We start from the raw sequence: 72,089 nt of genomic DNA, 5'->3' as shown, positions 1-72,089 counted from the left end.
AAAGCAATAAAAGCACCTGCTCCCCGGCCGCATTTACACTGCAGCTCTTGATGCCCAAATCCAATTAGTTGACTATATCAGATTTTTTTTGATGACCAGCTTACATCATCTTTTAACAGTGACCCATATCTGCATTTACACCATGTCTAACTTGGGTTGTTTTGCCAAGTGTATACTGACCCGGAATGGCTTAGGCTGGAAGTAAAACGGCGCGATTTACAACAGGCACAGTTGAAATGATAATACAAGCATTTGCTTTCCGGATCATCTTTAAAGGTCAGCAAAACATTGGTCTCTTAAGGCAGAAAAAAAAAAGAAAAAAAGAGGAGAGCCCTTGTTGCAGCAACGATCGCTACTGGTTGCTGTCCATCTGAGATGATGTCAGGTGTCCTCCGTCGCTTTTTCAATGATGTACGACTAGCAATGACGGGAATATCTGATCTGTCCGCTTACATGGCGGAGTCAAATGCACGTGTCCGATTCATATTTATTTCCACATATGAATGAGGCCTAAAACCGATAATAGGGATGGCGAAAACTAAAAAAATTCTTGACCGACCACAGAGCCTCATTAGCCGGTTGAAATCGGTTAACCGATTAGTTTAAAATATGCTACGCTATTTGAAATAACAGCCATTTCGAGCCGCGTCTGCAATTTCGCAACTCTGCCGCATCTCTCTGCCGTTCTGCCTCCCGCTCTCACACACACACACACACACACACACTGCCCCAGCGCCACCCTTCCACTCACGTCACTTTTTTAAAATCCCCTACATGAGACATGAGTCCCGCAAACGTGGCGCTGAGGAGCTTGTATGTAATCGGAGGAGAAATGGCTCCTTAGTTTCGAAATGGTTTGGGTACATGGTGATAGCATTGAAAATAAAGGCGTTTGTCTAGCGTTAGCAGCTCATTTGAAACATTGCCGCGGCTCATTTAAGAAAATGACAGCTCCAAAGAGGCTTGCGGTTGTCGCGTTTTCAGGTGATGCATCATGATGTGCTACTACTGTATTTAAGCGCTGTATCACACAAGTTGCAACTTACATCTGTGTCATTCTTGTTGGTGAAATGGTCCCACACACTACTTTTCTTTGCACGCTTCATCCTGTCCTCTCACCTCGGCTCTAACCTCGAGTGTGTTAGCCTGTAGCCTTTACTTTTCGCAAACCTTGTGAGCGCGCAAACCCAAACGCTGTGACCTCGCGCCGAATGTTTTTATTGGTTTATTAAGTACAAACAAGCGAGTTATGAAAAATTGAGTGAGGGATTTGTTCACTTCACACAAAAAGATCTTGGAATGAGACGGCTAACTGTAGTAGCGTTTAGTCCACTGTCTATAATAGCCTAATTTAGAGATCACTTTTTTTTTTTTTTTACCGACAACTATGATCGGTTAAAGCTGAACCATCGGTCAAACAGTCATCGGTTAACATCCCTACTGAGAATATCGGAATCCATGTGCTTTTTTCCTGCTAACACGTTCGTGGGTCATATCCGATCTGTGCCACATCACATGGGAGAACTGGAGAATCAGAATTGGGTCACTTGAACCATGTAATGTAATGTAAAGGCCTAAGATATCAGCATAGGCCATCAATCAATATCAGTTTAACATTCCAGGCCATGATTCTGCTCATTCATTCCCACACTGACCTGGCTTGATCTTCATCACTACAGGCTTCCTGTGCTTGTCTCGCATCTGCTTGATGTCGAGGAGTTCGTGCAGGTTGCCGTTGTGCCGGGGCCATGTGTATACGAACACGCGGGAGCCACTACTTCCACAGTCCACCACCAGCCCGTAGTTCAGATTGGGGTTATTGGTGTCCGTGGCCTCCATGTCCGGCACCCGACCCAAACGCCTAGATGAGACACATTGATCACGATGATTAGATTGGCTGAGAAGCTTTACAGAAGTAAGAGAAGTGATCAGAAGCGATGCGTGTTTTACGTGTGGAGGTGCCGGTCCTCTCTTAACCAGCTGTACTGGCCCTTCTCCGTGAGCAGCAGCAGGTACAGCACCCCCGTCACACCGGCCAGCAGACCCAGCAGCAGCAACTGCCTGAAGGACGGCAGCAGGAACCGGGGCAGCACCACCGGAGACAGGCTGAAGTGCCAGGCTGCTGGAAACAGGCAGGAAATGCTAATCCTGCAGGGGAAAGACATCATGATGAGCAATGCATCACTATGGATACTGGATCCTTTTAGCTCGGTTAAAATTGGGAAAGACGAGCAGCGGAAAAAAGATTTTTGTTTGAACATTTTGTCGTCAATTACTCACTCTCGTTCTCGTTCCAAACCCATAAGACTTTCATTCCTCTTTAAAAAACACAAATGAAGATTTTTAATGAAATGTCCATTAATGCAAAACTCTAACGCTTCAAAACATTCATCGTAAAAGAAATCCATTTGAATAAAGCAGTTTAATCCAAGTCTTCTGTAAAGACACTTTCGCTTTATATGATGAACAGATTTGATTTAGAAGACTTGGATTAAACCGCTCATTTCTTTTATGAGCTTTTTATGAACCGTCAGGAGGTTTGGGTGAATGGAAAAGGAAAGACCGAAATATCTCTGATTTCATTAAAAAATATTTTCATTTGTGTTCCAAAGATGAATGAAAGTCTTAAAATAAACAAGTAAATGATAAAATAATTAGTTTTTTTTGTGAACTAACCTTTTAATTAAAATGAGCTAAAACATTTGCTGAACACTTTATTACATCTTAATTTCATGTGTTCAGTCCCCTTTAATATGTCAAATTAAAGTTGACTTAATCCATTTGTCTTTGGATGACATGAATCAGTTTTGTTGCATTAACTAAAACTGTATTTTTTATTCCAGCATGCTTTGCATAGGACTGAATTGGTAGAGTAAATTAAGTGTTATTTTATGCATTTTGAGTAAAAGCAAAGATGTATTAAAGTCACCATGAAATCAAAATTTCACATTTCTTGTTTTCTATTGACTATTGCAGTATTTATTCTAAATGTTTTATCCGTGCACATCATTCGTTTTTAAAATTCATGTGCCCTAACTATCTTTAAACAAAACAACCCCTCCCTCTTTAAGACATCTCTTCTCTGATGATGTGTTTACAGGCACGAGGGCGGGGCAACCTGTCACTCACATGAGATCCACCAATAGCAAACCAATCAATTCCTGATAGGGATGCACCAATATATTTGGCAACCGAAATGATTCTAATAAGTAAAAAGGCAGAATAAATTTTGCCGAACAATGACGTTTTTAATGACGCGATCAAATAGTAACCCGTAGTAAATTCAGCCAAGCATTTCATTATTATTCGGCTTCGGCCAAGAATTTCATTTCGGTGCATCCCTAATTCCTGATGGATAATATCAACTCCTGCCCTACATTTGTTCTTGTTCAAGAAGCCGTTCCACTCAGATATACGTCACAACAGGGAAGAAAAGACAATCGCAACTTCTGTTTCATGCCGACTTTAAGGTGCAAAGTTGCAAGGTCAAAATGTCACAGGCTAAAAAGGTCCATTGTCAATATTGTAGCACTGCATGAAGCTCAGCTCACACAAAAAGTTGCTTTCAAACCAAGCTCCATTTGTGAGCTGAGCTTCATGCATTGCTACACTGTTGACAATAGACAATGGTTTATTTGGTTGACAAACTTGAACATGTTGTGAAATCTGCTTGGCGAATTCTTTCATTCCTCATATATTTTTGAGAAAAATATTTGTTTTGCTTCATTCAATGTACATAGCTAATGTCAGCGCAGTGACAAACTAAAACCATTTGTCAAAAAATACGATTTTTCTTTATATTGACACTGATGAATAACACCCACTCACAATAACACCAGGATTGTGCATTTACAGAGTACAAAGCAACTATTCTTATTTCATCTCGACTTTAAGGGTTTGTCGAGCAGAAGAAGCTTCATTGATAACAATAAGGTTATCATTTATTTGCTAATACATAAGATTTCACAAATCAACTTGTCCCATATGAGAAAACCCCTTCCCTCAAATGACTTGAGTGTTGTACTTGCCTTCCCATCGCTGGAGTGGATGAACAGGTGAGGTGGACGAATCAAACCTTTACTGGCAACCTCTTCTCTATACAGGTGTATTCCTCCATGATGTCATATTTCAAGTCATCATCATCATCGTCGTCATGGTCAGGGTCTTTCACGCGTGTGTGCAGGTGTGCTGAGGAGACGTGGCATGCCCTGACAGACACACACACACACACACACATCAGGAAGTGAAATAACCGGCAGGAGTGAGACGTTTACTAGTTCACTTGTACTACAGAAGTGCAGATGTCTAGCTCGAGATCTAGATAACAATTAATGTCTTTAGCGTAAAAGCTAGTTAGTTACACCTACATAGACATCATTCAGTAGAAGGCGCCTGTGAACCCTATATGCGAACACAACACTAATGCTGTCTAGGTAGGGAGCTCACTAGGTTTTGAAACACAACCGTAGATACCGTCTAATCACGAGCTGTGCGTTTCCCAGGCCGAGAACAGTTTCGTGATAAAAATATGTTTATTTGATACTTCAAAGTAGGTCAGGTTGTGGAGAGACAGACTGGAGTGGTTTAAAGCTGCCAGGTGTGTTTATCCTCTGATTAACGGTTAGATAAATATCTGTATGAACGCAGGGAAATGTTCTCACCGTTCGGCTACATCTGGGACGGATGCGTCAGTAATACAGCCATCCTCTGAGATTCACGCTGCGAATTCAAGAGTCCAAGAATTGAAATCCTCTCGGTGAACACATAAATATGGCAGTTTAATTCCTGTGGTAGTTAAAATTCGGCCGAGAAAAGGCTCTAATTCCCGGTAGTTACCGAGCAACAGTTCAGTTCAGTAGTAAAGATGGTTAGTGCGCATGCGCGTCGATGCCGGAAACTTGCGCCTGCGTGTACACTGCTGCTATGACGTCATTTTGCGTTTCCATTCGTCACTCATTTTTATAGGTCACATAGGTTTATAGGTTTTTTATTTTTTTACATTATTTTAGGATCATAAAAATATATTGTTAAATAGGACTAATGTACCATTCAAAAGTGTAGGGTCGGTAACATTTAACAAATTACTTATTTAAGCAAGGATGATGTTACAAAAGATTTACCGGTATATTACAAATAAATATTTTGTTAAACGTTCTATTCAAAAAACAAATCTGAAAAAGTGTATCATGGTTTCCATAAAAAAATTAAGCATTACTATTTTCAACATTGATAATACAAATTCATTGAGCACATATTAGAATAATTTCTGAAGGATCAATTCACAATCGCCATCAAAAAAATACTTTATAATCTTAAATAGAAATATTCACAATATTACTCTTTTACTGTATTTTTTATAAAAATATAGTAAATATTACCAGCCCCAAACTTTTGAACAGCGGTATAAATGATTGTCTTTAGTGTCTATAACTTTTTAATGAGATTTATACTATATTCTTTACAAAATCTTAATAATAATAATAATAATAATGTAGACACATCTGAGTGAGCATCTCGCTTCTCAACAAATGCACAGAGAATATTGTTTATTTGGCATCATAATTTGTATAATTTTTATTAGAATAATACATTGTACAGACTTTACAAACTCAAGAAGGCCACTCTTAAAACTGTCTTTAAAAAATAAACATGCCATTACAAACATGAATAAGGGCTCTTCATAAAGACTTAGGGCGTATTACAATGTAAGGACACACGTTCTGTACTGTATCTGATGGCTTTCTTCATCGCACAGCGCTGAACACACTGTAGATTGTGCTTGTGCTCACTGTGCCGACTCCATCCTCCTCGGAGCTGAGGAGCAGAGACAAGAAAACACTCACAAACACTCGCAATAAACAGAAAATCACCTCAAAGTTACGAGGCTAGAAAGAATCACTGACTATTATGAGGAAAAAAGCAGTGATTTATCAACTTTTTTTTTTTTTTTTTGGTAAAAAAGAACAAAAACTGAAACTGAAAATATGCACTTTAATAAAAAACGATGATAAAACCGAGTTACTCAATGAACGGATGGCTGGTAATGAAATGAATCAATGATGGATGGTCTGATTGATAATCTCGCAAGCTTGACTCTGGAAGATGTCAAAACAAACTGCAGGATTAGACAGGAAGGGGCGTTTGATTGACATGTAAAACAACCAACCAGTTTCAACACTTCACACATAAATCTGGTACATCACCATCACCATCATAATAAACCGCATGCAGCAAAGGTGGCGCTTCTGTGTCTGTGAAACATGCGAATACTTATTAACATTTTAATTCAAATCCCTCACGCCAAGATAGTGTTGTCACCAAATTGGAATTTCTAAATTCCATACAATACCTTGAAAAATAACAATATTAAGTTACATCTTTAATTCAATGGGGGGGAAATTGCCACAACATTAAGAGCATCAAATTTGAACAGTATCTAAGTTAATGTACTTTTGTCCATAATCAAAGCATTTTCTTATCAACTGACATTTTAGTGTCTAAGATTCCTTAGACCCGAACACCCGATAACTGAGGCTGATTCAATAATAATAATGTTTTTATTCTCTATTTTACATATTATTAACATTTATTTTTTACAGTGCAGGTGTGTGTGTGTGTGTGTGTGTGTGTGTGTGTGTGTGTGTATATATATATATATATATATATATATATATACATACATACATACATACATACATACATACATATATGTATTTATATATATATATATATATACACACACACAGTACCGGTCAAAAGTTTGGAAGCATTACTATTGTTTAAGTTTTTTGAAAGAAGTCTCTTCTGGTTATTAAGCCTGCATTTCTTTGATCAAAAATACAGACAAAAACAGTAAAATTATGAAATATTATTACAATTTAAAATAAGGGTTTTCTATTTTAATAGATATATGATCATGCAAAGCTGAATTTTCAGCATCATTACTCAAATCTTCAGTGTCACATGATCCAATATATATAACAATATAAATCTTTACTATCACTTTTTATCAATTTAACACAGAAAAATGAAAAAAAGGTCTGAACTCCAGAAATATTGTATTGTTAACAGGAGATAAAGATAACAAACGTTTCATTTTTTTGCCTTCATCACTGACACTGACGAAAGCAAAGAGCCGAAACGTTTGTTATCTTTATCTCCTGTTAACAATAAAATATTTGTAGAGTTCAGACATTTTTGCACTTTTGGATTGATACGGACATTGGTCTCAGCACCTAATTAGCTGGGAGAGCGCAGTGAGTGTTTTGTGGTAGTGTGTATAGTTACAAAATATTCCTATTTTAAATAAATGCTGTTCTTTTTTTTATTACTTTTTATTCATCAAAGCATCCTGAAAAAAGTATCATAGGTTAAAAAAAAATATTAAGCAGCACACTTATATTATGTGTGTGTGTGTGTGTGGTTTGTAAGAGAAAAATGTATTAATATTGTAATACAACTGCAAAATAAAAAGTGAATATTTCATAATAAGTATATTATTTTACTCTACACAGCATTAGTGAAATTACAACAATTATGTCTAAACATCTTCACTTGCGGGAGTTAAAACCTTAAGCTTTTAATTTGGCAGAAAGCTGCAGGGAAGCCATTTAAGTGTCTGTCACACTCACAACAGATGTACAAACATTTCTCATAACAAATGTAGTCAAAAGCTGTAATCATCTAAAAAATATATATTTTTTTGACAACACTATTCCAAGTATGAGCAATAGTGATGCTTGCCTTAAGCCGGGGACTCACTTAACGACTGTAAGGCCGATTTATGAATGTAATTTGCTACTTACGACTGATCATGGGCGAGTCGTGTTCACAGTTGGTGTTTAAAATCAGTCGTCGGACACTAACAGTCTGTAAGTGTGTTTAGTCAGACTGGAATAGTTTCAGCAAGTCGTTACGCGTGTCCCCGGCATTAGAAACATTTAGAAAATAACAACAGCGCTAAAAGAAGAGTGTAAAGGAACCTGTGTCAGAGACTGTGAGTCGACTCAGTTCTCTCTCCAGCTCCTCGTCTGTGATGGCCAGGCTGGAATCGGGCACGCAGGGCAGAGACTGGATGAAATCCGCATCTGGGATTCCCGTTTTCCTGGGAGGAGAGAGAGGGTGCGTGGGCACCACTGGGAGCGCGTCCTTATCTAGGATAGTGTTCTCCAATAATGACTTCAGCTCCTCCTCCAACTCTGAATCCTCTCCTATGAGAACATGAGGAATGATTTACTCTTTTAGACAACTTTATGGTAAAGACACTCAGTCCAGTCGTTATTGTCATTGATGAATGAATAGAAGAAGCCTGTATGGGAGAAATGCCAATCATACAGTAGCAAAACCCACAATAAAACACTAGGGTCGGGTGTCATTTGAATTTTAACTTTCCGATTCTTATCGATTCCTAATTTCGATTCCAATAAGGTAAAAAAAAAAATCCTTAGATATCATTCACATTTAGTCTTATTGCAAAACAAAGGGGTGGTTGACTATGATTTCACTTTTTTAACTTTAGTTGGTCTGTAATGTTGCTGTTTGAGAATAAACAACATCAAGTTACAACGCTCAAAGAAAAGTGAGATATTTGCTTTTAAAGAAATAGTTTTTTAAGGACTACAACAAACAGCTGGTAGCGACTACACGACATTCCTCCCGGGTTAGTGACATCACCAACCCTAAAATTACAATAAACCCCGCCCCCTGAACACGATTTATAGATTATCAAGACAGAATATGCTAATCAGTTAATAGAAGATAACTTGAACGTAAACATTGACATTTTCCGTACATGCGTGTGTGAGGTAAAGGGACACAAGCTGTTTGAGCTCCGCCCCCTGTGCCGGGAGCAGCAGCTCATTTGCATTTAAAGGGACAGACACCAAAACGGTGCGTTTTTGCTCACCCTCAAAAAGGACCCTATGACAATTTTAACATGCTATATACAAATATCTGTGGGGTACTTTGAGCTAAAACTTCATAAACACTCTAGGGACATCAAAGACTTATTTTACATCTTGTGAAAAGGGCATTATACCCCCCCCCCCCCCCTTTAATTGTAGCTAAATATCATGAACAAAAAACAACAGACTAAAGAACACTTACGCAAGGAACTAGCCTAACTAATATACATTTAGCCTAACTAATATAACATTACAAATATAGTTACAAAAGTAATTCAGTCAAGAACGTGTTAGGGTTAGGATTAGGAATAGGCTATTCAGAATACGTCTGTCTCTTTTTAGCTTTAAATGTATGCGTTAGCACAGTGAAATAAATAAAGTGAAACTTGAATACCAGAATCCAGCACCCCACCGGCAAGAGTCTGGTTGACTTCATCCTGAGTGTCGCATAACTGTGCAAAAAGCATAAATGCAAAATAAAGACCTTCATTCAAAATATGTATAACTATATTCAAACTACCATAGCATATATATATCTACAGTGCAGATTCGTCATACATCACCTCTTGTATCTGATCCACCAGGTTCTCCGCTCGCTCCACAGTCACACCCTTCAGAGAGATCCTCAGAGCCGCCACACCGGCCTGGTATGCCTGCACCACCTACACACACACACACACACGTGTGCACACACACGCACACCAGAACACTTCGTCAAGACAAGCATAATCAACATGCCTGTGACGTTTGTGCTGTGCATCAACAACAAAACTATTTACAGGTGAAACTGTAAAACTAGAATATGGTGCAAAAGTTCATTTATTTCAGTAATTCAACTTAAAAGGTGAAACTAATATATTATATAGACTCATTACATGCAAAGTGAGATATTTCAAGCCTTTATTTGTTATAATTTTGATGATTATGGCTTACAGCAATCAAAATTAGAATATTGTGAAAAGGTTTTCATAAGCTGTAAGCCATAATCATCAAAATTATAACAAATAAAGTCTTGAAATATCTCACTTTGCATGTAATGAGTCTATATAATACATTAGTTTCACCTTTTAAGTTGAATTACTGAAATAAATGAACTTTTGCACAATATTCAAATTTTTTGAGTTTCACCTGTACTCCTTCAAGAAAACACATGCTAGGTGGTTGTGAACAAGTTTAATTTATCCACAAATGTATCAACAAAACGTGTGGATAAAGTGTGAATGGAGTCTCCAAACCAATAAGCTGTTATTTTTTCTGTGGAGCAAAAGCAAAAGTAGATATTTTGAAGAAAGTGCACGCAGCTCTTTTCCATACAATGATGGTTCATAGTGATCGTGCCCCAAAAAGAACATAAAAACATCAAAAGTCCATACGACACGTGAGCTTTATTTCAAGGGGAAGATTTTGAAAGAATAACTAAAATTTAAATTTGTTTCTAACACAAAGATTGTTTTATGGGGGTTTTGTTGACCACTTGACGGTCACAGTCATTGTATGGAAAAGAAGAACAAGAAGTTTCTGCTTTTGTGGTAAAAAAAGAGTTTGAGTGAATAATGACTTTAAGACATTTAAAGTAGATTACCATATTTTCCAGAAAGTAGCACCTGACTTTAAGTCGCACCAGGTCAAAATTGCATTATTGAGGAAAAAAAAACCGATAAGTTGCATCGGTGTACAAGTCACATTTTATTATTACATAAAAATATTAAAGTGCCCCTATTATGCTATTTTAAAGGTTCCTCCAAACCAAGAGTTTCCTACAACAGGTTTACATGCATCCAAGGTCAAAAACACTTTAGTTTTCTCATAATATCCATTGCACATCACCTGAGTCTGAAACCGGTTCATTGGAAGATTCTCTAAACCCCTCCTTACTGAGAGCCTGCTCTGCTCTGCTCTGATTGGTCAGGTGGCCCAGTCTTTTGGTCTACCGCTTACAGCGCGTGTCGGAAACCAAACGACTATTAGCATATCTGAATTTCAGCTCTGGAGGCTTCCTTAGCACTATAAACAGTAACGATGGCGTCGGTTTGAGGGGGCTTTCACACCTGCCTCGTTTAGTTGAATCGCACTAGAGTTCGTTGTCCCCCAAGGTGCGGTTGGTTTGGGCCGGTGTGAATGCAGCAATCGCGTGCGCACCAAAAGCGGACCAAACAAGCTTCTCGTGCGCTTTCAAACGAACTCTGGAGCGGTTTGTTTGTGGTGAGAACGTGATCCGACCTCAAACAGACCCAACTGCCAAAGAACTGTGCAGTTTTGGACTAAACCAGCTGCCGTAGTCAAACAAAACTATTATTTAGATTGTCAATAGCGCTCCCTATAAGCCACGACTTACCGCGTTCTGCACTCTCACTAAGACTCTCATCATAAACACTGAAGTTGTCCGCACTGCACAGTGAATCTCTTATTTATCTTGTGTCGAGACTGTTGTTTATGAGGGGATTTACGAACGGATAAAGCTTGTGCTGATTCTGAACATACATTGTGAGCGAATTCTCCGCATGTCTGCCGGATTTTCCTCCTCTTTGTTTACTTCCGGGAGTTTTGTTGGAATTTTCCCACATGTTAATTCTGACCAATCGAAGTGCAGTTATGGAATTATGTTCTAGGCACATCTGGCCAACGAGTGATGTGGATGTTGTCACGTGACTGCATTTTGGTTCGTTTCATCAACTGATTCGGACCAGAGCAATCAGTGTGGTGTGAAAAGGAACCAAAACGCCTGAAAAATGCTACAAAGTATAATTTTACGCCCTTGGTCCGGACCAAATGAGCCGAACTACAGATGTGAAAGCACCCTTAGGCCGGAGCTCTACGATTTTACAATGTGACAGTTTACTTGACAACAAACCAAAGTTTTTTTTGCACGCACGCTCGCTACTAGACTGACAGCTGGCTCGGTGGTTGCTTAGCAACATAAAAACCGCAACGAACTGCTATTTAAGGTGTGATCGGGTATTTTTTTAGCAGTGCTGTAAGCCTCGCGTTTTCGAACCTGAAAAATGCGTTAGGTGTGATCCGGGCCTAACGGTATAAATTCCAGCGTGAGTCGCATCCTTTGGAAGTGCATCAAAGTGGATTTGCTTTCACAGCAGAAAACAGCGTCTTCTCAACATGCCGATACAACACAAGACCAACTTCTACCACTCTCAGCTACAAATACAGTTTTCGAGGGGCAAAGTAGACGTTGTTCACAGGCAGCCAATGAAGACCAGAGACTGGCATTATGCAAATGTATTACATAGATTTGTAACAGGAAGTGAGACTGGAATTACTGATGTCTCGGTTTAGGAAGTTCAGAATACATTCTTTCATTTAGGAGACAATATATTTATTTGTCGTGTACTTTGATCTTTAAAACTTAGCAGACCTTTTACATTCACAGACCGCTATATTACACACTGCATGAAATGTGATATTCAAAAAAGCATTATAGAGGCCCTCTGAATAACAAACATTATAAACAACAAACATGTTATTATGTGAGTTCCCTTCACTCTAAATTAATTAGTTAAGGCTTGGTGTTTATAAAAACTTTATTTAAAAAAAAGCCTATATATTTGGCAGATGTAAAGCATACATGTGTATGTTTTTTGCATTTTAACAGCTCTGTTTGTGCACTTTCTGAGGATTTTTTGCACTGTCAGTTCTGTTTTTGAATAAAGGGTTGGAAATAATTATGTTTTTCTTTATTTTTTTCGATTCATCGATTAATCAAAAAAATAATCGACAGATTAATCGATTATAAAAAATAATCGTTAGTTGCAGCCCTAATTTAAAGCGAAACTGAAACCACCAGTGTGTGAGAAATGCACAATACAACTTAACTTGAACTCATGTAACTCTCATTCGTTACAAATTGAAATGTGTGTGCTTTTGGAATATAAGTAGCACGTTTCAGAAGATTAAAAAACACAACGCAACTAGAAAAATATGGCATTCGCCATATAGCTGGCTGGTAGGAGTGTGTGTGAGGTTCCCTGGTGTTGGCCACCAGCATGTGCTGTCACTCACACCAGACTGCGTCATCTGTGTGTTTGTGTGTCTCACCAGGCGGTCGGTTTGAGAGTTTGCTATTCTGTCCAGGATCCCCTTCACTGTCTCGAGCTGAGCAAACAGACGATCCGCTTTCTTCTCCACACGCTTGCTGCCACGTAAACACCTCAGCGCCTGTGCCAGGACACAGTGGGAATCCATTACAACACTTTTCTGGCCTATTACATTAAAAGGGCGTTAAACACAAAAAGGGTCAAACAAAGTGTGCTGCTTATACCTGTGATTTCTTCCCCTCTTTAAGCAGTGATTTTGCCTGCTGCTTACACCTGCGAGTTAGACAACACACACAGCAGTTTAGCTGCAGGGCCACTGTAATTACCCATCATGCCACCGGACAGAAATAACAGCTGCGTCCGAAAGCTTAGGCATCGAACTTTTTGTCTATCAGGTAATGACTTTCCAGGCAGCGTTTGCGCATGAAGGCAACTCACGAAACACACACTTCTGAGGCCGCATCATGATTTAAAGGGATAGTTCCCCCAAAAATGAATTATGCCATAAGTTACTCTCCCTCAAGCCATCCTTCTTTCAGCCGAACACAAGAGTTTAATTAAAAAATGTCCTGGCTTTTCCAAGCTTTATAATGGGAGTGAATGGCCGTTTATGTTTTGAAGTCCATCAAAAGCCGCGTTTCCACCGAAATTACCCGGAACAATTAGTCCCAGGAACTTTTTTTTGCCCCAGACCGGTTGCTTTCTGCGTTTACACCGCGGTCTAAAGTACCAGGAAGATTATAACTGCGCTCGACTGCTCCTCCCAGTCTGCGACGCACAGTAACCAGTTTTGAGCGCCACATTTATAATAAGTATGGAGGAGATTTAAACTGTGCTGCAGTTGTTTGTGATGTATTGGTTTACTAACGAGGAAATTAACAAAGCGGCAGAAAAGAGACGAGCACTGATACTAAAGCGTGTTCAGAAAGCTCGTAATGCTATAAAATTAGACGATGCGGACATTGACCGTGAGATGGCTGGGACGAACGCGCAGAAAATTTCCTGTTACACAGATATGCTTAATAAAGCCTGAACCTCGTCGTCGGTCCAGCTGTGTTTTCTTTTTTTATTTATTTTTTATTCCAAATTTGCAGACAGAACCCTCTTACTGCATGAATAGGGTTGCCACCTTCAGTGTGTCAAAATAAGGGACACCCATTCACCCCCCCCCCCCCCCCCCAAATGCTCAACTTTGACAAAGTCATTTTTATTGTTATAATTGTGATTTCATAATATGTAGATATGAATCCAACTAAAAGCTAGTGAAAATATGTATTTTAGTCAAATAGCAAATGGTGTAGCTCTGCAGCCATCTACTAAAGTGATAATTTCTTTACTTTTAAAACGGCATTTTCCAAAAGATGGGCAAAAATCTTACACTAAACCAAATTATCCATATCCATGAACGTTAGAAATGTGGGTCTTTTATAAAGTGAATTTAACTTTTTTTTTTTTACTGTTTTTGTTTAAAAAATATTTATTTATATAGCCTAAAGTAAAAAAAATATAATAAATCCTCCTAAAACTATAAATCCTAAAAAAAAAAACTATTATGTTTCAAAATGACATTTTGTTGAAACAACACAAGTGTGACTTTCTCCCCCCACACTAACATAAAAAAACAGATATTATTCAAATGTATTTAAATTTTTTTTGTAGATGTAGAAAGTGTTGTCAACCGTGCAAAGTCTCACATCATTTGGACAAATATAATGTTTTATTTATTTCAGCAAACGTCATTTGGGGTCAAAGACCCGACCAGCGCACGAGGGGTTAAACACGTGCAGGTTTACAGCGCATGTTCACGAGACTCAGTCGCTATAGAAACAAAGACGCTAAAATGCAATCACGCAATGAGCTTCTCTACTAAGAAATTGATTTCTTTATATTTGCTATTAGTATTATCCATACTGCAAAATCCTTATGTTTTTATTCAACTATATGTGGGCCTAATGTAAAATACGGGACAAATCGCGTCCCTTATTGATTTGATACGGGACGCATCATCTTACTTGTAAATACGGGACGATTCCGTATTTTAAGGGACGGGTGGCAACCCTATGCATGAAGCCACGAACCGCATTAGATTTTTAAAAATGCCGGTTAAAATAGAATGCTGCGTGGAGTCATCCAATCAAAATGCGGCGTGAACACAACCAATCAGCATGTTCAGCGCACAAGTCCCGCCCCCGAAAGTTCCTGAACTTTGAAAAAGTACTACCTCGCCAGCAGGGACTTTCGGAGGGGGAAATATTTACCCAGAACTTCATTTAGACCCTGGTTCCTGCAGTGTAAACACACCGAGTACCAGCCCAAAGTTCCTAGTTCCTGGGGAAAGTTCCCGCGGTGGAAACGCGGCTAAAGTGCATCCATCCATGATAAAAGTGCTCCGCGCGGCTCCGGGGGTTAATAAAGGCCTTCTGAAGTGAAGCCAAGCACTTTTGTAAGACAAATATCCATGTTAAATCTTTATAGGATGTAGCTGCTCTTCTCTTATATTGAAATCGTTTAAACATTTCACTTTAAAAAATCTCGTTTTAGACTTCTAATCCGTGACCGGTGTTTTGCTCTATCCTCTGCGCTTCCGCGTTCATCAATACGTCATGCGTCGGGTCAGAGGTCACTCGTCATGCGTCGGGTCAGAGGTCACTCGTCATGCGTCGGGTCAGAGGTCACTCGTCATGCGTCGGGTCAGAGGTCACTCGTCATGCGTCGGGTCAGAGGTCACTCGTCATGCGTCGGGTCAGAGGTCACTCTTCATGTGTCGGGTCAGAGGTCACTCGTCATGCGTCGGGTCAGAGGTCACTCGTCATGCGTCGGGTCAGAGGTCACTCGTCATGCGTCGGGTCAGAGGTCACTCTTCATGCGTTGGGTCAGAGGTCACTCTTCATGCGTCGGGTCAGAGGTCACTCGTCATGCGTCGGGTCAGAGGTCACTCGTCATGCGTCGGGTCAGAGGTCACTCGTCATGCGTCGGGTCAGAGGTCACTCGTCATGCGTCGGGTCAGAGGTCACTCGTCATGCGTCGGGTCAGAGGTCACTCTTCATGCGTCGGGTCAGAGGTCACTCGTCATGCGTCGGGTCAGAGGTCACTCGTCATGCGTCGGGTCAGAGGTCACTCGTCATGCGTCGGGTCAGAGGTCACTCGTCATGCGTCGGGTCAGAGGTCACTCTTCATGCGTCGGGTCAGAGGTCACTCTTCATGAGTCGGGTCAGAGGTCACTCGTCATGCGTCGGGTCAGAGGTCACTCGTCATGCGTCGGGTCAGAGGTCACTCGTCATGCGTCGGGTCAGAGGTCACTCTTCATGCGTCGGGTCAGAGGTCACTCGTCATGTGTCGGGTCAGAGGTCACTCGTCATGCGTCGGGTCAGAGGTCACTCGTCATGCGTCGGGTCAGAGGTCACTCTTCATGCGTCGGGTCAGAGGTCACTCTTCATGCGTTGGGTCAGAGGTCACTCTTCATGCGTCGGGTCAGAGGTCACTCTTCATGCGTCGGGTCAGAGGTCACTCTTCATGCGTTGGGTCAGAGGTCACTCTTCATGCGTCGGGTCAGAGGTCACTCGTCATGCGTCGGGTCAGAGGTCACTCGTCATGCGTTGGGTCAGAGGTCACTCTTCATGCGTCGGGTCAGAGGTCACTCTTCCGCCAGAACTCGACTCGTGTATGGCCGTTACCAGAAGCCAGTGATTATAGTTTACAAAGTCATAAATATGGATATTTTTCTTACAAAAACACATCGCTTTGCTTTAGAAGGCCTTTATCATTTTATCATCACCATGGAGCCGTATGGATTACTTCTGTGATGGATGTGCTATTTTTGGCTTGAAAAACTCGGCACTATTCAACGGCATTATAAAGCTTGGAAGAGCCAGGATATTTTCGATTGTGTTCGTCTGAAAGAAGAAAGTCCTATACATCTAGAATGGCTTGAGGGTGAGTAAATCATGGGATAATTTTTATTTTTGGGTGAACTATTCTTTTAATAACCTACAAGAAAATAGAGAGAGCTTTAGTGATAACTAAGCGAATATTTCATTACTACAATACCATTTTCTTGCTAGAAACGACATCAAAAGGGGCCTTATGCCTGCTTCAGCAATCCTATAAGATCATTACTAATCACACTGTACGACATGGATCTAATAAACTCAACAAAAACATCTATGGAAGTAACGTAAGCTACACGTAAGTGTAGAAGAATAAAGGCCATTGCACACTGAGTCCAAAATTTTCGTATGCGTTTTTTCGTATTCGTGATTCGGTGGCTCTGAATTGTCAAAGCACCATTCAAACTGCTTGTTACGGATGCGAAAAATGCAGAAAATCGAACCCGTTTCGATTTTTTTTATGACGGACGAAAGTTTCGGAGGCAGTGTGCAAGCGTGATTTACATAACGTGAGGTCGTATTTATTTTTTAACGTGCGAAAATTTCGGATGCGAATTTCGGACTCAGTGTGCAATGGCCTTAAGACATCATCAGCATGAGCTAGTGGTGAACAAATTGAGCAAGATGAGTCGCACTTTGGGAACTGTGGTTTTTATGTGCGCTGAAAAAAAGAGAGGAACAAGCGAAAGAGGAGAATATGGATGTGGCTAGAGAAAAGAGGCCAACTTGGCATGCCAATTTTGCAAATGGAGATAGTCATACGTTTTAGTGCTATGTCGCGTTGATCAATACGCCATGTCATGTTTCATTTTTATAGGCTAGTCAGTAACGTAAGTCATAGTAATGACTTTTTAAGACCTTTTTATGACCATTATGATTTAAATGTATGACCTATTACACAAATTACGAAAAATAACTTTTATATTAGTCGATATAGATAATTATCACGATAAATGTCAAATCTTTATTTCTTTCAAGTTTAAAGGCATATTTTTGCTCCTAAGTGAAAGTTGTAGAGCGTTAATTGTGGTTTTAGACTACCGGTACTCTTTATTGTCAGAACATATCATGACAAACACTTGCCAAACAGGGGAACATTTTACAAATCTAAGGTAGAACATTCAAACATTTTACATTAGGTACTTAACAAAATTAATATCTTTATTGGAAAACTAATTTCTTAGTTTCTGCATGTGCTAATGGGGGTCAAGTCTTGAAACAGGTTTGTGTTGACTTTGATATCTTCATGAAATGTATGAAAAACAGTAGCCTAAATACATGATTAAATACTGTAATTATATTCCATTAGTCCTTTAATACATTGTCTACAATAATAATATAATACAATTCAATATGTATATCCCACATGGTGCAGTTAATATTAATAGGCTAACGTTATAGTAAATCCATGGTAAATAATGGGAATTTGTAGAAAAGCTTCTGACTGTATCGTTGCGCACAGTGTTTCTCCTGTTCGTCAGCGCCGCTTCATCTGCCTTTAAACTGGTTTAAATCACTGAGACATTTGTGTTCTTCGCTGAATTCAAGCGCTTCTCACTGGATCTCGTGACTGAGACCGATCTGAGTAAACGCAGAGAATGTCTAATAAGGGGAGAAGGTTCACTCTCGCTACACTTCCGGCTTCTGACTGGTTGCAGTTCCACTCTGATTCCATATGAGGGCGCTCACAGGACGAGTGCAGAATGAATGGAGGTCTATGGAGCTATACCCCTCAAAATCCACTGTTCTCAAGATATAATTTTTTGTCTAGTAATTTGAATGTTGTATTCGAAAGGAGATGCAAAGAAATTGCACATTGCTGGTTGTTAGATTTTTTAGAGTCACTTATTTGCTTTAAAAAGTCTTGCAAAATGTCAATGACGTCATACACATCGTACGACCAGAGATACTGCTTTACGGCAATCCTTCAGTCACTTTGGTGTTTTCGCGCTCTGCACTTTCTTTTCTCTCGAGGCATCGACAGCACAGCTGGCACAGGTAAACACACAACACAGCTGACACAGACCAAACACACGTGCTAGAAGAGTTTCTGCTAGAATACATTCTGTTCCCACTTCGGATGCCATGATGCCATCAAGCGGTATCTCTGGTCGTAACCAGTCCTTCACTGACCAATCAGCGTTCATTAGCAGAATGCTAGCGGGTTATGGGCAACAACAACTCAACCTGTAAGAAATCGAAAGGACATAAGTACTCGTTCATTCAATTTTCGACCTATAACCCATGTTGAACTTGCCAAACCTACAATCAAATCTGAGATTTCTCAACGGCAATCGGCTGAAAGGGACAAATTTAGCCGTCTAGCCCCATAGACTCCCATTCATTTTGCACTCGGGGGCGATCGCCCCCAGTGGAACTCTGGTGGAACTACAACCACAATTTTTTTCTAATACCAGTGAAGGATACGTCTGCGCTGTGCAAATGAAGGTATCTCAGACTGTAGACAGGCTGTGACACGATCATAGGATTCAGACGGGCCTTGTTCCCTTCCTCCCTCAGCGTTCTTTCGCTTTCGGACGCAGCCGATGTCAATAGAGTTTGTATGAACCGGCTCACTTTTCTGCCTCCAGTCCCAGCACCTCCACCCTCTCCTCCAGAAGCTTCTCGCTGCGCTGGAGCTGATAGATGCCCAGGTCCACCTCGCTGACAGGAGACACACGGCCCTGTCCGGCCTGACTGAATTTCACCAGCTATACAGAGACAAGATCAAAAGTTCAATCAGAACTGAGCAAACTGAACCCAAACATGTGCTATCAGAGCCCTTCAGCGACACAGGTTTGACAGAAATGTTGGAACATTATTCTATTTCAAAACTTTAGGGAGCGTAAGATTCTCACCAAGACTGCATGTATTTAATCAAAACAGTAATATTGTGGCATACTACTGCAATTTTAAATAATAACCGTTTTCTATCTGAATCTATTTTGATCAAAGCTGAATTTTCAGCATCACATGATCCTTCAGAAATCCTTCATGATTTTGCTGCTCAAAAAACATATTTCTTTTTATCAATGTTGGAATAAAAAATGTTGGTGGAAACCATAAAACATTATTTTTCCAGAATTCTAAAGAACATTGTAATTGTCTGTCACTTCTGATATATTTAATGTTTTTGCTGAATAAAAGTATAAAAAATTTAGAAACAAATCTGAGCTCAAACATTTGACCGGCTGTGTATTAAGGACTCACTGAAAATGGTTAACCTGCATTAGTATCTACACAATGTTCACAAAACATCCACTTTCTATCCTAAAGTCTTCGCGAGTCCATCAGGTTTCGCTGTTGTACACACACACACACACCTTCTCTCCTTCATGGAGTGAGACGGTGACGTGTTTCTCTCTCTGGAGCTGTAGCAGAGCCATGCAGAGCGTGCTCTCGTCGGGACAGATGTGAGAGGAGAGCGCACGCAGCTCTGGGAAAGACAGCAGAGAGCGCACGGCTAGAGGAGAACCGCGATATGCCGACAAAAGCGCCGCAGCCTTTTCCTGCAAGAGAACAAATATTTTATTGCAAATTATAAATAAATAAAAAAAAATTAATGTCAACAATGAGATATTAAGTGTATTTATAACCACAGCTCCAAAAAAATATTTTTAAATAGCGCAACGTTTCGATAATTTGTCTTCATCAGGCACAATAACCTTGTGGAGTGAGATGCAACTCTTTTTGTTAATTTGGGTGCACTCCTTTTTTTGTATTTTTGATCATTGAAAATTAGATCATAAAAATTACGAGTTAAAAATAAAAGAGATGTGAATTTTAAGAATGTCTTAGTATTCATTTTGTTCCCTAATATGGACAGCTGCATATTGCAGTATATGTATATGTTCAGTCAAAAGGGCACTGCAAAATACACTACAGTAGTTATGTTTCCAAAAGTTTGCAAGTTTAACTTATGCGCAAAATTGGATCAAACATTTGCGAATAAAACAGCGTTTCCATTTTAATTTCCAGCATCATTACTCCAGTCTTCAGTGTCACATGATCCTTCAGAAATCATTCTAACATGATGATGTGATGCTCAAGAAAACAGACTTGCTGCTTAATATTTTCATGGAAACCATGATTTTGATAAAGTTAAAAAAATGTATTTGAAATTGAAAAATTGCTGCCATTTTTGATTAATTTAAAGCTAAAATATGCCATTTTTTCACCGCTAGGGGACACTAACCTCTCACTATAACAAAGGCGTAGGTTGATGACGCATTAAGCAGAATTATGGAACTTGTTGTCATGCCGAAAGATCTAATAATGTTTATGGATGAGTGAATGTTTTTAACATGACTGTGTTATGAAGCAGGGCGCAAGTGCTAATGAGAGACAGATATCAGATAATTAATACTCACACAGGTCAGTTTATTAGACGAATTAAACGCTGTTTCACTAGGTCTACACCAGAGCCATAGAGAGAAAGAGTTGCGACACTCCCATAGACCTCCATTGTAAAAAATGGCGGCGCTTTTAACCGCCTACTTCCGGGATTAGGAGATCGGATTAGTTCCAAACACTGTCATTTGAGCGTTGAACCCCATTCACTTACATTTCTGCGCGTCGAGTTGTTCCAGAGGTAACTTGCTGAAATATCGACCTCTTTTGAATTGTCAACTGTCTATATTGTATCAGAGGCCCTTTGCGATGCTTATACTGGTCTTCATTTGTATATGCACAGCGTAATTATTTATATTTTATCTTGGTTATTTCAACCAATTTTCTAGCATTGCCAGCGTGACTTCGCCAGCTGTGAAGGTAGCATATCTGATTAGTTCGGTAATTCATCGCTACCACCTTTATAGCAACTTTTATTTAATAGATTTTTTGGGATATACTAACTTTTCATTTATTGTCTTGAGTGAAGCGGCTTGTGAGAACAATGCTGGACATCTAGGATCATGTTTCATGGATCACCTGCCCCTGGTTTTTGTTTTTCTTGTTCACACAAGCACACATTTTTGTTGTCTGTCATTGTTTAATAAAAAATATTTTATTTGAAAACCTTAATTTGTATCAGCCATGCGAATTCTGAACGGACCGGTCCGCCACGGCAGACCTCTGCGTGATCACGAAGGTAACGTTAGGCTAATGGCTGAATCGGAATTTATAAGCAAAATCACGGGAATCAATAGCCTAATACAGCCCAGTTGTGCTAAAATAAATATCATGAGACGTCCATCATCAGATGAATGATATGGAAAAGTTAAGTTAGAGCCGCTAAAGCCAGTGCTACTACCCATGCGACCATGAACATAAGCTTTTCCCTCCAAAAATATAGCCTAAAACTTATCTAAGTAATATACAGTACCTCGTTGCCCCTCCAAATGCAAAACTGACATTAACAAAATGCAATAACAGCTGAAAAAGTACTTGGGTATGTGTTTTATTTTATATTTACCGTTCAATAATGCAATCGCTGCTGTCTGTCCCATAGAATAACATGACAGCCAGCGTATGTTTTGGAACTATTGGGGCGTACATGAACCACGTGACAGCCATAGCGGCAACATCAAAGAGTGTCGCAACTCTCTCTCTCTATGGCTCTGGTCTACACTATATCACACTAAACTGCATTTGAGTGTGTAGAAAGTTATAATGTTATTCATTGTGTTAGTTCTCGGCATCTCGAATATCCTCATATTATTTCTCCTTTTGTACCAAAGTCTGCTTGCCATGGTCCATGTTTGAACGAAACAACAACAGCGTGAGCGTGCCGCTATACGTAATGCAGTTGTCCACGTCTGTTTCCATGGTTACTATGGCAGTACGAGCGGAAACCAGGGATAACGCGGATATTACGTCATTGACAGGCGACAGGTGAACAGGGACGAGCCATTATTTAAAAGTGAAATTTCTCTGAAATTAAAAATCTTTGGGAACTGTTGGGACATTGTAAGTACACAACTGAAGGAAATATATCACACTGTGTAAGTGTTTTTTATATATATTTTATTACAAAAATCTTACATATTGTAGCTTTTATTGACCTTGCTGAAAAAGTGTTGATTTCTTAAAAAAAAAAAAAAACATTCTTACTGACCCCAAACTTTTGAACTGTAGCATATACATGCAAATGGGGATTATTGGCTAAAGACTTCATTCTGTTAGGTAACCATTTAACTTAAACATTTGAATTGAATATTCGATTCATATTTTGACTGAAGACACACTTACCTTAACCAGTTCTATCACGATGAACATCTCCTCCAGCGGGACCCTCCCGCTGCCCAGCAGAGCCGACAGAGTCCACTTCAGAGGCCGGACTAACAGGAGTCCGACACCCCACGACAGCCAGCCCGAGTCTACGTTTGCAGCGAACTCGGACTCTTTCTGCACCTTCCCACTCCTAGAAGGACACAACAAATCCCAATAACATGCCATAAATACATGTAACGATAAAACATCATGATCTATGAGACACTGGCTGCGTCCGAAAGCCTAAAAATGCTGCCGTCCGGAGGACGCATTCATTCCACTTCCTGTCTCCTGAGATCCCTTCATCTGATCAATCTTTGAAGGCAGTCTAGATGCATCCTTCACTGCCTCTGATATCCCACAATCCTGTGCGTTCCATTCCATGACAAAACATTTTGAGCTAAAACTTAAAGGGGTGGTTGATTATGATTTCACTTTTCTAACTTTAGTTAGTGTGTAATGTTGCAGTTTGATCATACGCAACATCTGCAAAGTTACAACGCTCAAAGTTCAAAGCAAAGGAAGATATTTGCTTTTAAAGAAAAGGACTACAACAAACGGCTGGTAGGAACTACACAACATTCCTCCCGGGTTAGTGACATCAGCAACCCTAAAATGTACATAAGCCCCGCCCCCAGGAACACAGTCCATGTTGAGAAGAGGAAGAGTTGTTGTAGTCGAGCACATTTGTGAGTCAGCTCAAACTTTAGCATCCATCTTTTCACATGCAATAGAAAGTCACTCTGTGTGCGTCTCACTTCAGTTCCTATACGAGCGATTTATAGATTATCATGACAGAATATGCTAATTGAAGATCGTTAACTCCACATCAGCGACATAAATTCATCAACTGACCATTCAGAGACGTCCTGTTGCTTCTACATGTTGTCACTTCTTCTTGAGTCTCTCCATCTTTGTCTGACTCCGTTTTAACATTAAAGACAGAACAGTTTATGTCATTTTAGTGTGTGTGCGTGAGGTAATCGCAGCTGCTAACACACACACAGCATACGCTCTTGAAACCCCGCCCTCTGCAGCAGCTCATTTGCATTTAAAGGGCCAGACACAAAACGGTGCGTTTATGCAAACCCTCAAAAAGTGACAACTTTACCATGCTATATAAAAATATCTGTGTGGTATGTTGTGCTAAAACTTCTCTCACACACACACACACACACACACACACTCTGGGGACATCAGAGATTTATTTTACATCTTGTGAAAAGGGCATTTTACCACCCCTTTAAAGACAGCATCTAAAAGTTGCGTATAGTGTGTGAATTAGGGGTGTGACGGACGGTACATGTATTCATCCCGAACCGTCACGGTTTGGTGCATACAGTCAGACGAGGAATAAATTCCCACTTTTTATGTCGTTTCTAGCAAGAAATCACAGTGATTAAATGAATATTCACTCCCCTAAGCTCTCTCTATTTAGCTGCAGATCATTAGACAGTGATGCTGCCTCAGAAATCAGTTTGGTGAGGTGCATTCGTGTGCAAACGCTGCCTGAAAAGTCATTGCCTGATAGTGCAGCGAGGCAGAAAGTCAGCTTTCGAACGCAGCCGGTACACTCGAGGTGACAGCGACTTACCGAATCATGCTCTGAATGACAGTACTCAAGCCCAGAGGAACGATGCCCTTCCTTCTGAAACTCTCATTCAAGTCCTGCAGACTCACACACACCGACCCGCGTGTCCTGCAGTGGTCAATGATCAGAGGACTCCAGAAGTCGATCTTCCCATCCCAGTCTGTGCAGTCAACATCCCGGTTCTCTTTAAAGGCAGAGAACAAGAAAGCCATGCGCTCGTCATCCTCCCAGTCCGAAGGGAAGCGCGCGGCCCTGTCCTGCGCTGAAACCGACATCGTGCTGCCAGTGAAAGAGCTCCAGTGATTAATGAAAGAGAAGTACACGTTAAAAACAGGAACAGAAAAGAAGGCACTTTACAATTTGAGGAAAATGTATTCATTTAAATTTATAATAAATGCGATTAGTTGAATTTATGAGTGTTTTTTTTAACCCATCACGTAGGACTTAAAGGATAATTCCGGTATTTAACACCTTGAGTCTATATTGTAGTTTGTTTTGGATGAACAAGAGTGGTGAACAAATTTTTTTTGACAATGGTTCCTCTCTCGAGTTTTTGACTATAAAAGAATTGGCCATGGACCCATTTAACATTGGAGTCAATGGACATGTTCGAAAATGTCATTAAAACAGCCTTTAACATTAGTTTTCAAAACTGTGCAACTCACCGAGTGATTAGTGATGTTAGTTGATGTTCCAGAAACAAAAAGTGTTGCGAAATACAGTTTCTGTCGTGTTTTATTCGTCATTTTGTAAAATCCCATTGTTGAAAAAATAGTTCCACTACAGCTAAATAAACGGATTGGAATCATATATTGCGACGATATATTGTTTATAATCATCAACGAACACCACTAACCACTCGGTGAGTTTAACAGTTTTGTAAACGAACATTATTGGCTGTTTTAATGACATTTTCGGACATGCCCATTGACTCCAATGTTAAATGGGTCCATGGCCAATTCTTTTATAGTCAAAAACTCGAGAGAGGAACCATTGTCAAAAAAATATTGTCCACCACTCTTGTTCATCCAAAACAAACTACAATATAGACTCAAGGTGTTAAATACCGGAATTATCCTTTAACGGGATAGATCACCCAAAAATGATTTCTGTCCCTCCATTGACAGCTACGCAACTTTTGACACTTCAGAAAGTTCACAAAGAGATTTTTAAACTAATCCATACGAATTGAGCGGTTTAGTCCAAATTTTCTGAAAAGACTTGATCTTGATGAATATGATGAACGGGCTTTTTTTTTTTCTTACATTTTTCTTATATTTATATATTCAGCTCATATTCTTATATTATTTTTTACAATCTCTTTATGAAGCATCAAAGTGGTAGTTGCGTAGCTGTCAATGGAGGGACAGAATTATCTCAGATTTCTTTAAAAAGATCTTCATTTTTGTTTAGAAGATGAACGAAAGTCTTGCAGGTTTGGATCGACATGAGAAATAAACTATCCCTTTAAGTACATCTTCGTTTTTGTTATTTAATGATTACATCAATTGTCTTTGAAATATCGTTAAGTGTACTGCCAAATATACTAATTTCTATTGATGCTTGTGTGTAAATATATTTGGAATTGCACATTTGAAATTATGAAATCTATTTAGTAAGCTAGGCTACATCTAATTCGCAATCGCTAATATATTAACTTTAATTGTAATGTTGAAAGACACAACACAGTTAAAATTATAATGAAGTACTTTACAAGTGCGTTAGTATGTTAGTCAGCAAATTAAAATAGGTGTACCCATTTAAAATAAAACTTTTAATTTGATAGGTACAAAGTCACTTTTTCCAGCGTTTTAAGTAAAAACATAGTCAAGAAAGTTTACACTTAAGTGGCCTTTTATCCTAAAATATTGGCAAGTATTTTATTATAATATAATATACCTTTATAGAGTACACTACAAGTGTACATTCAATACGCTGTTTTGTCACAAGGGTAACATGCATCAAAGAACTGCATGATGGGTAGCTTGTATTGTCTCTTTAATACAAAGATGTTTGGTTAATTGTATAAAAGGTAAATGTATATCAGGAAACTGGTCACACTTTTTGTTTCTAATGGTTCTGCGGTGTTAACAAACATGCAAATTAACACGCATATTCGACTTCTAATCAAATTTAAAGCACAAGGATGGTACAAGAACAGTTTTGGATTATGAATAGCATGTAAGACATTGCTGTCAACCACCTTGTAGCAGTTTAGCTCGTAAAAATGCTTGTATTTTCAGGTGCTCAGCACATTTTCACGGTCAGGTTTGGCTGGCAAAGTGAACAGATCGTAAAATGCAAACCAAATAACTGACAACGTGTCATCCGTCAGATATAATGTCGTGTATCAAAACCTAGTGAGCTGCTATAACGCCTCATACATGCTTCACTAGGTTTCGATACACTGATTCTCCAATCTTAGATGTGGTTTAAGAGTCAAGGCAAGCTCAGACCTCAAGTTCAAGCAGCTGGATCAAGTTCTCAGCTCAAATCTCCTCAGTGTTTGTCGTGACATCCATCGGCGGGGATCCACATACTTAAATAACCGGCGGAGGAGAGAGACACTAGTCTTCTTTTCCGTTTCACTAAAGATGAAGAAGAAGATGATGACAACAACACCTCACCCGGAAGACAACAACACTGCTCTTCTCCCTCTGGCCGTCATCGCCGGGCCACCGATGCAACTTTACCGCCACCTCGCGGTCGAAACACACTAATAATTTACAGAAAACATGCGTCACTGCTCAGCATCATAAGAGGGGTTAAAAAGGGTTTGTTCAACCAAATTTTTTTTAATATTATTTACTTACCCTCAAGCCATCCTAGGTATGCATGGCTTTCTTCTTTCAGCCAAACACAAACAGAGGAATTAAAAAAAAATATCCTGGCTCTTCCCATTTCCACGGGGTTTATATAGGCCTATAAGATCTATTAGTAAAGGCCTTCTGAAGCCAAGCCATGGGATTTTGTTTTTTTTTAAACAAAATATAGTGGTTTGTATGGGCTACTGCCCCTTTAAATGCGTAGCTCTGCTGCATAATTGGTCTGATAACATTTTAGTTTTAAGTATGATGATGAGCTGGCTCCGATTCCAATAACCCAGCCCAGTGATTGTTACTCCACATTGTTCAGCAGTTTCGTAAGTAAGGTGACCCTGACAAAAACAGCAAGTAGCAATACATTTAGCTTTATTTACTGCATTTGGACCACAATTCTCTGAGAATTGCAGTAAACGACAGTGATAAAAATGTAATGCTGCATTGCAAAAGTTGAAATATTGGTTGTTGTATATCCTTCTGAGACCCAGCAATTGAGTTGTTTACACAACATTACAGTATATTTTAGCAAATCTCTTTGAGATATAAGCCAGTTTTAAGTCTGGATGTCCTGTAAAGAGCACATCATGGCTTATCAGGCATTTTGAAGAGACATAAGGGAACAAAATATATCAATATTTCTATGAAATATGAGGTATCATGAAAATGTTGCCAAGTTACTCTCATTATTAGCTACTTATTTTTTATACATGTTGCCCAAATAACACATTAATATGCAAATTATAGACAATCAATACAATGTATCAGAAAACCCATTTTATGACCATGTTTACACACAAAGTAAAATAGATAAAATTATTCTCTAATATCTTTCATAGCTTATTGAGAATCTTTGTACAAATCTTCATATAGTTTGGTTCAGATGGAAGTTTTCTGGAGCAAACTGATTAAATCCATAAATCATGAAATCAATAATTCCTTTAAACTCACCTTTGATCACAAAATTACATATTTAAACGTTTTTTCCTTGAAAAATGTTTTGTCATGCCTTTAGCTTGAATGTAACTCTCTACAACCTTGCTTCATTTAGTATGTGGTTCTATGAATATGCAAATAAGCCCCGCCTCCACTCACTCACACTAATTGGTCTGATTGGTAGTTTGTGACGTCAGAAACACCAGCAATTTCAAATTGTGTTTTTGAGATTGTCTTTGGTTCACTGCAGTTTTAAGGAGAAAATATGGTGTTGACTTATGAATTTGCACATGGTTTGTCTCAAAGCATAAAAACACCACATAGAATTAAACAACATTAAAAACGTGATTTTTTTCCCACAGGGGGACTTTAAATATAGATATAATATGCATACAAAATGCACAAATTAAACATTTTCTAAACATCTTTTTCCAACATTATTCTCATATGTGTTTTACAAAGGTCAAGTTATAGAAAAAAAATTGACATGTAGGCTACTGAATATAAAAATGTAGGCTAATATAAAAAACATATGGTCATGGCCTTGTTTTCATTTTCTTGTTGGTCCTGGTGAGCTCTACATGTCATGACATAAAATATCAAACAAAATGTTCAGAATTGTTTTTCACAATTTGTTTATATACTCCAAACAATGTAATGATGTAAAACAAAATTATAACACTTTTTTTATGGATCTCAGAAGGATATGATTAAATTTAGTAACTAATAGTTCTAACTCCAAGTGTGTGCTAAAATAAATATGTTCCTTCCTCATGCAGACTTCAGTTTCTTTAATCATTCCTGTGCTGCCCACGCTGGCTTGAAAGCGTTCGAGTTGGTCTTTTTGCGAGCTCTCTGAGACAGAGATTCAGCTTTAGATGTTTTATCAGAAGCAGGCCTTCGGTTACACAGCAGAGGGAACGGCAGACCAGAAGACCTCAGGTGCTTCACGGAGTATTCAGTCTTCGGCAGAGCGCTCGGTCTCGCAGGCGCAATCTTTGGAAGAATTACATTTGGTCTTGTAGAGGCTTGAAAGCTGTTCTCTTTCTTTGTCTCGATTTTCTTTAGTTCTACTTGACAAGTGACCTCCTCGAACCACTCATCAAACCACTGGTCATCGCTGACATTGTCCACCCATGGAGTCAGAGACCAGTCATCGGTCAGCGGGCTCCACTCCGCTTGTTCAGCTTCCTCCACTTTCTTCACCTTCTCTGTGGGGAAAGTATATTTCTCTTGCAACTGTTGGCTCTGAGGCATGATCTTTGGAAGATGCATTAAGGCTTTTTCATCGTCCCTCAAAGAACAAGCATTCGTCTGAAGCTCGACACTCGTCTGGAGTTTCTCCACGTTATTTTTCTGGAGCACTTTTACAGAAGAAGAAGTGTTCTTCTGAAGGAACTTGTGTGTATACTGGGACAAGTGTCGGTTCTGGGACACACCAGCGAGACGTGTTGGAAAGTTGGCTCTCGCATTTGTTCTCTTTTTGGGAAGCTCATTCTTACCGTCTTCTTTCACTCGGACACCCCTGTCGGCACAGGAATCATTGCGCCAAAGACTCGAGGCGAACCCCCTGACCTCGCCGGGACCGCAGGACGCAGCGGGGCAGAAGAGGTTGTTTAGATGGGTCCCCTGCTTTCTGTCATCGAAACTCTTCTTCTTCATTTTCGGCAGTTTGGTAGACGAGCAGGAGCGTGTGTTCCTCCTGTCGCCGTTATCATCGTGGATCGAGTCGAGGCCATGAATCACGATCTGCAGTCGGCGAGGGACCGCGAGCGAATAATAGCGTATTGAGCAATCACTCATTTAAAAGCTGTTGTTCTGCATTATCAGAGATCTGCGCGAACTGAAGCATCATCTTTAAAAGTAAACATCGCGTCACGTTTACACTTTTGAACGCACGTTATCAAAAGCATAGCCGTGATCAAGGACAGTCAAAACTGAAAATCGAAATATACAATTAATATAATATATTAATAGCCTAATAATAATATAGCCTACCTAATAATAATAATAATAATTGGGGAAAATCAATTCTTAAAAGTCATCTTTTGAAAAAGGTGATATTGGTGTTGCAATGCTTGTATTTTAGGCCTATAGATTTTTCTGCATTAGTGGAATGAAATAGCCTGCCACGGCTATTTTTAAACATGTAAACCTTACATTTACACATAAAGAACTGAACTCTAAAAACTAGCCTACCCCATAGTAGGCCTACAGCTAGGCCTAATAATAATTTACGCAAAGTTGATTCTGCGCTAATTTGATAATAGACTGAGTGGCCTACAGTTGAGACTCTTTTTGCGTTTTGATTTTTCACACAAAAATATACGGAAAAGAAGTGAGTTTCCACATTAAATGAAATGCCACATGACATTTCATAGCTTGTAGACTGTTATCAATCAATAATACTCATTTATAAGTAGGGCTAGTTTTAGGCTATTTTCCACAATTAGCTCATAAAAATAAGGTGCTTTTTGACACTGGCACAGTTGAGACACCCATGTTTAATGGTGTAAAGGTAACTAACCGTTCATTTTAAATATAATAACTAAAGACAAATGTTTGTTTATTCATCCATTTAAATTCATTAATTTTATTTAAATTAGCACTGGTTAAAATGTATAAAACTGGAACAAGTTAACGAACAGATTAATAATACACAGTTTAAATAGCCTATCACAAATATAAAATTGTATTTCCATTTAGCGTGCTGGCTAATTACGACGTTTAACCTGTTATCATCATAACACTGAACAACTGAACAGTGTGTCTCAACCTTTACAGTCGGTCTCACTGTCCCCCGCTGCATGCACCTCGCACAGTTCTCTAGATTTTGCAATGCCCTTGCATGACACAATAGCCTATGAAATATGTAATATTTCATAAATAATAAATAATCACTATAGACTATTTATAATAAAAAAACATCGTATTCAAAATATGATATTAATCATATAATATAATGAAATATGTATTCGTAGGCTACTGTAAAGCTAGGGATCTCCTTCAATGCTTTCATAATCTTTACTTTTTTTAAATAATTTTGTTTCTGTATTTTTAATATTTTTAATATTTATTGGATTTTTTTGTTTTATATATATATATATATAATAAACAAAATAGTAAAAATTCTGCTAAGGTGATTTAGCAAGTTGGTAGGCCTACTGAAATGTTAAAAATGTGGCTTTGAGCGCTTTTGGACGGAATCGTAAACACCTCTGATTGGCCATTGTACTCACGCTCATTGGATATGTCTGTGATTGGCTACAATGACTTCACATCGCTTCAAAAACAGGTTGAATATGCGTAAATAATGACGCTCTTCACCGAGCGCTTACACAGATAAAGACTAGGCCTACTGCTTGTGCTTTCAAACCCACTCCCGTTTTTTAAAACACTTTCAAACACGCCCATGCCTTGGTCATTGTAGCCAATCACAGATCAGATGAGCGCGTGAACACAACAGTGCTCAAAACATCACAATTTAAAAATGTATAGTCAAGTCGGTACTTTTTGACAACTCTAATCTGTTCATCATATAAAGGGATCTAGTCTCTACAGAAAATGTGGACTAAACTGCGATGCATCAAAGTAGTTGCGTAGCTGTCAATGGATGGACGGAAAGCTCTCAGATTTCATCAAAAAGTTCTTTATTTGTGTGTGTCCCAAAGATGAACGAAAGTCTTGCTTTTTAGGTGAACCAACCCTTTAATTTGAGACTTACCTAGTTTCAGCCTATTATTTAATCTATTTATTTAATATTTCATAATTTTTATTTTATTTTGTTAAAATTTGAATGATTTTGTTTTGTTCTAAAACTTTTCCACAAAAGTCCACAAAAAAATATTTTGTGGGGCTGATCCACAATTTGTCCATTGCTTTTTTCATTAATATTTTATAATGAAGATCCTATATTTTCTAAGTAACTACTTTATGTATTTCAACCAATACAAATTCTATTTAGACAATAATAAATTATATTGTTTGAGCCAGCACTGTTTCAATAACAATGTCGATGTAGCCTATGTGCTTCGTCACATCTGGAAATAAGCTATATGCACAGATTATTCTGAGGTCATTAAAGGGCACCTATTATGGAATTTTGAAATTGACCTTTCATGTAGTGTGTAACATAGATCTAAGTGAACAAAAACATCCTGCAAAGTTTGAAATATGAAAGTGCACCGTATATAAAGTTATTGTCTTTCAAAAGTGAGAGTCGACTCTGAGTCATTTTTATGAATGTTAGAAGACCGAAGCTTTTTCTCTGACTAGATGACGTCAACTTGTGAAGTTATTTGAATACGATACGCCCACTTATTGCGCTCCAAGGCCAGCAGGGAAACATCATGGCGACGAGACGCTGTGTTCTGAAGTGCGGCTCAAAAGCAAACTTTTTTCATCTGCCCAAAGAGGAGCATTTGAAGACTAAGTGGCTACAATTCATATAACTACCACAGAAGTATAGTCCGAGCCTTGTGCTTTGTTCGCGCCATTTTGAAGACGATTGCTTTTTAAATGCAATCAAACTGGGATTCGCGAGCCGGCTGATATTGAAGGAAGGTTCAGTTCCAAGTGTATTTGCATCAGCTTCCTCCTCCGTATCACAACCTGTAAGTGTTATTAATAATTGTTGCTTTTATGTTTTATGTAGCATGCTTAATAATTATTTAGTTTGTTGTGTAAGCACCGTTTAGCTTCTAGGTCTTCAATGGCAATTGTATTGAGATATGTGAAGTGTTTGTCGTTGTTTTCGGAGTTGTCTTAAAGAATAGAGTAATACCTCGTAGTAAGTTACCTGCATTTTTTTTTTTTTTTTAATTGTAAAAACGTTATGTTTATGCATCGGGCTAACGCAAACAAAGACTGATTGTGCTTTTACCATATGAACTCTGGGATATGCTCGCTAACATAACATTAAATTCTTCATCTTATTTTTATTTTTTAACTACAAACTACAAAGCAGTGGACTATAATCATTATTATAACACAATTGAATTGATAAAAGCATCATTGTACTCCGTGTTAAAAATAAGTATTATCTCTGTAAACACTGCTGGGTCATCTGACCAATCGCAGATTAGCGTCGCGCAAAGGAGGGGTTTGAAAAACGAGTCGTTGAACGATTCATTTGGGAGTTGGTGAGCAAATCAGGTAAAAATAAATGCATATTATACGACAACAAAAGTGTTTTTTGTCATTGCATGCATGTAAAACTGTTGTTGGGGACTCCCTAAACAACATTAGGAACATTTTAAATGTCATAATAGGTGCCCTTTAACTGTGCTCTCATGTATTGCCATAAAATATGATTATTTATAACAATACTATTTTAATGCATTTATTTGATGATCTGATCTGGATGATGCAGATGACCAAGCTGATCGATCAACGTTGCCAGCGCAACAGGACCAGAATGTATCAGATTGGTATGTTTGCATTTGTTATTGTAGAAACGACAAAGACGTAGTCAAACAAACACACAGTCAAATATTTGGGTTGTACTGTTCTGGAACAGTGTTTTCTAATTGTATATACAATTAGAAACCAGGCTCAGTCGGGGGCCAGTTCTCCTCTGGCCAATGAGCGAACAGTGTATGATTATGATTCTGGCAGCATTACAGGTCAGAAGTCAGATTGGATCAGAACATTCACAATATTATCCAGTTCCATCTGGTTGGAGGTCGGAGTCACACCGGTTTGGAGACGAGTTTGTTGAGTTTGTTGAGGATGGCTGTCGTGTCGATGAGGCGTTCACAGGCTGATGAGGCTGGCACTTCAGGGATGCGTTGTGGTCATGTCCAGGCGCAGGTCCACCGTCTGATCTGGATCCGGCCCGGTTCACTGTGTAGCCGCTCCCTGAATCGTGTAGTTCAATTTTCCACATTTATTTTATGTCATTGTGTCAGTATCAGTATTTGCTTTCTACCATACACAAATAAAAATGTCACTGCACTTTTGCTGTGTAATTGTAACAATGAGCACTCAAACACACTAAACCAACAATTACTAAAAACACACACAAAAACTGATTTTGCACGGGCATTTTGCACTAGTAATAACAAATGCACATGAGGGGGAGGAGGGTGCCGCAAGAGAGTTTTTTTACGACAGTGTTGTGAAATATACGCCCCACAACTGTAGCGGGAGCTCGTTGAGAACATAGATATACATAATAAAGGCTAGATGTCTTACGGTGGAGTCTGAAGCCGTTTCTCAATGTCAAGGAAGGATCCTCGGAAGCCGGAATTTCGAGGATGCTACGTCATCGACATCCGTCGAAGGACTGTTCCAATGTCGAGGATCCTCAGAATTTCAACCAAGGGCGGAGTCCTTCGTTCGGAAAATATCCCATACACAGGAAAGTGTGCATATGTGTAGACTTCGCGCTCTTCGCGCTCTCAAATCGCCCACAATGCTATGCGCGCAGCTTTGCCATCTTGTTTAAAAAAAAATACAAAATGTTGGACGTTAGCGGAGTCGGAGCAATAACGGGGCAATATGCTTTTAAATGTAGCCTAAGTATATTTACGTTACCATACATTTGTTATAATCGTCATATAAGTAAAGTTTAACGTTTAAATGCCAGTACAAATTACTACCGTATTGATATTACAAATTACGTTATGGCTAACCTGTCATTTTAACAATTGTTAGCTTGTTTGCCGTCACCGGCATTTCACATATTTTACCATTGCATGTGTTTTAACAGCTAGAATGTTGCTATGGACGCAGTTCTGTTCACCCAGGCAATACAATCATTTTTAAATCAATAAACTCCTTTTTAAATCAATATTTTGTCTCAAATTATTTATTTATTATTATTGATTTATTTTGTTAGGTAGGCAGCCATGTAATAAGCGGGATAATGTTATAGCGAGCCAGTTTTTACAGCGAATACAACCCTTTTAGGTTTATTCAAGACCACTCCGCTTCGCGTGGTTTCACTAACGGACGCAACGTGCACTTGCTAGAATGTTCCATTTACGTGTTCTCTCGAATCCTAAAGAGGATCCTCGCCTAGCCTCTGAAGGAAATGACTTGGAAGGACGCGTCCTGCCAAGGAAGTATCCTTGACATTGAGAAACACCTTCTAACGTCATCACTGGTGGCCATCTTGTCACAGGCAAGCATTCTGGCGGGCTCTGTGGTTCCGGATGTAAGGTGAGTGATCTGCACGAACACAAATACTCTTATCTCGCTGAAATCTTGACGGATTTACAAACGGTTTGGTTTCTTACAAACGTTATTAACGTGGCTATAATTCTGGATACTTGAACATGTTTAAATATATAATATTATAATTATTCATAAGTATGCAGTGTCATAACTACATCTCTGACATTTATAACAAACCAACCCGTTTGAAAATCGGTAGAAAATTTAGCAAGTTATGGTTATTTAAAAAGTACATGCACCATTAAAACAATGTTACAAGTGAGCGAGCTGACTGTGACAAGATGGCCCGCCAGGTCGACCTCCATTGGCCAGCAGCGCGGACGAGACATCTAGCTTTTATTATGTATATCTATGATTGAGAAAACATGCGACAACAAAAGTGAGAATCAGCTAAGAAATGGCTAGAGTTGCCAAGTTCCCCTTTAATGGGAGTTCACTCTTGTTGAATAAGAACAAAGAAAGAAAAAGCTAGTCAGTAATAAATCAGTAAAATCAGTGTTGCAGATCATACCATCGTTCTCAGACACACTTGCCTAATGCTTCTAGATTAGCAACTGTAAGCTACCTCTGGGCCATCTTCAACCTACATGAACAGAGAGAAACTTGCACAAGACAGATTTGTAAAACCAAATTTTGGATTGTTCAACAAGACATATGTAAAGAGACACAACAAAGAGCATGGAAGTAATACAACCGCTGGAAATTGATGCTGTAAAGGGAGACAAAAAAGTTAGGTAAAGAGATATTAATGTCACACAGGCAGACAGGCAGACAGACAGACAGACAGATAGACAGACAGACAGGCAGATAGACAGACAGACAGACAGGCAGACACACAGACAGACAGACAGACAGACAGACACACAGACAGACAGCTAAGCAGACAGACAGGCAGACCTGTGCCTTTGGGTTTTATTTTTCAAGTCATTTGACATTTGCTTGTTGTAACTCTTCAAAATTAAGCTTTATTTTTTATCTTTCTTCAACACTGAATCTAATACTACTTATATTTAACTACTCAAAATGTGTATTGGTCAATCTCAGGCAACTTTAAAACATTTTTTACAAGGTTTCTAAGCAGAAGATGGACGCATGTTTTCTCAGTCCTGTTACCGAAACTCATGTGCAATTTAAAAAGCATGTCTATGAATTCTGTTGTTTTCCCCACAAGAAAGTGTTTATTTTAAAGAATTTGCTGGTTATATATGTTCAAATAATTTATATTTATGACAAAAATCACTATACTGTATATTAAGGCAAGGTGTATTTTAATAAAAAACACAGACATTTTTCATTTTAAAGAAGACCGAAGCCTCAAGTTTATATATTTTTTTTATAATTAATTTATTAAACAATTGTATACATGATGTGTGTAAATTGTATAAATGAACAGTGGTTTAAACTTTTATTTTTTTTGAAAAATAAAAGAAATTGTAACAGGAATGAACACTTGGTAACAGGAATGAGTGTTGATGAATATGTGTGTGTGGTGTGTTGTGTGTGTGTGTGTGTGTGTGTGTGTGTGTGTGTGTGTGTGTGTGTGCGCGCGCGCGTGTGTGTGTGTGAGTGTGTACATGACTGTGTGCATAAGATTTCTGTGTGCTATTTTTCATAGAAAATGCTATTTTTTAGTGTTCTATGCAGTTTTTATTAATGTTTTTAATTATACATTTTAAATTTATAGTTAGCCTAATGTGCAGGACATTTTGCTTAATAATAAAATGTATTTTAGAGTTAATTTTCATGCAATTTTATACATATAATGTCCTGGGCTGGGGACATAAATGTCACCCTTTCGTGGAATGGCTCATATAATGTTAACAAACACAATTGCCAAATGGTTATCTCATCATGTCAACACTCATGTCACGTATATTAAAACACATTTGATGCATTGTTTTCCCTTATTGACTAATGAATTACAGTTTAAATGCTCGGTTTTATCACTTAAATGGTCTTACCTAAAAATATTCTGGTTCAGGGATTCCTCTGGGATTGGATCTGGAGTCTTCTCTTGTATTTGTATCAGTGATTAACCATGTGGATGGATGATAACAGCCTTCTGGCCCATATCTATGAGCTGTTAACCACTGATAACGCCCATTCAATCGAGTGATAACATTTATTTTAGTTTTTGTATGTTCTAATTGTGGTCCAAGCCTCTTTTGGACCCCATCAGAAGGTGAAGATTATGCTTTTGATCTTTTATAAAGGTACATGAGGACAGAATCAGGCCTTCTGTCACCCATCGGGAGAAGGGGTGGCACAAACGACTTCAATTTCTTCAAGGAGAAACTCTTCTGACGCATGTTCTGATGGTTCGGATCCCCAATTCCTGCCACATGTCTACTTTTGTCTATACTGTCCTGAAAGCTTTTCTTTGGCTCCTTAATGGAAGAAGCTATCTCCTGCTTCAACCAATCTTTCTCCAGCTGAACCTCATCTTTCTCCTGCTGCAACATTGGGCTCAGAGACAAACCTTCTGGGAGATTAAAGCTGGCCTTTTGACCTTTCTTTGCCTGCTTTGTGGGAAAAGCATCGCTCATCGCACTGAGGCTCTGAGGCACAATTTCTGGAGGATGAGTGAAGTCAACATCTTCCTTGTTCTTTAGCTCGTCTACAGAAGAAGCATTCGTTCGAAGTTCCTCAACAGAAGAAGCATTTGTTCGAAGTTCCTCAACAGAAGAAGCATTCGTCTGGAGTTTGTCTACAGAAGAAGCATTTGTATGAAGTTCCTCAATGGAAGAAGCATTCGTCTGGAGTTTGTCTGAAGCATTCGTCTGGAGTTTGTCTACAGAAGAAGCATTTTGCTGTAGGAACTTTTGTCTATTCTGAAGCAAGCATTGTCTCTGGGGTACAGCTCTTCGAAGTGGTGTAACCTTGGCCTCTGTCTTTGTCTCCACAGACACATCACTTTGAAGTGGTTCTGAGCTCGCTCTTGTATTATCGGTTGTCTCCTCAGACACACTTCGTAGGCCATTTTCTGAACCGCCTTTGTGATGTTCAATGTTCTGTTGCTTTTCTTTGGGAGAAAAATGCTTCCTGAGCAAATAGTTGAACTGTTTTTTCAAGATGACAGTTCTGTCTTCCTCTACTTGTGCCTTTACACGGAGCCCCTTGTCGGCACAGTGGCCATGCCTGCTGAACATAGGAAAGGGCGCCAAACTCCTGACGACAGAGTTAGGGATATAGCCATCAGGAGCAATGGGCCATATTATTTTGTCGAGGCGATTCCTCTGCTTACTGACATCGGACCACCTGATTTTATCCGGCAGTTTGGTAGATGTCATCGCGAATCGCGAGTAAAGAGACCGCGCAAACAGAGACCGCTGTAAAAGTCTGCAGAAAATGTGTGTTGTTATGGCGTCATCGCATTGAGACGTCAAACATTCCAAGCGCGCGCTTGTTTAAATAAACTATTATTTAAAGGTAAACACGTTTAAGACAAAATTACAATTTAATTTAATATTAAAATGATTTGATACATATAACGAATGAGCCACCTGTTTTAAGACGCACTGTAAGCCGGAATATCGGATCGGCATTCTCAACTGTCAGATAAGTTGGCGAAAATATTAGATATTATTGTTATTTTATTATTATTATTATTAATAGCCTACTGATAGGCCTACTATATTGTTGTTGCTGTTAATTTACAGAAATAATTTGATTACTGATGCTGTCAAAATCGACGTTAGTAGCCTACACCTTTTCATGGAAACATTGAAATTTGATGATGATAAAAACGAAAAAAAGTATTTATTTACAAAAGTATTTATTTAAAAGTAGCTATACATTTATTTTTTTATATTTTTAATATATATTGTAATACATATCTTGTATAAAGCGTGTATAGGAACCTATACCATCAACTTACCGGGTAGATAAAATATAGCCAGTATTTGTCTGTTTATTAGTTTATGAGTAAAACTCCAAAAAAGGCTAATACGCAGAAACCCACATAAATGTTGTCCTCATTTTAGATAAAGTTGGAGATTAGATAGAATTAGATAATTGGTGGAACATTTTTTTTTAAATGTAACAAAATCGTTAGATGCATACAGTCATAAACAATCAGCTACAATAGGCATATACTTCACAAGGAGACAATAAAGCAAGCACCATTCACGCTCATATTCATGCATATTTCATGCAGTTTGGTCCTTGAGTTTGATAGAATGCACAGTTTAATTTAGGAGCATTTTTTCAAATCAATCAACAATTTATAATTATATAATCTACAGCCTATACTATAGTATAGGCCTATACTTATCTTTCTTTTATCAAGAAATACTTTATGCACTGCATACATTTTTGAGGACTTTTGAATAGGATTAGAGTTCACTAAATGTTTAGATTTCTATGTAAATCCCACACTGCCCCCTGCAGGCACCAGCTGACTGTCCCATAGAAGATGTCCAGTCACTATTGGCATCTGGATGGAGATAGACAGAGGAAGCAGGAAAGGAAAACCCTTCTTCTTTGGAGGCTATGGACAAAAAAAGACAGAAAGGGTGAAAGGATGGAAACAAGGTCAGAGACAAATATTTGCTGTTACTTACCATTTTGAAGTTTGTATTTTCCACTATACAGTATATTACATTTCATTTTGATTGTTTTTCAGCTATATTGACACATTTCACAGCACACTTATAATCAGACAGCCACTGTGATAAAGGCAAGGTAACAACCAGAGAGTCTGCATTCAATAACAATATGAATCACTGCAAGCTGATAAAGAAGTTGTTCATGTGCAAGACAAACAGATATTTCAACTTTATTTTGTCGCATCATAAATTACATTTCCACCACAGTCAGTTATTGCAATACATGCTGATGACAGCAGATGTTTTATAGTGACATGCCAATTAGTAATTATTGTTCCCAAATAATAATTCAATATTTTCAGATAATAATCTGCATAGAAAAGCAAAGCCTTAACAGTCAAGCTCAACTGAGTGATGAAAATGTTATTTTTTCTTGGTAACACATTATATTCGTACCTACAGACATTTTCATGTTATGATGATGAATCAGGGAGTCATCTGTCTAAAAATATAATTTCACTTTTTTTTATATGAAACTGCTGAACAATGTACATCCTATTAAGAGTAACATACAACAACATATTCATTGCAATGCATATGGTAAATCTTCATTTAGCTTTGAAGGCCCAAATGGGTAATAATCATTATTAGTATTAGTAGTAGTGTTTATTAGTAGTAGTGCGTATTAACATGTCTTTTTTTAGTTAAAGGGATAGTTCACCCAAAAATCTAAATAAGCCCATGATTTACTCACCCTCAAGCCATCCTAGGTGTATAGGACTTTCTTCTTTCAGACGAATATAATCAGAGTTGTATTAAAAAATGTCCTGGCTCTTCCAAGCTTTATAATGGCAGTGAATGGCTGTCCATAAAAGTGCATCCCTCCATGATAAAAGTGCTCCACACGGCTCCGGGGGGTTAATAAAGGCCTTCTGAAGCCAAGCGATGAGTTTGTTTAAGAAAAATATTCATATTTAACATGTTACAAAGTAAAATTCCAGCTTCCGGCCAAACAGCCATAGGCAGTCTACTTGTGCCTAAAGAGAGTCAGAAGTATCGTAGTGCGTCATGGCGTAGCGTAAATATCAGCAGTACATCGCATTACTCGCATAAGTTGCGCTTTAGACCTTGAATCCGTATGTTCGTTTGGCTGGAAGCTAGAATTTTACTTTGTGTAAGTAAAATATTCATATTTAACATGTTACAGACTCATCACTTCGCTTCAGAAGGCCTTTATTAACCGCCCAGGAGCCGTGTGGAGCACTTTAATGATGGATAGATGCACTTTGATGATGGATAGATACACTTTTATGATGGATAGATGCACTTTTATCATGGATGGATACACTTTTATGATGGATAGATGCACTTTTATCATGGATAGATGCACTTTTATGATGGATAGATGCACTTTTATCATGGATAGATGCACTTTTGTGATGGATAGATGCACTTTTATGATGGATAGATGCACTTTTATGATGGATAGATGCACTTTTATGATGGATAGATGCACTTTTATCATGGATAGATGCACTTTTATGATGGATAGATGCACTTTTATCATGGATGGATACACTTTTATGATGGATAGATGCACTTTTATCATGGATAGATGCACTTTTATGATGGATAGATGCACTTTTATCATGGATAGATGCACTTTTGTGATGGATAGATGCACTTTTATGATGGATAGATGCACTTTTATGATGGATAGATGCACTTTTATCATGGATAGATGCACTTTTATGATGGATAGATGCACTTTTATGATGGATAGATGCACTTTTATGATGGATAGATGCACTTTTATCATGGATAGATGCACTTTTGTGATGGATAGATGCACTTTTGTGATGGATAGATGCACTTTTATGATGGATAGATGCACTTTTATGATGGATAGATGCACTTTTATGATGGATAGATGCACTTTTATCATGGATAGATGCACTTTTATGATGGATAGATGCACTTTTATGATGGATAGATGCACTTTTATCATGGATAGATGCACTTTTATCATGGATGGATACACTTTTATGATGATAGATGCACTTTTATGATGGATAGATGCACTTTTATGATGGATAGATGCACTTTTATGATGGATAGATGCACTTTTATCATGGATAGATGCACTTTTATGATGGATAGATGCACTTTTATGATGGATAGATGCACTTTTATGATGGATAGATGCACTTTTATGATGGATAGATGCACTTTTATCATGGATAGATGCACTTTTATGGACTTCAAAACAGAAGCAACCATTCACTGCCACTATAAAATTTGGAAGAGCCAGGACATTTTTTTTATATAACTGGTTATATTCATCTGAAAGAAGAAAGTCATATACACCTAGGATGAGTAAATCATGGGCTAATTTTCATTTTTGGGCGAACTTACTCTTTCAGATGGCTTACACTTACAGAAACTAATGTGTGCGTGTATTTAGCAATGACAGAATCAATTCTTGTGTGAAAGCAGATGTAGAAAAGGTGTGGAAATGTTGCAGTTCTTGACATTTAAGCCCCAGTAAAACGTCTCCAGCAGCCTATTTGGCACTGAGGTCCACCACGAGATGCTGGTACACCATGGTCTTTCCTTTAAAACTGGCCGCTAACAGAATATCCTTATTGTCAACAGACACCAGACTGAACCCTCGAGGCGCTAGCATGTTCAGTTCCTGGAAGGGCAGGAACCTTTGAGTGAGGTCGTCCCACAGATAGATCCGAGAGAAGGAATAATCGCTCCCCAGCAGAAGGTACTGCCTCACTCCGACGCTGAACGGATACACGGCCATTGAGCCGCGTGACGGCAGGGTTTGGATCTCCACGAAGCGCTGGTTGTCCCAGCGCAGGATCTTCGAGTCTCCTATGAAGCGCGTGAGGCAGAGATACAGCACTTTACGCACCCAGAAGTGCTTCACCATCTGCACATCGCCTGAATCTGTGATCTGCGAGTGGTAGAGGAACTGGCGCTGGCTGCGGTTCCACTGGTACACCACCGGGGGCTGCGAGGAGCTGGAGAGGATGAGGCGAGGTTTGCCGTCCACCTCGAGGAAGTCGATGTGAGTGTCTCTGTGCCAGGGATGGAGAGACTGGTGTGAGTAAAAGCCGTTACTGTTCCAGCGGTACAGGCTGGTGGAGCCGGCTTTGGAGCTGTCGACTACAGCAAAATACCAGTCGCCTTCAATCTGGAAAGTCTCGATGAAGTTGGGTTTGCGGACACGGGTGGTGTCGATGTCCTGGATTTTGACGAAACGCAATGGACCTTCCTCCCATCTGACAACAACAACGGGATGTCATAATAAGAATAGATGATGATGATGATGATATATTTACATGCAAATAACTCTTTGAGGTATTGAAATAATAAGGAGAATTCAGTAGTTTGGTGATAATTGAACATGTTTTACACATTAAGAAATAAATCAGGCCCTGTTTACACATGGTACTAAAGGGATAGTAGTTCAGTTTAAATTAAATTCAATTTGAAGAATGTCAGTAACCAAACAGTTAACTGGTCCCATTGACTGCCATAGTAGGAAAAAAAAAATACTATGGAAGTCAATGGGACCAGTTAACTGTTTGGTTACTGACATTCTTCAAAATATCTTCCTTTGTGTTCAGCAGAAGAAAGAAATTCATACAGGTTTGAAACAACTTGAGGGTGAGTAAATTATGACAGAATTTTCATTTTTAAGTGAACTATCCCTTTAAGATGTGTTTTGGTCGATCGGATCACACAGATGTAAACGGGGTCTAAGGCTGTGCTCACACTTGTTGTTCGGTTAGCTTGGTTTGTTTGGTCCGGACCAAAAAAACAAACATTTAGTCCTGGTTCGCTTAGCGTTCAAATTGGCATTTTTAACACCGAACCTAAAGACATAGGGATGTGTTCACAACCTGATTGGTTGGATTTAATTATGTATATTTCGCGACAGAACGTAACTTTTGTAACTTAATAAGAATAAATGTATATTTAATTTACAAAGTGACGACCATGCAGTGTTTCTTTATATTACTTTATGGTTGTTGTATTGAAGTTTATTTGTCATATTTCTTGTAATTAGTTTATTTATTGTTATTTCATCACTGATTGTGTACTTGTCTTCAGTAGCTTGAGTTTTTTTTCTTTACTTAGTCTTGTTGTTTTTTGTGAGATTTCAATGGTATCACATTTTGATATCATAAATACCTTATTTAAAGCAAAAATAACTATATTGTGATATATATTGTTGTCTTGAAATAAAATTACTCATATCATGATGTAAGATATTGGTCATATCGCCCACTCCTATGCAAAAAAATGCATCGAAAACGTATAAAACCAATTGCAAAAGTTTTCATGAAAGTGTAATCTATTAAATGTAATCTAAAATAATGAAATACCAAATAAATATTAAGTTTCTGTAAAATTAGTGTTTTATTCATTTGTATACTTTTTTGTTTTTTATTAGGCAGGGCTTGGCAATTAGAAGCAATTAAGTATAATGTTCATTTATGTGTTACACACGCACAAGACATAAAAATTCATTAAAAATGAACTATAAATAAAGCAAAAAATAAAATTGACACAATATCAGTTAAAACCCATTAGACACTCGTTGATGGGTTAATGTTGAAATGTTGATACAAAGTCCGAAGAGCCACTGATCCCAAACAAAAGATGCTTCATGAAGCATTGTTCCGAATGTGCCCATCACTACAATCGAGTCCATATCCAAAATAGTGCACATAGACATACTTGTAGATGTGTGATCCTCCAAAGAGCTGAGCCACAACCATGTAGAGAGTGTTGTTGATCACCACAGGTTTACAGTAGACAGCAGAACGCGCTGGAAGGCACATAAAGTACATATTAAATCATTATGCTTTGATAATCTTGCCATTCTTTAAAGAAGTTCACTTATTTTGATGTGTTGACTCGCATACTAAAGCACATGTGAAGGACTTTTTAATTATGATTTTCACATAGTGTGCGATATATTACATTTTAAGTAAATATATATTTAAATTGACTAAATTACAATTAATTTAAAAACATGACATACAAATATATTTTTAGTTTACCATGAATGCTGGTCTGCCATATACGATATAAGTAATTGAGAAATTACATATTAAGATGTACTTAAGTCATACTGAAGTAAACTACAATACATTTTCATTTAAGTGCAATTAACATGCAATGAAGTGTCTGAAAAGATTACATTGAGCTGTCACTCTCGTGAAACGAGATTTTGTGGTTGGGAACCACTGCTTTGGGGAATATCCCCATTTTCTTTTCTTTTTTTGCATTGGTTCTACCTATTAAATCAAATAATAATAAAAAAATTGAATAACAGCTGACGTTTGACTTACATGTGATGTTGTAATGTGTCTTGAAAAGCATGTCCACATGATCCCAAATGAACACGGTGCAGATTCCGGTGTTGGGCTGAGCGAAAACTGTGTACTGGTCATTGTTAAACTCGTACGACTCCACAGACAGAGACTGGAACGAGTATACCTCATATACTGCAAAATCTGGATCAGAAGAACGTTTCATATTAGTCAGTCCACCATTTTAAAATCCACCTCTATTTTAAATGGTCCTGCGGTGTGACACGATTTATTTACAAAAAGACTACATGCAATTTTTGTAAATAATACATCTCAAACATTTCCAATTTTTCTATAATTATTATACATGCATCACATAAAAAATACATATATGTATTTTTTATGTGATGCATAAAAATCAGAAACGTTTTGTTAAATAATTTATAAATATATGTATTTATAATTGTATTATAGCATGTCACAACACAGGACAAAGCATAAACTGTTTGGAATTTCATGCCAACTACCGGTACCCAGATACACTACATGGCCAAAGGAATGTGGACATTTATTATCAATATCAATGCCGTCTACGAGATGTTGGATCATGGATGCAGGAGGGACTGGCTCTCTGGCTCCAATTCATCCTCAAAGGTGTTTGGTTCAGGTCTGGGCTTTGTGAAGACCAGTGAAGGACATTTTTTTTGTAGACTAGATTTTGAATACAGGTTTATTTTCATGCTGGAAAAAAATAAATCTCCCCAAAACTGTTGCAACAAAGTTGAAAGAGGAGAATCAAGAATGTCACTGAGTGCTGCAGGAATGAGTCCTGAAACCTGGAAATGAGTTCGCAATTTTGCACTTTCGTCAGGGCCACTATCGTCAAAGATGATTGACAGTATTAGCATATAGTTTGGATTGGCGGTCTGGTTCTCTTCTGGGCAAGAACTCAATGCCCATCCATGCAGCCAAGCATGAATAAGAACAAGGAGAGCAGTGATAACCCCCCTGAACAGTATTGCAGATATCATTAATGTTCAATAATTTAATGTACAACATAATTCGAGAATTAAGTCTGATTCGAAGAGGAATATCAGAAGGCCAAGTCCTGACTGGACGAGAGGTGGAGCTGGGGATGAGGGAGGGTAATTCAATCCTGAGCAAAACCATAAAGCTGTTGATAAACTGAATATGCCTTATATATGGATGCTGTGAGAGGCGTCGTATTCCTATAGGTAGACGTGGATCAGCCGAGTCAGCTGATGTGAGCTTCACTGACGTGACCTGCCATTTCCGCTTCCGTCATCCCAAGGTCAATGGGTTTTTGGTTGAATGCCTGAAATAAGCTCAAGATATTTTCATGTTTTATTCTACGACATAATCTACATCAGTAATACCACCACTTCATTTTTGTGTTGCTAACAAGTGTCTACACAGGAGGGTATGGGGGCAGTAAACCTAATCTCTGAACAGGTAAACTCAACTACTCACTAGTCACTTTCACAGCCGTGTTGTGTTTATAATCACGCTCTTGCAAACTATTCTAACTATCCAACTTGTAGATTTTAAAGGGTTCATGAAATGCATTTTCAGATCTTTATATTATGTTTCTGGAGGTTAGCTGATAACGTTAGCAAAGTTTTTGCACCATAAAAGTTCAAATAATTGTAAAAAAAATTATAAATAAAAACGCTACCTTTCAAGGGGTTACATCTTCTAGAAACACAAGTAAACGCCAACTGCCGTGAACTTCAATGCCAGTCTTAGTTGAGAAAGAAAACGCAAGTGTATCAGTATATTGGACCAGTGCATTCGCTCTTAAAGTGACAGCAGCCTAATATTCCTGCGGTCTGTGTTTTTAATGCTAATCAAACAATAAAAGACAAAAATCACTTGCTGCTCTTGACTGAATAACTATATGTAATTTATTCAGTGAAGACTGTGAAATGGTATTTTACATGTGATTACTTTATTCAATTTCTGTACCTGATATTTACTGTTAAGGGAGAAAAAAGTTTGATTCATTTTTTTTTCTTTCTATTTTATATATTTGTGCTATTGCTACTATTTGTTCTTATTTTATTACTGACTATTTACTTGTCTTTAATAATATTTGAAATTGATATTAGTCTAGTATGTTTTACTGTGGTATCAAGTGTGCATAAGTCAAACACAATGAAACAATAACTATTTTTACTTACTTTATATATTTATTACTTTTGGTGTGGAGCCAGTGAAAATGTTGGCAGAGCCAGGAAAGATTTGAACCACTGGCCCAACCGTGCCAGTAGCGTTGACCCCTGGCCCTGATCATAAACTTTTGTTGGTCACAGAGCTTATTTTCTGCAGTAATGGAAAAGCTAATGAAAAAATCCTATATTGGCTTTTTCTCTAGAGAACCAGGGTAAAGCTAACTTCCATGTAAATAAGTTATCAGTTGAAGTAAGGAGCCTGGAATTTGAAGGGGGAGTCCTCATACTTCTGACCACGTAGAGTACCTATATTTGACAGAATTACAGATCTCAAATGCCATGTGCTAAGAGTGCGTGAGTGTCCTTACCTGCACTTATGCAGTTGAAGTCGCGTGGCGTGAGGTCGTGGATGCGTCGACCCTGGAACTCAAAAGGACTGGCGCAGTATATGGCGGGAACAGAGGTGTTGGTCTTCTCCATCCAGTCAACCAACCATTTGATCTTACAGTCACAACGAAACGAGTTCCCTCGCAGGTCTCTGCCAAGAGTGGAGAGAGGAATAAAAACATACACAAGAGATACAAAATACATGAACTTTCCCGTTTAAAGAATAACTCTCGTCTGTGAGGTATTGCTTAGTACAGGGGTTTTCAAACTGGGATGTGTGGAAAGTTAGAGAAAAAATATTTTATACAAAATGTTTAACAGAAAATGCATGTTTTTTTTTGTTAAAGGGTAACTGTTGCCAAAATTGAACTTAGGCTCTTTTTAAGAGTTCACATGAACTCCAGAATTGACAACATTGTTTGTGTACACAGAGTTTACTAAAAAGAAAGGTTTTGTACGACTCACTTTATCAGTTAGTGTTTCCGGTGGCTGGAATTTTGTCAGTCAAAAGTAGTCGATCTCCGAATGCAACGTAACAAGGATGGAAAGCTCCTAAAGCCTAGTTCCATATAAATTCACGGATAATTTGTTGTTTTGTCGTTAGTGAAAATCAATATTGACCTTGTATTTGAAAAAGGATCCTCATATAATAATGAAATGATTCAGTGATACAGATCGACTATTTTTGACTGACAAAATGCCGTGAAGAACAACAGCTACAGTGAGTTGTTCAAAACCTTTATTTTTAGTAAACTTTGTGCACACAAACAATGTAGTCAATGCTGGAGTTCATGTGTAGAGCTCCTGGTGATACTTCAAGCACAGTTTCATGTTGTGTCGAGCCTATAGTGTTTTAAAAACAGCGATTTTGATGCTCTTATTGTAGTGCCCCATGCACTCCCATTCAAAAGGCATTTTGACCTAAAACGAAAATACGGTCAAACTTAAAAGTGGAGTTTCCATTCTAATTATGTTTTTACACAAAAGTTGACTCGGGTAGATTAACAAAAAGAGCCTAGGTTCAATTTTGGCAACAGTTACCCTTTAAGTCGGTTTAGCTTTAGTACACTCAATGGCAATTAAAAGCTACTCTTCTTCTTTTTTTTGGAAACATTTTGCCTTTATAATATAACGCATACTATTTTTCACACACATTATAAATGGGCCATGTAAGGATATAGTGTATTTTAGTAAGACAGTCCCTCACAAGGGTATTTGGGTATATGGTATACATACAGGTCTGTGAGGATGTCCAGGTGTTTGAAGAGATCTCTGGGAAGAACTTGCAGGTTGTTGTTGGATAAAGACCTGACACAGAGAAAGAGGAGAGAAGAACATTCAAATCAGAGAGACATTACATGACCTATTTATCATGACTCATACCTCTATTCTTCAATATAATCTATAAGGTACAATGAATGACACTTTCGACTCATCATATTAGAAGCAGGGTGTGAATTACAATTATTCTCTGAATATTCAAGACTGTGGGGTGGACCATATATAAAAGTTTTCTGTTCCTAATTAGTCGTTTGGAACTAGAGGTGAAAAGACTATTTGTGTTTCTCAATACAAACCTCAGATAACATTAATCAATAGAAATTAATTTAAAAGGTTGGCCACCCTGAAATCCATTGTAGAAGTCACACAATGACGTTATACTATGTAGGCCTTAATAATAATGTTTTTTTAAAAAGATGTCTGAAAATATTCAAAACTGGTTATTTAATTCATGTTTTAAATGATTTCTGAAATGAAAGTTACACAAGTGTAACAACAAAATAATTTTACAGCTTATTTATGTTTTATTTTAGTTTTTTAGTTTTTTCTTGCCTTTAATACATTAGGCAACTGCTTTTCTGTATCTATTTTTTTATCCGTTTCCAAATTTAATGGGGAAAAAAGAGGAAAATTGTCATGTTTTTGTGGCAAATGGATAAAGAAAAGCAATTGCAAATGCCATTTAAATGTTACATTTAAAAATGTATAAATTGATTATTTATTGTTAAACTTAAAGGGTAACTGTCGCCAAAATTGAACCTAGGCTCTTTTTGTTAATCTACCCGAGTCAAACTTTTGTGTAAAAGCATAATTAGAATAAAAACGCCACTTTTAAGATTGACCGCATTTTCGTTCTCGGGTCAAAATGCCTTTTGAATGGGAGTGCATGGGGCACTTCTATGATAGCATCCAAATCACTGTTTTTAAAACACTATAGGCTCGACACAACATGACACTGTGCTGGAAGTATCACCAGGGGCTCTACACATGAACTCCAGCATTGACTACATTATTTGTGTACAAAGAGTTTACTAAAAAGAAAGGTTTTGTAAGACTCACGTTATCAGTTAGTGTTTCCAGTGGCTGGAATTTTGTCAGTCAAAAGTAGTCGATCTCCGAATGCAACGTAACATGAGGAGAGTAAAGATGGAAAACTCCTAAAGCTTAGTTCCATGAGATATTGCCATGAGCTAAGTGTCTAAGTTATCATGCTTTTTTTATTGGAATTACAAGTTCATGACATTTCCTCATATGGAGTCAGTTCATTACGTCGCATTCGGAGATCGACTACTTTTGACTGACAAAATGCCGGCGGACGGAAACACAGTGAGTTGTTCAAAATCTTTCTTTTTAGTAAACTTTGTGTACACAAACAATGTTGTCAATGCTGGAGTTCATGTGTAGAGCCGCCGGTGATACTTCAAGCACAGTTTCATGTTGTGTCGAGCCTTCTTAGTGTTTTAAAAACAGCGATTTTGATGCTCTCATAGAAGTAACCCATGCACTCCCATTCAAAAGGCATTTTGACCGAAAATGAAAATACGGTCAATCTTAAAAGTGGCGTTTCCATTCTAATTATGTTTTTACACGACTCAATTTTGGCGAGAGTTACCCTTTAACTACATTAAACATTAATTAAATAATCACTTCTTCATGCATCTATGCTGTACACCAATTTAAAAAAGTAATATATTTATAAATGTATTTATTATTTTTGCATGAATACACTGATAATTGACTCCTTAATGCAATACATACAGATGTGTCAGAGACTTCAGTCCTCTGAATGTGTGCTTTGACAGGGTTTGGATGTCGTTGTTCTCAATAAATCTGTAAGGAAAGAATATGGGAATTAAATTACCATTAAGACACATAAATGAATCCAACCAACAACTCATTTGTCAGACAGCCACAAAGTGAAATATTTGCAGGTGATGTCATTAATAAGATTTAGGCACTGTGTGGTATTTGAGATAGAAAGATAAAAGATCAGGACAGGGATATTAATCAAATGGCAGCTTCTCTCCGTCCCTATTTATTGTAATAAACTGTAAAGCTAAACGCAAGCTGGCTGTTCCCTGATGGATTGAAGAGTCGCAGCGTTCAGGAAGACGATGCCCACGTCTCTATGCAAACCTGCCGCATTTGCCGTGTTTAAAGCTTTTAGCTTAATGACACTGAGATTGTGGCCGTTTTCATTAATGCTAAAAGCTTTCTGCAATAGCAAGTTTTTCCCTCCCTCTCTCTCCCTCTCTCTCTCTCTCTCTCTCTCTCTCTCTCTCATCTCATTCTCTCTCTCTCTCTCTCTCTCTCTCTCTCTCTCTCTCTCTCTCTCTCTCTCTCTCTCTCTCTCTCTCTCTCTCTCTCTCTCTCTCTCTCTCTCTCTCTCTCATTCACTCTCTTTCTGTGGTCATTGAGCTGCCAGTGTTTTAGTCTGAAAGACAACGCTACCTGAATTTTAAGAAGGATTCACAGGAAACAGCACAACTATGAAGATGAAAGATGCACACACACACACACACGCACGCACGCACGCACACACACAAGTATATATTATATTAGTGAGGACTTTGCATATTCTTCCATTGAATTTATAACCGGTTAATGATTTATAAACATGTTTTGGCCGATTAATATGCTTTTTTAACTAGAGGACTAGTATGTCCTCACTAGTCATTTGTCATAATATTTCACAGTATAAGTGAGGACATTTGGCCCTCACAAGTATAGCCAAATTTGTACTCTCTCTCTCTCTCACACACACACACACACACACGCACGCACGCACACACACAAACACACACACACACACACACACACACACACACACACACACACATAAATTTCCCATTTATCTCAGTGGTATATATATTTAGCTAGAATTAACAATTACTTTTGAGCAGCTGCTATGGAAGAAATGCACTTTTTGAGCATCTACAAATAACCTGTGAAGGAAAGTAGTTTTTATCAGCGTTTTCATTTATAGAAACGACCACAAAATCTTTGGTGCATCGATATGAATTTGCCACATCCTCCAACAGGAGGCTTATCTGTTGATTCAGCGTTGTGAAAAGCAAAACGCAGGTTATCAAATTCTAACCGACAGTGGAGAAAGAAAGAGACACAGATAGAGAGGAAGACAGAAAGAAAAGGGGGACTTATCATAATTCAAGAAAAGGCAAGATAGTGTTTTATTTCATAAAGCTTTTTGTGGTTGGGTTTGGGAAAGCTAATGTGCCATATTATCTAATATCAGAATCTGTCGGGTAAATGATGTTCATTGTCAATGGCTGTGCAAATGATCCCTGATAATTAAACATTATAGCTTTCAAACTTGAAAATGTTGAGAAACATTTTGTATGAACATTACATGTCAATGTCTGGCTTATAATGATCTTAATATTGAAGAACAGAAAATTAATTCTACTTTAACATAATTTTTTTAGCTCTTTCTTGCATTTATGTGAGCAAAATCCAGTGAAAATAACAGAATAAATCACACTTACAATGCAGCAAAAAATATCCTGAAACCTCTAATCTGTCCATCTAGACAAGTGATCAATCCACCAACACACTCATCTATCTTTAGTCAACCATCGATTAGGCCATCCATCCATCCATCCATCCATCCATCCATCCATCCATCCATCCATCCATCCATCCATCCATCCAGCACACATACTTACAGGTATTGGAGGTGTCCAAGTCCAGCAAAAGCATCATCAGAAATCAGAGAGAATGTGTTTGAGTTCAACAGCCTGTGCAGAACGAGAAGAGAGTGACAAAGATGAGAGTTTGCACTTTCACTGAGCTATAGATCACAAAAACATTCCTGTCCAGACAACTATAGGAGTACTTGGCATGGTAACGGATATGACAATGTTGATATATTTGGTCTTGGCAGAATAGATCTGCTGCTGTAGTTATTGCTGCTGCAGAGCAAGTACAGGACTTACTTCTGCCAATACACACACGACACACTGCTGTGAACAAGTAAGACATGCTGCTACTGCTGTACATCGTAGCCAGGGATTGAAATGAACTTGTTCACTCACCAGCCAATTAGGCTACTACATTTTTTTTTTTATATATTTTTTTAATAAAATTTGGATTTCATTTCATACATTCATTTCTTATTTTAACAAATTATTATTCAAAAAATAAAATCCTGTCACCCAGCCGTCTCCTCCCTTCCTCTTTCATCCTCATCACCAAAAATGTATTTAAGGTGGACAGATCAATATAGTACAAAGAACATTTTATGAATACCATAATAATAGCAATAGAATAAGAAATATAAATTACAGAATATAGACAATAAAAAATAATAAGTTAAATAATGACTATAGTGAATAGTACAATAATTTAACAGCATAGAGTGGTATAATATAATAATAATAGCAAATACAATGTAATATCAATTGCAGAATAATATAAACAATACTAAAAAATAGTAAATTAAGTGAGTAACGTTAGGCTACCCGAAACGAGCACACTCTAAGCCCGGATAAGTTGAATGCACTTAAAACATTTGAGGAAACCGGTTGCCTTAAAAACTTTAAGTAATGGGTTATGAAAACTTGAGTGCATTTAACTTAAATGCATGAAAGGGTGGAAGTTCAAAACACTGAATCCCAAAGTTGATTTCACTTACAATCTCTTGTAATATCAAATGCCTTTTCACATGAACTCCACTTACTAATTTAAGTTAAAGTAACTAAACCTTAAGTGGGTGAAGTAGACTAATCAAGTTTACATCAGTAGTCTTTACTGAAAATCATTAGTTCACATTAAAAATGTTTTGAGTATAAGGTGTACTATTAAGTACCCAGCATGCATTGCAACATGAAGCTTTTCATTTGAGTGTCACCATTGTTGAGATTCATATGCTGATTGTTGATGTCTATGTGTGACAAAATAACATGGCATTTGAAAAAAAAATCTACATAATGTTTTTACAATTGTTCAAATTATAACAATTCTGTTGGATTTCCTGCTGTAAAAATCACAGGACTTTCATATCAATCATATGGAAAGACCCAGAAAATAAGAGATTAAACTCTAGATGATATGATGTGCTACTGACTTATAATCTTTATTGATGACAACATCAATATGCAGTCATAGTCACTGGATCACTTTACTCTTGGCTTTTTTGCTATAACAATTGTGCCTTTTAAACACACAGGTAAAGCAGCCAGAGAAAAACTAATGTTCAAATGTCAAGGGCAAGAGCCCAACTAAAGCCAACACTTATCACCATTATGGTGACTACAAATTTAAACAATAATTCATCAACATCTAAACCTCTGTTAATTCTCAGTACCGTCTGCTGCCGAGGCCTGTGCTCGTCCCGCCAGGTGTAGAGCCCCTTGGACGCACGTTAGACGCGGGTCTTTAATTAGCCCCCTCCCCTTCCTCATGAAACTAAACATACCAAGTTATCTCTGCTAAACCTGATTAGTGTAATGAATCTTTCAGCTAAATAGTACAAACAACTAATGTGGTTTAGTAATGATAGCAGGTTTTTACTAAACATAAAAGAATAAGTAATGATCACTCGTAAGTTTAATTAGAAACAAAATCTGGGTTTACAGTGCAGACCTAACGTAAAGTCATAAAAGTCGGTTTTAAGAAAGATGAATATTTAGGTTTCAGGGAATTAACTTTATAATATAAAATATAATATCTAAAACTATAATATAAATCATGTCAACTCATCTCTCAACTTTCACAACTAAGTTAATTAGCGACATCGCTAGCTATTTTAGTCTGACTGACTCCGGTGGCCAACTAACGTTAACTTACTATTAGGCCTACTAATAATGACCAAATACAACCAGAAACAAATGTTCAGTCTTGCTTGTGCCTTGTGAAAGGTAATTCCCCGAGACCTGTTTTCAATTGTGCGGCGATTTATACAGCCACAAGCAGCACACAAAGCATTTTTCTCAATTCGTTTTGAGAGTTATGCGAAAGTTGCCGCCCGCAATATGGCGGCGCCGTTGACGAACGATCCAGCGTGTTGCAAGCATATTGACCGATCAGCCTGCGCCATCTAGAGTTTCATGACAGAACTGTGTATTTCTCTGCATTTTAGGCATTTTTTACAGAGCCCAACACATGACATAGCCTGGACACTATACATCGTGGCCACAAATAAGAATTATTTATCTCATTTTAGTCAATTGTGGCCATGTTGAACATATTCGTTCCCTCATTTTGATTTAACTTTAAAAAAAGAATTAATTATTACAATGTGGCCACAATTTAGTAAAACAAGGGAACAGATTATTACATTTTGTGTACCATTTCCTTCAAATGAGGGAACAAATTAGTATAGTAAGTTGAGTGAACGAAATGAAATTGTTAACTCATAGCCACGATGTAGGCTACATATAGTCAGTAGGCTACTATGACCACATAGCTTAACAGCTTAGTTAAATGTTAGCCCTCTAAAACAACAAAGGTTACCAAAACCGAAAGCTACTGTGTAGTTCACTTCAGGTCCTCTAGAAATAGGCTAAAAGTGAAAAATACGTCTAGTAGGCCTAAGGCCTATAAGCATCTCTATTATGGGATGAACTAACAAGTCAAATAATGTGCTCTTCTATGTTCCCTATGCTCAAGAGTGAAAGATTATAATAGATCTTAAATCAAGAACTTGAACAGTGATCAATGTTTTAAAACTTAAAATGATTTTTTTGCATTATTGTGCTCCAACTGTGGATTTACTGATGCAACTAAAGCATGTTAAAGGAATGGGAAATTAAGGTTAAACATGTTAAGCTCAATGGACACTGGACAGCATCTGAAACATATATTAATCGTGAAAATTATGACATCCTTCAGTTGGTAACAAACTAAAATAATGTTTACAATAATGCACTTACAATGAATGGGAGTCTATGGCGTTACACACAAAAATGTGACAGGAGTTGATATCCCAGTGTCTTGTCCCATTGACATTACTCAAACATGATTTTTGTTGGTTTTCACAAACTGAGGGCTAATTGAGGAGGAATTATTTAATGTCACAATAATTACCGCAGATTAGAGAACTGCACAAAAGCTTTTCAAATAGTGAAGTTGTGTGCAAAAACTTCTGTGTCTAATAGATCACCAACATTTAAAAGCGCCATTGCCTGAAAGATCACCATGTAAATCTAGTATCACTGCCTGTGGAAATTAAGAAGCCACAATAAATTCCTGTGGCTGTAAGCACATTTTATAGGTCTCAAATGTCAGTCTGCTTCATGACATCTGCTTATGTGAAAATTATTTCAGCAGGAAAAGAACGAGATGTACAGATTTGATTGCTGCCGACAGTGGATTTTCTGTTACAAAAAATATAGAAATACACACCAATATATTTGACAAGCATTGCAAATCTGATATTGCAGAATGTGTTTCGTTTGTTTACTGATTCAGTGACTGAAAGAACTGGCATGCTGTCATATGAAAACAAACTTCTCTCTTGTGTCTTTCTCACACACACACACACAGGGAGGACAGAAACACTGTTGTTGTGTGAGTCTGTAAATGGAGGGTCTGTCACTGATACACATCACACTACACACTGCTCAGACATGCAGCTGACAAACACTACAATTCTCACTCCTTTTTCCCTTTCAAACACGCACAGGCCATAATAAGAAAGTGCAGAGGAGGGTTATGTGCATCTAGGACTCACAGGAAATGCAGTAGGTGCATGTGGGAAAAAGCTCCTTCAGGAATCTCTGTGAAGGCAGCGTTCACCATAGTCCTGATAAGACAGCAGAAAACATCATCATCATCACCATCGTCATCATCATCATCACCATCATCAGCACAAATGTAGTTGCTGTCACTGTCATCTTAAAGTAAATGCTCATTAGTTCAGGAAACATGTCTTCATAACATCTGAAATCATCAGCATGATATAGTTATATGTAGTTGCATGTCCGGTTGCTTTGCTTGGCTCAAGTCAAAAGTGTCCACCCTCAAGTCTATGTAGTCTGTCCTAAGATATGATTGGCTAGTTACCGCAGTGTACGTATATTGGGTTGCTTTAGCCTGTTTAATTGCCGTCCAGATGGAACTGCTTGGAAGAGTAATAGTACACCTCTACACTCTTAAAAGGTTCTATAGGCGCTTTGTATTTGGAACCCCTAAAAGATTCTATACAGAACCCAAGAAAGGGTACTTTCTTGTCATTATAGAACATTTTTAGCATAAAAGGTTCTTTGGAGTTGAGTAAAGAACCCTATGGTTCTATATAGAACCCCAATGAACCCTTTTTTTCTAAGAGTGTAGAACCTTTTAGGGGTTCCAAATACGAAGCGCCTATAGAACCTTTTAAGGTTCTATATAGAACCTTTTCTTCTAAGAGTGTATAAAGCCACATAATTGAAGTTATTATGCAGGTGCAAAGCACAAGCAAGTGTGGGATAAGTACTTAATATTTAGTACTTTGATATAGGGGTTTGAAATATTTCTAACTCTAATGATGAATAATTCAGGGATGACACCACTTTTCTCCCAATATACATAATTAAAATACAGTAAAAAGTCATTTAAATTTAATTTTGAGGAGTTATGTTTGGCCTTTTTTTTTTCTTAAACAGTTGCTCCCCACACCTGAAAGCATCTCACTGTTTAGTTATTAGAAACTAGGACACAGATCTCCCTTCCCTTTTATATTCTCAGTCTGAAAATAAGGGCACCATCTGAGTGCCGAACTCTTTATGCATGAAAACTTGAGAAAATCAAAGGCCTTTATCAAAACTTTCTTCAGAATCTATAGACATGATTATGAGTAAACTCAGATGAAATCTGAAACTCAGAAAAAATGGTAATGTAAGTCTTCAAATATGTAATGAAATATGAAAAATTCAGTTAAATTACTATTGTACATAAATACACAAACCATGAAAATCAATTAAATAAATGGTATCTGTGGTTGATATCTCTCAGAGAGTTGACTATACAACAGACTTCACTACTGACTTCACCTCAGTCTGTTGAAAGGAATAGTTCACCCACGTAACTCTCAGAAAGTATAGTCCATCAGACTCTATAGTTCAAGTCGACTCAAGCCATACGCAAGATTTTTGTGACGAACAGACTGAAATGAAGTCATTGTTCATTAATAATTTCCCTTCCCCACCAAATGTCATGAGATGAAAATGATCAGTGAATAACAAATATCAGTTTGAAATATATAGGGCAATATATAGTCAAATCAACTACTTTACTGTTTTTTTGTGTCCTTTTTGTAGTTTTACAGGCTATACGAAACTGTCACTATATAGAAAATATGAATCTATGACTATATGACTGTATTATAATGGCATAAATCTGTAATAAGGTCCCATTAGTTAATGCATTAACTAATAATGAGCAAAACATTTTTTAGTCTTTTTATTAGTCTTTGTTAATATTATGATACAAACACAACTGTTCATTCTTAATTCATGTTAGCTATAACGAATGTTAACAAGTGGAACCCTATTGTAAAATGTTAATGCTAAACCTTTATGAATGACGTCATAAGTCACTTGACAGGTGACACAAGTTCAACTCAAGACAATCCATGTTATGCCACAGAGAAAAATGGTATATGAGTGCAAAAGCAAAAGCATGAGAAATGATAATAGTCCTATTTTACATGAACAACTTTTCTCTACTTTGAATATAAAGATTTTTAAGGACAGAAGAAATAGGCAAACGTGATCTTTTCAGTACTCACAGGGAGATGATTCCTGGTGGGAAGCTCTTGGGAATGGCTTTGGTGTCCACGCAGAAGGCACTGTCTTTAGTACAGGAGCAGGTGGCTGGACATCGTGGGATTTTGGAAGCTTTGCGGCCCGCCGCGTTCCCAAACACACAGAAAAGCAGCAGGCAAACAGACAGCCGCCAATCTGGCCATCGTAGAGTCCGCCTGGGCCTTGCTTCCACCATCTTCCACCTTCTCGTCTCCTGCTTGAGTCAAGAAACACAGGAGGCTGGAGAGAGGGATCTGTTTTTTATCCTTTCCTTACTAAGAAAACTGCAAGAGAGGAAGCTCCAGGGTGTGAACGGGAGAGGAGGGGAGGTGTTAGGCTCAGAAGAGACTGACAGAGGGAACAGAACACGAGTGGGCAGTGACTGGTGTTCCCTGGGTGCGTGTATGAGTGTGTATTTGATTGTCTCAGTGTACTCTGCGGTGTTCTCTCTTCTCTCTCTCTCTCTCTCTCTCTCTCTCTCTCTCTCTCTGTGGTGCAGCTGTCAGAGCACAGACTGCAGGAGTGTGTCAGCCAGCGCTGCTCCGCACACACACTCAGCCTCAGACCAGAGTGCAGCAAAGCTGACACTGAATTATTAACAGTCGCATGGGCCAACACTTAAGCAGTAGCAGGGAACACGGCAGAGAACATAGTGGGAAGGGGAGATTGAGAACCAAGATGAAGAAGCAGGGGGTAATGGACAGGTCAGTGGAGGTAACACTAAATAATGAAAAAATCCTCATGTTTACGCTAAGGCAAATTTCAAGCAAACCTTCTAGAAATGGACATATAAGCAAGCACACACATTAATGAAAATGTACTAGTGGTTCCCAAGTGGTTCCCAAGCGTGTTGCGGGGATCCCCCAACAATAGATCTTTTTTTTTCTTATCTGAGGCTACGTCCACATTAATCCAGATACATTTTAAAACACATATTATTTTTTTCATGTTTTGGCCTTTCATCCACACTGAGACTGCATTTTTGCCCTTCGAAAATGAGCTTTTTGAAGAATCTCTCCCAAGTGGATGAATTTGAAAATGCAGTGTTTTGTGTTGTGGTATGAACTGTGAATGTGGAGGTATTTGAAAACTGTGACGCATGTTAGTTAGTCATGTGATGCATATTGTACCTATACTGTAGATATCTATGGTTATCCTGCCATAGCTGTGCCTGCTATTTATGTTAGAAGAATGGCATGAAAACGTCTAGGTTACTAATGTAACCCCTGTTCCATGAAGGAGGGAATGGAGACCTTTTTTCAGAACGACAGACGAATTGGGTTCTCGCCTGAGAGAAGTGGGTATGTAAGGAAGCGTGCTGAACTCATTAAAATTTTGCACTAAGGAGCAAAGACGGTGTACCAGCCGTTCAGTGATGGTACAGCGATTGTGGCGACACGACGTAACGTCTTCATGGAACAGGGGTTACATTAGTAACATTCAGTCACATTCAACGTTACGTCAGAATGACTGATGAATTGGGATCCCTACCAAAACGCCATGATTGCGGTCCCTTCCAGCATCCTGCGTATGCTAACTGATCTCTGTCTGAAGAAAGGACAAAGAAAGGACTTACTATCTACTTGTAGGCAGTACACGAGAGGGCACAGGCTCTACACAAAGATTGTAAAACCTCGCAAACGTGCTGGGTGTCAGCCCGCAGCTCTACAAATGTTTGCCAACAAGGCGCCGTGTGCGAATGCCCAGGAGGAGCCGACACTCAGAGTGGAGTGAGCTCTCACCCCAAGGGGGCACGTCTGTTCTTGAGCTTGATACACCAAGACTATGGCATCCAAAATCCAGTGGGCCAACCTCTGCTTGGAGACATGGCCTCCATAACAGACAAAGAGCTGGTCTAAAGGTCCTGAAGCTCTGTGTGCAGTCCACGTACAAGCGCAAGGCACAAAAGGTACAAAGCAGAGCATGGACTGGGGCTGCGCTTGCAGGTTCACCACCTGATCCCTCAACGGGTGGGGGGAACCTTGGGCACATATCCAGGCCGGGGTCTCAGGATTATGTGAGAGTTGGCAGGCCCAAATTCCAGGCATGTTTCATTGACCAAAAATGCCATCAATATAGTCAGAACAATAATACTGTTAAAATGTAAGTGTCCCCAACTAAGCAAACCAGAGGTGAGAAACTAAAACTCCATCAGTGACTGAATGGAGAAAAAAACATGGGTGATCCTAGGTTCTCCACTGGCCAATGAACGAACATGGTTCATTAAAGGGATAGTTCACTTTGAAATTATATTTTGGTATGTTTTAGCTTACCTCGAGGGCATCCAAGATGTAGGTGTCTTTTTTTCCGCAGTAGTTTTAATTTTGATATTTTTATGATAGTTCTTGTCTGACAGTCATATCATGCAGGTCTATGGTCATTGTCTCAAAGAGCATACACAGAGTCCAAATAAAAACAATTCCCCATCGTCCAAATTAAACAATTCCACATCGTAAGTACACATTGATGGCCTAAGACACGAAACGAGCGGTTTGTGTGAGAAAACGAACAGTATTTATATCGTTTTTATCGCTTATACACAGCCACGTCCATCTGATCTGAGGGCGCGGGCGCTTCCTTCTGTGTGACGTGTACGCAGACTGGTGCATAGATATATATACACTAGATTTCGCATTAAAGACATTCGTTCCAATGAACTGCCGTAGCCAAGGCGACATCTGTATACTTCTATCCACTTGGTCGTGGCTGTGTTACAAGAGGTAAAAACGATATAAATACTGTTAGTTTTCTCACACAAACCGCTCGTTTCGTGTCTTAGGCCATCAATGTGTACTTACGATGGGGAATTGTTTAATTTGGACGATGGGGAATTGTTTTAATTTGGACTCTGTGCATGCTCTTTGAGACAATGACCATAGACCTGCATGATATGACTGTCAGACAAGAACGGTTTGACCTAAAAATATCAAAATTGAAACTACTGCGGAAAAAAAGACACCTACATCTTGGATGCCCTCAAGGTAAGCTAAAACATACCAAAATTTAATTTCAAAGTGAACTATCCCTTTAAGACACTGAAAAGAAAGCACGACTCTGATCGGGGGATTTACGGGTGTCTTCTTGGTGAGAAGAACACCAATCAATGAACAGGCTCCCCTTCAAAGCATAAGCGTGCCTCGTAGAGGAGGCTCTAGCTGAAGTGATCGTGTCTACCACTCCTGGAGGTAGATCACTTAAGTCCTCCACGTCATAGTGACATATGGTGCCCCGTCTCAGAGAAAGCAGGTCCTTCTCAGGGGAATCCGCCAGGGAGGGGTGGTCGTGAGAATCATTAGTTCTGGGAACCAGGTCTAGGTGGGCCAGTACCGCACGACCATCAAGACCTGCTCCTTGTCCTCCCTGATCTTGCACAGTGTCTGTGCGAGCAAGCTCACTGGGGGAAACACACACATACTTGCGTGTGTGCCAGCGCATCCTTGCCGAGGGTCCTCTCAGTCAGGGAATAAAACAACTGACAGTGGGACGTGCCTTGCGAGGGAAAAGGTCTACCTGTCTCTGAAGCGTCTCTGAAAAGGAAAAGGTCTCTGAAGCGTCTCCAAATCAGCTGGACCACCTGGGGGTGTACTCTCCTTTCTCCCGGGAGCAAGGGCTGTCGTGAGAGCTTTTCGGCTGCACGATTGAGATGGTGGGCGAGTCGAGACATGCAACAGGAGCATAGACCACACTAACGGTTGATGTACGCAGCGGTCGATGTGTTGTCCATCCGGACCAGTACATGCTTGTCCTGCAGCAACGGGTGGAACCGGCACGGGGCAAGGGACACTGCTAGCAAATCGAGGCAATTGATATGCCACTGCAGTCAAGGTCATATCCAGGAACCCAAAGCCATTGCACACGGCACCCCAGCCGGTGATAAAGGCATCTGTTGAGACAACAACATGCCTGGACACTTGTTCTAGGGCAGTGGTTCTCAACCTCTCCTGCAGGGAGCCCCTGACAAGCCATGTTTCTGTTTTAACCCTGAAATGGCACACCTGATTCAATTAATTAAAGGCTTAATGAGTAGTTATTAGAGTAGGAATTAGTCAATTAATCAATTAGTCAACTACTCATTAAGCCTTTAATTAATTGAATCAGGTGTGCCATTTCAGCGTTAAAACAGAAACATGGCATGTCAGGGGGTCCCTGCAGGAGAGGTTGAGAACCACTGTTCTAGGGGAACCTCTGCCCATAGAAAAGCAAGGTCTGACCACGGGCTGAAGGTTTGGCAACAGTCCAGTGTGTATGCCACCCGGTGTTTGCGGCTGCACCATGCCCATCTCGGGACTCTGCCGTGTAGCCAGTGCAGAAGCAGTCTCATATGAAGCAACCCGAGCAGTGGCCCGACCCAGAAGGCACAGCGTCCCGGAGTGGGGAATGAGTGTGTAGTACAACACTTACCATGATTTGGCAGGGGGTGCATGAGTAGGCACTGCGTCCTCGAACCGCACACCACTGCTTGCTGGCGATAGAAGAGGGGGGTGAGAGTGGTCACTGGTCAGGCATTGAATCGTGCACTGCCATCTTTTGGGACCCAGAGATTGAGGAAACTGCTCTTTTGTTGAAATTTTGGATACTGCTGACCGTAGGGCCAGTGGCAAAACAGAAATTTGACAAAACAAAATATTCTCCTTCCGGCCCTCCTCCGGGGGAAGAGCATCAATCCATCCATATATATCTACAAACATTGATATTTGATACGATTAGTCATGATTAATCGATTTTGACAGTACTAATATATATGTTGTAAATATTCAACAGCTATGGCTTTTACAGTAGGAGAAGAAAAGGGAAGAGAAGAGCTGTTATATAAGGACAGGCTGCAGTACTGCAGGAACGCAGAATAAAGCTACTGACCCCATTTCAAAAGCAACATTGAACAGTTAAAGCTTACAATTCAGATCTGCATTCCAGTCACACCTGAAGAAAATATCAAATCTCATTATGCATTTTAACATGTGAGCAAGGGATGTTTGCCTCATTAAACAACACTAATTACACAGTCTTTCACATACTTTTCATCATTGTCCATTTCTGTTTGTATATGGGGAAGTCAGACTGTTATAAAGTGACACTCTTTTTAAGATATTAAGTCAAACATGTTTAAGTGATCAAACGTGTTCAGGGTGCTAACACAAGTGAACACAAGGGGGCACTAGAGCATTACCTCGATTATTGGTATTTGAGGGTTCCTCTGCTGAATGAAGAACTGGCCTCTTTTTCTTTTTTCTCCTCCTCTCCCAGTCCCTGTTCTTGGCAGGGTGGCATTGCAGTGGCAGGCACGGGTGTCACCAGCTGACACCACACACACCGACTCTATTCAGCTAGCCCACGTCACAGGTACACAAACCAGGCTTTTTTTCTGAGTCATGTTCTCACTTCCGAGAAGCCCAGGGTGAGGTGTGGAGACACTTTATCAGGGTTGCATTTCCTAAAAGCATTGTAAGCCTAAGTAGATTGTAGAAGCATTGCCACCAATGGTCTCTATACGATCAACTTAGTTCATGATGCTTTTGGGAAACGCAGCCCAGGACACTGAGAGTAGAGAGTTGGAATCGAACATGTGTTTTAACGTCCTCTCTTTTTCGCACTGCGCCGTCAGCAGTTTTCCCACAGGCATAGCATTACCAGCTGTGCTTCTGGAGCAGGGCCCTTTGTTACAAACATCTGATTTTATGGTCTTGTTTTGCACTGGCTCTTCAAACAGTATCTATCTATCTATCTATCTATCTATCTATCTATCTATCTATCTATCTATCTATCTATCTATCGATCTATCTATCTATCTATCTATCTATCTATCTATCTATCTATCTATCTATCTATCTATCTATCTATCTATCTATCTATCTATCTATCTATCTATCTATCTATCTATCTATCTGTCTGTCTTTGTTTCAGGTAAACTAAATAATTTACGCCTGCTTTATGTATGCTTTGAGCCATGATTTCCGGCCTATGAACCGGTAACTTGTAGGGCTTTATTCTGTTTGGAAAGCTATCGACCACCATGAATCACTGCCTTCATAAACAGAAAAAAACAGCAAATTAACATGCTATTGAGTTTATATCCAAAACCCACTTCCGGAGTCGATTCTTTTGCCAGGCTCCGTGAAAGAGTCTCTGTGCATGTTTCCCTCGCACATCTGTTGGAGTTTCTCTATCTTTAAAGTTTGGCTCAATGTTTATTTTATTATTTTTTTGGCTTCTCTAGGTCTAGGATATGCGCTCTGTGCGGATGCTGTTATGAATCATTTGCTTTTATATTCTGGACAGACCAAATCGACTTAAAAGAAAGTGGCAATAATTACTTTAACATGCATCAGAGAAAACTAGTCAAGCCAAACCTAATGTGCCATGAAGAAGAAGCCTTTTCCAAGACTACTACCGGCAGTTCCAATGAGACCAGTAGACAACCAGTTTTTGAAAAATAGTGGCTTCCAGTCAAATCAACTTTTTAAATCAACTTTTTGTTGGTAAATTTTAGTATGATGTCTATTGAATTTAGTTTTGTGCTACTCAGCGTCGACATCCTTGGCACAGTTAGTTAAAGTCCCAATGAAATCAACATTTTGGGGCTTTTAGTATGAATATCTTAAGCCTTACTGTTATCTATAAACTAGTGTGCTCCAAAATAATTGCAAAATTCGCATTAAGAAGATTGCATCCAAAACTTACAGTCTCTCACTTCCACCAATATGGATCAATCATTTTGATTACATCACTCTACACTTCAGCTTCTCATCAGATTTTCTGTCCAATCAAATGCTCTCTAGAATCCGAAGCTCCGCCCCCTACATTATAAATAGAAGGGGCCTTGAATAACGTACATTGATTGTAATTTACGTGTGCACGTCACGAGTGCAAGCATGAGCAATAAGTTGACCCGGCAACAACTTGAGGGTAAGCGATGACAAAAAATAAATTTTTGGGTGAACTATCCCTTTAAGGCAAGGAAAATATTGAAAAAAGAAAAACAAGATCCCCAATACCATACCGAAGAAAAAAACCTTAAACCACATTAGCTTTACTTGAGAAAAAGGAGTAGAGAGGAAGAGAGAAGATTTCTGTACTGATTTATATATTTCATTGACAGTAGGTTCAGCCCTACAGTCTTACTGAGGAAGATTTGTGTCCCATTTTGAAACTAAACAATAGGAGTGCTGTCATGCAATTTAATCTAAGCCCAATTCAATTACGGAGGATACAAAGACATAAGCTTCAAGCTTCTGTGATATGATTAGAGAGATTGAGGTAGACATCAGTCGACTGAGTCATTTCTCCCTTCATTACACAAAACATGAGGCCCACGTTCAAGTAACCTATCAAGGCTGCTCTCATTTAGTCTGCTATCTATCGTTTGATTGAAGTAAAAGATGAAGTACGGAGACTGCAATTATTAATAATTATGTGTGTCAATATTTTGTACAATGCCAATAGGCCTATAGCAGTTCAAAGATACTGGCATAGCCTAACCTGTTTTTCAATTTCCAGACAGAAGTTTTAAGTCCCCCTGTGGTGAATAGCATTTCATGTTGTTTGTAAGTCTATGTGGTGTTTTTAATATACTTTAAGACAAACACTTTTGTTCAAAGTGTTTCTGATGATTGTTAGAAGAGGCAGACTGAGATGCGAACGGGAACATGATTTGTGTAGCATTAGCAGCAACACATTATTAGCTGTTTGATAACATAGTCAAGCAAAAGGCTAATCATACCTTTATGTGTCCGACGTTGTAAAGACTGATATCATGGTGCGTTTACCACAGTTAGTTGGCAAAGTGAATCTCTGAGCTGGTGTGAGTGAGTGGAGGCGGGTCTTATCAGCATATTCATTGATCCGCATATACTAAATGAGGCAAGGGTGTCGAGTTACATTCAAGCTGAGGGGTTTTTTCACAGGAAAAAAACGTCTCGGTTACTAAATGTAACCTCGGTTACCAGAGAGAAGAGTAAAAGTATTGCGTAAGGCTAGCTTACGCTATGGGAAAACTCCTTTTCTCGAGAATATTGAAGCCAAAATTATCCTTATAATTTGATGTAAAATGCAGTGCAGCTGCACAGCAGAGCATTCTAGCGCTGATTGGCTGTGCTGCGGCAACTGCACAAACCTATGGCGAGGTGGCTGAGCCACGTGAACCTATCAGGACCCCATCACGTCAGAGCCCGCCAATATGGGCGTGGCTTAAGCCTAAAAGAAGCCCATTTTCCGCCACAGGAATTTAGGTTAAATCGACTGAAGCGATCGACCCGATCTAAGCACAGTTGCACGGCGGGTTACGCAATACTCGTAATACTCGCAATACCTTCTCTCAGGGAACCGAGGTTACGTTTAGCCAACCGAGACGTTGCCTTTCGAGAGTACTCTCGTATTGCGTAAGGCTAGCTCTACGCAATGGGAACCCCATTTAAAACGGCGTGCATGCTTATAACCCACACATACTATGGCCTGGGAAGGAAGCCCGGGGCCCATAGAAGAGTAAGTTATGGCCCCAAAAAGAGACCAACGTCAGTGGGCCTTATAAGGGGATATGTATAACTAGACCAGACAGTGTCGGGCCTTATAAGTGTTATATATTATATAGTACAGAGGAAATATATTATATAGTGCTTAAATGTTTTTCCTATATGGAAAGAACCTTAGCTTGCAAAGCGGGAACTTCCAAGTTTTTGAACTTGATAAAACGTGGACGGAGAAGCCCAGCCTGCCGCCGCACAGATATCTAAAGCCCAAGCCCATGAGGAGGCCATGCCTAGTGGAATGAGCTCTGACGCCCATGAGGCAGCAGAGACCTTTTGACTCATATGCCAGCGAGATAGCATCTACTATCCATCGCGACAATCTCTGCTTCGTGATTGCGCAACCCCTGGTGCGACCACCGAAGCAAACAAAGAGCTGTTCCGATTGCCTGAATGAGCCTTCCATGACTTTGTCAGCTCGTCATGAACTTCAGGGAAGAAGGGGGAGGGCCTTAGCGGAGGAGCTTGACGGCGACCTTGCAGGAACCACTCGTCCAGCCTGCTTCGCGAGGGTTTCACGGGCAGAGACCAATCCAGCCCGAGGTCTCCCACGTTCTTCGTCAGGAGTCTCATTAGTTCAGCGTTGAGGGAAGCCCTGACGCCACCAGAACTGTCCTGAGCAGAACACGCGGGGTCCGCGATAAAGCCCGACCATTCCTCACTTTGTGACGCAGCGATGGAAAAGCTGTCATCTTCATCATCCTCCGCTTCTGGTCCGCGGAAGGAAACCGGAACGGGCGCTAGCTGAGAGGGGCGCTGTTCATCCTGCGTGAACAAGACCGGTGAAGGAGGTTCTGAGAGCGATGCACGCGGGGATATATCCGGCGTGGGCTCGCTCGTGCGCTCTGGCATTCTCTGTCCGCGGCGCTTCTTCCTGCGCGGCCCGAGCGAGAGAGGAGGGAGAGCGGGGGGGGGTACTCGTTAAAAACGGCTAATCGAGCTCGCAGGGTCGACAGCGTCATTTCGTCGCACTTGGAGAGTGCAGCATCGGCGTGGTCATGGCCCAAGCACGCGGTGCAGAGGATATGACGATCTCCGCCGGATAGAGGGCCTTCTCAGTCCGGAGGTCAGCGTCAGCGAAGGTACGTGAGCTGAAGGAGATAAAATCTAAATTCTTATGATGGAAAATGGGCTTCTTATAGGCTTAAGCCACGCCCATAAGAAATAAGTAGTATTCCTATAGCGTAAGCTAGCTTTACGCAGTACTAGATTATTCTCAAAAGGGAACTTTTACATATGTGATCAAATATGAGTTTTAAGGGATAAATTTATTGACTACAGAAGGACTTAAAAAAGAAATTAGGAACTGACAAAATACAAAAAAAGCTCACTGCCACATCATCATAGTCTTGACATTTTTTATCTATTTAAGATTCAGAAATTCTAAATATAGAATGAGCCTAAAGTCAGACATTTCTAAATGTAAAATGATATAGTGTTGTTCTCTCCCAGGTATCGCTGTGTCTGTTCAGACAAGACTAATATGTTTAGCCAAAGGGCTAATGCTGTACAACAAGCTGGCAGGCCAAGATTATTTAGTCCCGCCCAATGCATGTGAGACCAACCTATGGAGGAAATCTGATCCAGTGCGAGTAGGGCAGCGCACAGCCTCGGGGAACAGATGCATTATGGGGGAAGAGATCTATTACTTTATTTATATTTTTCCCCAAAGTACAGCAATTTCAAATAGATAAAAAAGGAACAAATACATGAAATCTTCTGATAAATCCAACATCAAATAAACAACGGGTAAAATTATTATTGTAATAGGGACTTAAAAGAGATTTACTTATTTGATTTTGCAAAGTTTGATCATTGCAAAATAAAACTCACATTGTCTAGAGAAAATAATCCACCAATATTATAGTTCTGACTAAATAAATATTTAAAGGGGTGGTTGATTATGATTTTGTCACGAGTATGGTGCGGATGAAGACAGGCTGAGGCCCAAAGTTCCAATTCAAACTTTTACTAGAATCAAACTTAAACAAAACTGGTACAGGCAAGGGTAACACTCTCCATACAACGTAACATAAACAAACATAAGCATAAGCATTGACCGACAACTCAAGGGTGAGAGACAGGAACTTAAATACACAGATGACAACGAGTGACGACAGGTGATGATGATGATGATTAACAAAGACTAATTAACTAAACAGGTGACGAAAATGAACTAATGAAAATGACGACAGAGATGATGAAAACACTGAAGATGGAAAACAAACTAAAAGTCCATGATAAACAACAGAAAACACATTAACAATGTGACAGAACCCCCCCCTCCCCCCAGGCGCGTCCTCGCGCCGTAAAACATCCAAAGGGGTGGGAGGGTGGGCGCCCTGGAGGCTGATGAACAGGTGGCCGATCTGGAGCAGGAAGCCTCCAGGGCGGAGCAGGATGAGGGCGTGGCCATGGCGGAGCAGACGGACCCTCAGGCGTCCATGGTGGTGAGGACCCTTCGAGTGGCCACGGCGGAGACGACCCCTCGGGCGGCCACGGTGGTGAGGACCCTTCGGGCGGCCATGGCGGTGAGGACCCTTCGGGCGGCCATGGCGGTGAGGACCCTTCGGGCGGCCATGGCGGTGAGGACCCTTCGGGCGGCCATAGCGGTGAGGACCCTTCGGGCGGCCATGGCGGTGAGGACCCTTCGGGCGGCCATGGCGGTGAGGACCCTTCGGGCGGCCATGGCGGTGAGGACCCTTCGGGCGGCCATGGCGGTGAGGACCCTTCGGGCGGCCATGGCGGTGAGGACCCTTCGGGCGGCCATGGCGGTGAGGACCCTTCGGGCGGCCATAGCGGTGAGGACCCTTCGGGCGGCCATGGCGGTGAGGACCCTTCGGGCGGCCATGGCGGTGAGGACCCTTCGGGCGGCCATGGCGACCGTGTCGGCAGGGCCTCCACGATCCCCTCAGAGGACTTATTGCCCCCCCCCAAAATTTTCTTGGGGAGGTCAGCACTGGACTGGACCCGCGGCGAAGAGGACTCTGAGCTGACCGGGGCCAGCGGCGAAGGCGGTCCTGGGCTGGACGGGACCAGCGGCGAAGGCTCTGGGCTGAACGGGACCAGTGGCGAAGGCCCTGGACTGGACGGGACCAGCGGTGCAGGAAGCTCTGGGCTGGACGGGACCAGCGGTGCAGGAAGCTCTGGGCTGGACGGGACCAGCGGTGCAGGAAGCTCTGGGCTGGACGGGACCAGCGGTGCAGGAAGCTCTGGGCTGGACGGGACCAGCGGTGCAGGAAGCTCTGGGCTGGACGGGACCAGCGGTGCAGGAAGCTCTGGGCTGGACGGGACCAGCGGTGCAGGAAGCTCTGGGCTGGACGGGACCAGCGGTGCAGGAAGCTCTGGGCTGGACGGGACCAGCGGTGCAGGAAGCTCTGGGCTGGACGGGACCAGCGGTGCAGGAAGCTCAGGGCTGGACGGGACCAGCGGTGCAGGAAGCTCTGGGCTGGACGGGACCAGCGGTACAGGAAGCTCTGGACTGGACGGAACCAGCGGTGCAGGAAGCTCTGGGCTGGACGGGACCAGCGGTGCAGGAAGCTCAGGGCTGGACGGGACCAGCGGTGCAGGAAGCTCTGTGCTGGGCAGCGATGAGGGCTCTGTGCTGGGCAGCGATGAGGGCTCTGTGCTGGGCAGCGATGAGGGCTCTGTGCTGGGCAGCGATGAGGGCTCTGTGCTGGGCAGCGATGAGGGCTCTGTGCTGGGCAGCGACGAGGGCTCTGGCGCAGGGTCAGCGGGCTCAAGAACTGGCTGGACGCGAAGATCTGGCTGGACGCGAAGATCTGGCTGGATGTCTCCCACAGTGAGTGAGGAACCACACACCCAAAGAGCTCTGTCCATAAACTCAATAAAAGGTCTATCTAAGTCCCTGAGCAGCAATATCTGGGCTAGAGGATCATCAAGTCCTCTCCAGAACCGTTGCTTCAAAAACTCCTCCTCCCAGTAAACATCCTGATGAAGATGAAGGTAAACTTCCACCAACTCCTCCAATGAACTCCCATTCTGATTGAACAGAAATGCCTCCATAGCGTTTTTGGTCGGTCAATCTGTCACGAGTATGGTGCGGATGAAGACAGGCTGAGGCCCAAAGTTCCAATTCAAACTTTTACTAGAATCAAACTTAAACAAAACTGGTACAGGCAAGGGTAACACTCTCCATACAACGTAACATAAACAAACATTAGCATTAGCATTAGCATTGACCGACAACTCAAGGGTGAGAGACAGGAACTTAAATACACAGATGACAACGAGTGACGACAGGTGATGATGATGATGATTAACAAAGACTAATTAACTAAACAGGTGACGAAAATGAACTAATGAAAATGACGACAGAGATGATGAAAACACTGAAGATGGAAAACAAACTAAAAGTCCATGATAAACAACAGAAAACACATTAACAATGTGACAGATTTCACTTTTCTAACTTTAGTTAGTGTGTAATGTTGCTGTTTGAGAATAAACAACATCTGCAAAGTTACAACGCTCAAAGTTCAAAGCA

At 39.6% G+C, this 72,089-nt stretch overlaps 3 protein-coding genes across 6 annotated transcripts in view; all 3 read right to left on the bottom strand.

Moving 5' to 3' along the window:
• entpd4 (ectonucleoside triphosphate diphosphohydrolase 4) overlaps positions 1 to 4,931 on the bottom strand; it is a 21,542-nt gene extending 16,611 nt beyond the window's left edge. For 2 of the 4 annotated variants that reach the window (XM_079638413.1, XM_079638414.1), the window contains exons 1-2: positions 1,951 to 2,183; positions 1,656 to 1,861 (exon numbers count right to left, since the gene is read on the bottom strand). In XM_079638413.1, coding sequence (XP_079494539.1) covers positions 1,656 to 1,861; positions 1,951 to 2,168 — 424 coding nt within the window. In that variant the 5' untranslated portion in view covers positions 2,169 to 2,183. Of the gene's footprint in view, positions 1 to 1,655; positions 1,862 to 1,950; positions 2,184 to 4,028; positions 4,209 to 4,661 lie in introns of those variants that run through there. The other 2 variants (XM_079638415.1, XM_079638416.1) reach the window with 2 other exon arrangements.
• Positions 4,932 to 5,559: 628 nt separating this feature from the next.
• Positions 5,560 to 27,309, bottom strand: chmp7 (charged multivesicular body protein 7). The gene is made up of 11 exons (XM_079638417.1): positions 27,097 to 27,309; positions 24,644 to 24,934; positions 23,029 to 23,200; positions 20,163 to 20,348; positions 19,417 to 19,550; positions 13,177 to 13,225; positions 12,954 to 13,073; positions 9,467 to 9,565; positions 9,298 to 9,355; positions 7,983 to 8,210; positions 5,560 to 5,814 (listed from the first exon to the last, which is right to left on the bottom strand). The coding sequence occupies exons 2-11, from the start codon at positions 24,913 to 24,915 to the stop codon at positions 5,786 to 5,788; spliced, it is 1,347 nt and encodes a 448-aa protein (XP_079494543.1). The 5' UTR covers positions 24,916 to 24,934; positions 27,097 to 27,309; the 3' UTR covers positions 5,560 to 5,785.
• Positions 27,310 to 42,451: 15,142 nt separating this feature from the next.
• lgi3 (leucine-rich repeat LGI family, member 3) lies at positions 42,452 to 59,520 on the bottom strand. Its single transcript, XM_079636432.1, has 9 exons — positions 59,048 to 59,520; positions 57,011 to 57,082; positions 53,004 to 53,075; positions 51,076 to 51,147; positions 49,273 to 49,344; positions 48,018 to 48,187; positions 45,497 to 45,661; positions 44,880 to 44,970; positions 42,452 to 43,414 (listed from the first exon to the last, which is right to left on the bottom strand). Exons 1-9 carry the CDS (start codon positions 59,257 to 59,259, stop codon positions 42,685 to 42,687), a joined length of 1,656 nt encoding a protein of 551 aa, XP_079492558.1. The 5' UTR covers positions 59,260 to 59,520; the 3' UTR covers positions 42,452 to 42,684.
• Positions 59,521 to 72,089: the final 12,569 nt, after the last annotated feature.

This window comes from Phoxinus phoxinus, assembly GCF_949152265.1.
Source record: "Phoxinus phoxinus genome assembly, chromosome: 15".
In the NCBI taxonomy this organism is placed as follows: Eukaryota; Metazoa; Chordata; class Actinopteri; order Cypriniformes; family Leuciscidae; genus Phoxinus; species Phoxinus phoxinus.
This window is presented reverse-complemented; position numbering and strand designations above follow the sequence as displayed.

Coding starts and splice junctions, on each gene's coding strand:
- chmp7 (XM_079638417.1), bottom strand. CDS start 24,915: ATGTCGGTTTCAGCGCAGGACAGGGCCGCGCGCTTCCCTTCGGACTGG. Junction 13,226..19,416: donor CTGGGACTGGAGGCAGAAAA/GTGAGCCGGTTC, acceptor TCTAACTCGCAG/GTGTAAGCAGCAGGCAAAAT. Junction 13,074..13,176: donor AAGAGGGGAAGAAATCACAG/GTATAAGCAGCA, acceptor GTCCTGGCACAG/GCGCTGAGGTGTTTACGTGG.
- lgi3 (XM_079636432.1), bottom strand. CDS start 59,259: ATGGTGGAAGCAAGGCCCAGGCGGACTCTACGATGGCCAGATTGGCGG. Junction 53,076..57,010: donor ATGCACCTACTGCATTTCCT/GTGAGTCCTAGA, acceptor CGTTCTGCACAG/GCTGTTGAACTCAAACACAT. Junction 48,188..49,272: donor CTGGACATCCTCACAGACCT/GTATGTATACCA, acceptor CACTCTTGGCAG/AGACCTGCGAGGGAACTCGT.